At 40.7% G+C, this 72,089-nt stretch overlaps 4 protein-coding genes across 10 annotated transcripts in view; 1 reads left to right on the top strand and 3 right to left on the bottom strand.

The window, feature by feature from the left end:
• Positions 1–16,612: 16,612 nt before the first annotated feature.
• Positions 16,613–19,873, bottom strand: lratd2a (LRAT domain containing 2a). Its single transcript, XM_044170864.1, has one exon. The coding sequence runs from the start codon at positions 19,350–19,352 to the stop codon at positions 18,528–18,530; it is 825 nt and encodes a 274-aa protein (XP_044026799.1). The 5' UTR covers positions 19,353–19,873; the 3' UTR covers positions 16,613–18,527.
• A 2,841-nt stretch (positions 19,874–22,714) lies between these two features.
• fam91a1 (family with sequence similarity 91 member A1) lies at positions 22,715–48,233 on the bottom strand. 2 transcript variants are annotated; one of them, XM_044171723.1, is made up of 24 exons: positions 47,886–48,233; positions 46,657–46,741; positions 45,841–45,992; positions 44,221–44,278; positions 42,302–42,369; positions 41,831–41,944; positions 41,132–41,222; positions 39,512–39,574; positions 39,088–39,194; positions 38,898–38,936; positions 37,024–37,136; positions 36,410–36,519; positions 35,784–35,893; positions 35,543–35,629; positions 35,243–35,372; positions 32,928–33,076; positions 32,138–32,272; positions 30,969–31,082; positions 30,711–30,783; positions 27,560–27,706; positions 26,976–27,077; positions 26,620–26,743; positions 26,431–26,500; positions 22,715–25,059 (listed from the first exon to the last, which is right to left on the bottom strand). In XM_044171723.1, the coding sequence occupies exons 1-24, from the start codon at positions 47,955–47,957 to the stop codon at positions 24,874–24,876; spliced, it is 2,499 nt and encodes an 832-aa protein (XP_044027658.1). In that variant the 5' UTR covers positions 47,958–48,233; the 3' UTR covers positions 22,715–24,873. The 2 variants fall into 2 exon arrangements, with proteins under 2 accessions (XP_044027658.1, XP_044027657.1); XM_044171722.1 differs by having other exon boundaries at positions 35,784–35,896; positions 47,886–48,231.
• Positions 48,234–51,930: 3,697 nt separating this feature from the next.
• On the top strand, positions 51,931–57,747 carry klhl38a (kelch-like family member 38a). The gene is made up of 4 exons (XM_044172544.1): positions 51,931–52,204; positions 53,483–54,839; positions 54,987–55,092; positions 55,832–57,747. Exons 2-4 carry the CDS (start codon positions 53,484–53,486, stop codon positions 56,119–56,121), a joined length of 1,752 nt encoding a protein of 583 aa, XP_044028479.1. The 5' UTR covers positions 51,931–52,204; position 53,483; the 3' UTR covers positions 56,122–57,747.
• Positions 57,748–60,337: 2,590 nt separating this feature from the next.
• The window catches only part of spire1a (spire-type actin nucleation factor 1a), a 30,975-nt gene continuing 19,223 nt past the window's right edge, over positions 60,338–72,089 (bottom strand). The window contains exons 5-20 of one of the 6 annotated variants that reach the window (XM_044171724.1): positions 70,849–70,923; positions 70,538–70,702; positions 70,126–70,212; positions 69,534–69,663; positions 68,632–68,673; positions 67,684–67,731; positions 67,199–67,353; positions 66,644–66,725; positions 66,337–66,479; positions 65,207–65,230; positions 64,587–64,616; positions 63,488–63,625; positions 63,312–63,382; positions 62,828–62,855; positions 62,494–62,657; positions 60,338–62,288 (exon numbers count right to left, since the gene is read on the bottom strand). In XM_044171724.1, the coding sequence (XP_044027659.1) occupies positions 62,021–62,288; positions 62,494–62,657; positions 62,828–62,855; positions 63,312–63,382; positions 63,488–63,625; positions 64,587–64,616; positions 65,207–65,230; positions 66,337–66,479; positions 66,644–66,725; positions 67,199–67,353; positions 67,684–67,731; positions 68,632–68,673; positions 69,534–69,663; positions 70,126–70,212; positions 70,538–70,702; positions 70,849–70,923 (1,650 nt within the window). In that variant the 3' untranslated portion in view covers positions 60,338–62,020. The remainder of the gene's footprint in view (positions 62,289–62,493; positions 62,658–62,827; positions 62,856–63,311; positions 63,383–63,487; positions 63,626–64,586; positions 64,617–65,206; positions 65,231–66,336; positions 66,480–66,643; positions 66,726–67,198; positions 67,354–67,683; positions 67,732–68,631; positions 68,674–69,533; positions 69,664–70,125; positions 70,213–70,537; positions 70,703–70,848; positions 70,924–72,089) is intronic. The other 5 variants (XM_044171726.1, XM_044171725.1, XM_044171727.1 and 2 more) reach the window with 5 other exon arrangements.

Raw genomic sequence — 72,089 nt, 5'->3', positions numbered from 1 at the left:
TAAACTTAATAATTAAGTCAATTATAAACAATAAGTAATTTAACATACCAAAAGTGTACAAAAAAGTTAATTTGAATGCAGGACTTTTACTTGCAATATTTTTAAATTATGGTATTCCAACTTTTACTTAAGAAAAGAATCTGAATACTTCTTCCATCACTGAGCACATCATTTGACTGTGCTTCATGTGCTTGTAATATGACAAGCATGCTGTGTCTAATTGAACTGAACTTCATTGGTCCTCAGGGGAGGGATTAAACACACATGTTCCCCTGACATCCTGTCTACACTCTCATTTAATTTGCTACTGATGCTCGTTCTATTGGTAACAACTAAGAGGATAAGCTATAAGCATTAATAAAAACCTATTTTCCAAAAATTATAGTAGTAGCACAATGGCCTCCTCACTTTTTCTCCATTTACTCTGAGCTCCCCACGGGTGAGCCAGGGGGTTATGAACAGGGAAGCAGTGAGAGGGGTAATCTTTCACTCCATTGCATAGCATAAAGGCTTAGCTGGAGATTAGTTCACACTCTGCAGCACGCACGGCAAGTAATATTAGATGGACACCGCTCGCTTCAAAAGGAAAGTTGGTCACACATCTGAGAGATCTGAGAGGATGTACATGTAAGTATGCATGTAGAGATACAAGAATACACATGTATGTGGACACAAAGAACCAACACAGAGACCTGAAAGTATTTACTTTGCATTTGAGCTACATTCAAAACTAGCACCATTATGAGTTACAAACGTGCACTGTAATAAAAATAACTCGCTGGGTTTTGGAATGAGCGTGTGTGTGTGTGTGTGTGTGTGGCACAGGGTTGAGGGATGCTGTGGTCCATTTATTCACTGCTTTTGCACATAACAGGTAGCTGCTGCGTTCATGAGTCAGCAGGTGATGGATGGAAAGAAGAAAAAAACACTCATAGGCTGGAGGAATGATGGACAGGTGGAGAGAAAAGCAAGGCAGGAGTTTAGAGGGAGCTAGCTGAGGGCTGGGAGGGAGGTAACAGACAGAAATGCAGCAGCAGGATCTGAGAGAAAATTAAACAAGAATGAGGAGAGAAAAGGAGAGAAAGAATAATAGAACAGCAAGAAGTCAAGAACGGGTGTTGTAGCAAGCTGGGAGTGCAGTTTGCATGACTCCACTCTGCGGGTGACTTTAATTACTTTTCAGCGTCACTGCCTCTCCTGGTCATGAGCTGCATGCTCCGATCACCAGCCTCTGATTATCGGGCCTTTGTGAGGGCCTCTGCCTGCTGTCAGGCCGTAATTGCGTTTGCGCTGGAGAGCATCTCATCATGTCACAAAGCTTACAAAGCCATTATCCAAGTGCTCTCCTTCACTATGGGTTTAAACTGCACAGTGCAGAGGAATTCAAAGGTCAAGGCCAGAACATACATACATTGTGTTAAATAATATTATTAGTGGATTTTATGTGTAATTATTTGTGGTACCATTTATTCTCTGGGGGTTAAGGTTAATAGCAAGTTAGTTTTCAAAGCTGACTTGCAGACAGAAGGGTAAAGAAAAACAGGAAGTGATTATGAAAATAAGTGTGATGATTCATAATGAGACAAAGCACCGAATCATCCAGTCATTGTGAAACACTACATTTCATACTTCTTTTAACAAATGGGAAACACTGCCTTACACACCCAACATCCTCATTCAAGCATGCCATCATTCAACCTCAGACTGTACTCAATAACTGTCTCACAATTGTCATTTTTATCTGAGGTCCTGGAAAAAGCTGTCTTCTCACATCTTTTTAGATCACACCAAAATGTTGGACGAATTCTAGACAGGTTTAGGATGTACAACAGTATTGAGTCAGCTCAGAAGTCTTACTTCTGTCTTTAGAATCTGGACATCATGCCATTTTAATTTTGTTGGACCTCTCTACTGCATTTGATACAGCCAATCATTCCATAATCCTAGATCATCTTAAAAAGTGCAGCATTCAGACCAAGGCCTTATAGTCCGTTATTTCTTATCTACAACATAGATCAGTTTCAGTAATAATCGATAATTTTAATCCTCTTCTGCTACTTGTATAACCCAAGGTTCCATTTTAGGTCCTGTTTTATTTGCATTATATATGCTTCCACTGGGGTCTGTTTTTAGAAAAAACAACATCCCTAGTTGTTGCTATGCTGATGACACACATCTATATTTCCCCTTAAAACTGAGTGAACTACATCATATTCAGTCTCTTTTAAGTTGTCTTGAGGAAGTCCAATATATGTTCAATGGCCCAAAATGTTCTCCAGCTTAATGAAAGTAAGACCAAGATCATCAGTCACCCATCCTTTTCCACCTGCAGCTCTAGTTCAAAATGCTGAAGCGAGACTCCTCACTTGTACCAATAAGAGAGACCTTATCTCTATGGTACTGGCCTTCCTTCACTGGTAACTAGTAAAATAGAGAATTGATTCTGGTGGGGTTTTTTAAAGCTCTACATTGACTGGCACCAGCTTACATGTCCGATTTCCTTAGTCCCTTTTTTACGTCCAGACCCCTTAGATCCTCTTATACACCTCTCACAGTCCAAAAGTGTTTTCCTCGGCAGTACCCATCATTGCTCCCAGACTGTGGAATAGTTTACCCTTTTGTAAAGCACTTTGGTCGACACTTGCTGCTTTTAGCCATGCTAACGGCATGGCTCTAGGGATGGCAATGTCAGCCTATCCATCTGTTTGTTGGTCAGTCGGTCCACCACTTTGATCCAAACCAAGCTGCAACCTCTGGGGATGAAAAATTAAATTAAATTAATTTATTGCCAAAAACTGCAGTTCCTCGAATGGCCACTTGAGGCTGGCTCCAGAAGTAAGTCAATCACCATAGATCCCCATATTAAAATGCCCAACTTTACAGCACAAATAAACATGTTTACAGCCTGGGACAAAAAATGTTTTCTGGTAATTTCCCCGTTCATGACAACTGTATAGGGGGCGAATTTTTATATAACTCACCCATTTAAATTATATTGAGGTTTAAAGTTATGCCTGATTAAGGACATGACCGCTTTGAGTGACAGGTGGGTGCCTTATCGGGTGGCTTGCCGCTAGGTGGTTTCATCAACCAGGCGTCATTTGGCCCACTTCATTTTTGGATTAGCTCGAGTCAGGGACTGCCAAGATGGCGACCACCATAGCCACTGGAGCCACCCACTTTGAGCTTCACAACGTCTCTTCAGAAACCTATGGGTGACTTCACGGACACGACATCCTTTTGTATACAGTCTATAGTCCAAACTGAAATATCTCTAAAACTATTAGACGGATTGCCATAAAATTAGCTACAGATATTCAAGTACCCCAGAGGATAAATTCTATTGACTTCGGTAATCCCCTGACTCCTCCTCTAGTGCCACCATGAGGTTGACATTTTTGGTTTTCATTGAAATATCTGGACTTTTGGATGGATTACCGTGAAATGTGGTACAGACATCCCCAGGGGATGAATTCCCTTGACCTTTTATCTAGCACCATCATCAGGTCAAAATTTCTGTTTGACCATTACTTTGGTTTATGACCAAATATCTGCAAAACTGATGCCATTCCCATCAACCTCAACTGTACTTTGTGTTTAGTGCTTATTAGCAAATGTTAGCATGCTAACACACTAAACTAAGATGGTAAACATTATACCTGCTAAACATCAACATGTATTGATTGTGAGCATATTAGCATGCCTATATTAGCATTTAGCTCAAAGCACTGCTGTGCCTAAAGTACAGCCTTACACAGCTGCTGGCATGGCTGTTGATGCCTTGTTTAAATGTGCTCTATGAATAAATTGATTTGACTTGACTTGTCACACTAGAGCACCAGCATCTCAGGCCAAAACAAATGGGCGCTACGGCGCACCAGACTCCATTGAGAAAAACAGTAATTTTACCTTGCAGTTCATCACTCACATATTCAAACTCGGCAGAAACAAAATAAAGCTCATCAAAATCATCTAGTCTTTCCACTGTTTCAACAATCACCAACTCTGGTTTGGTTGAAATAAATCCTTAATTCACCACGTTAGATAAAAAAAAAACAGCTTTCCTCACAGACGAACAGTTTCACACAGAGGGACTTGCACTGACATGCACACGTGGCCGGTGCTGCTGTAGCACAGAGAGGCTCAGATAACAACACAGGCTCAGATAACAACACAGGCAGAGATTGACGTCACACCCCCTACGTCAATCTCTGCTCGGGACACCATTACTCTACTATATCTTTTCATAGCAAATAGTTGTTTGCTGCTATATTAATTTTCAGAATCTCATATACAGAACCTTTAATTGTTACTGCAGCCTCAAATCTCAACTCCTGCCCTATGTCCTGTCTGTTTTTATATTGTCTAACTTTTCTTTGCATCTTTTTTGTCCATCTCTCTGGCTGCTCTCTACATCCCCTGTGTCTCTGATCTTTGATCCTTCCCATCTCCCCATCCCTGCCATTCTCTCTCCCCTGCAATCACTCTCCACTGAACCAAAAAAGAGGCAATGAGATGGCATGAAGAGAGAGCTGCAGGTGTCTATTGTTGTCCAGCCAGGCAGCCCACCTCCGAGCATCCACATCCCACAAGAACCGCCATTGCCTTCATTTGTCTGAAGGTCGCACCTCTCTGAGCCATCGCATGCAGCTGTTTAGGGCCTCTGAGCCCCATTCGCATCTTGCAGTCCAGCACCTGCCTGCTGAGCAAAATCAAAAGAGCTGGGACAGACCTTCAATCACACCAAAGTCAAAAGATTTGCGGCATGTGTGCATCTGTCAAGAGCAGAGTTAAGGAACATCTCTGCAGGGTACTGACCAACCTGATATGTCTGTGATGTTTGCTTTTTTGTGTTCTTTTTCACCAGATATATGTCAAGTAAAGTCATAAGAAAGACAGATTATAAGGAGAGCAAAGAAAAGTGGAATAACCTGGCAGAGTCCTGCAGTGAGAGGACCACAGGAGAATACTCAGCAGGGTTACATGACACATTGACAGTGAAAGGGACCTGAAAGGAAAGAAGAGTGTGGAAACTCCCCTAGTGTAACAGCTATTGTTTCAAATGCCACTGGTGACCAAATTTAACTTTTCATATGTTTACATTTATACACAATTCACCAGCTTCAAGCCCTGGATATTGTGATCTTGTGTCAGACTTAAGTGACTCAATAACTTTTTTTTAAGCCAGGCTGCAGACAACTCACATATAACAGACATTGACAAGACCTTAATTTCAATCTGCCAGCCAAAACCCCCCGCTACGAGATAAAGATGAGGTACCATTTAGGACAGAATGTCTTTGTAGGCAACTTGCATTCCCTTCAGCAGAGCTTTAAAGGGTACAGAGGAATGTGAGTCCCCTTGTGCACCTTGAGGCCATTTTACCACTGAGCAAACACCACTGTGAGGATTAAAAGGTTTAGGACTACGCAGAGATCTAGCTGGAAAAGTGAGCCATACAGGTTAGGTTATTTTAAAAGCTGGAGTGCAGGACTTTTACATACAAATGAACGCCTGTTACATTCAAGCATTTGCCAAACAAGTTCACACAATGTTGATTAAGCCTATTACCACCAGGTAAATCTCTCTTTCGTAATAAATCTGGTGTCTATGGCAACATCCCCGCACCGGTGCCCTGGTAGTGATGCATTTTATGTCAACCAGCAATGATTGGTTTTCCAGAGCTGAAGGGAGGAGCAACTGTAGCAACAGAGTAGGCTACAGCAACTAGGAATATGGGGGAGCATATGGCAGATTTAAAAAAAATTCAGCATTCAGAGGAAGGATTTCAGTCAAAAAAGAAAGCGACTGACAGTGAGGACACGGTTAACCATTGGTGTAGCTTTTCCATGTCGGAGACCTCTGAAAGAAGAGGAGGGAGGGAGGGCAGACACAGATGTCACGTTACTGCTCTTGGACAGGTTGGTATTTGTAAAACATTTGGAGCTATTACATTTACTCTACCTACACAATGCATCAACAGTTCAGTTGGAGATTTGGATGTGTTGTGCTAGCAGCAGCTAATGTAGCCTTTGAGCTACTAGCCACATGCAGAGATGAGAAGCGGGCTATATGTCTGATCAGCTCACTTCTTTCTATCTCCACACCCCCAGATTTTTTTGATTTTCAAACTTGTTCCTGTTCTTCAGACCAGACCAGACCTGTAGACATTAATTTGTGAAATTTGTTCACTTCCCCTTTAAAATAAGGAATTTGAGCGAAAAGGCAACAGGCTTTATAAATGGCCGCACTGTGGTATTCACACTATTCAATTTTACCTTGGCCAACAACTCAACTTTCACCACATTTTATGAGTGTCTGTTATTTTGTTTATAATATATCCTGCTAACTGACAACGAAGCAGACAGACAAAGGGACAGGAAACATAACCTCCTTTCTGGAGTTAAAACAGGAGAATTAGGAGGAAGATGGTTAACTAGCTCCCTGGTTTTCACTACTTGGCTCAGCTGTCTATTCATAAAGCCTAACTGAAACTACTCCTTATATGAAGGTCTGTATCCTGGCAACCATAGAATTGGCCTTGAAATGTGATTGGAAGTTATCTCTGGCCTGGAGCGAGAACATCTCCAGGGGAAATTTCTAAGACACAAATATGTCACATTTCAAACCACCTCTTCAGTGATACATATCCATTGTTGACAGCAATAAAACTCCAGACTGGCCTTCCTTTAAACACTCTTCATTATACCCACAATTTACAATGCAACTGTTGCCTGCTCTGGGCTGGGCAGATAGAAGCTTTTTGTACTGTATGTAGTGGTTATGTCATCTGGAGCAAATATTGTAAACAGCCTTTGATTGCTGCCGTGCCTGATCACAGCTGTGTGTCTCTTTCATGCACTGTCACGTTCAGTGTGTGTGTTTGCTTCTCAGCATAGCCAGCCATCAGAGGAGCAAGAGCCTGTGCTCCTCGAACGAACTTCCCTGACACATGGCAAGATTTTTGTCAAGCTTCTCCTAGAAGGCAGCAATGCTACCAATTACCTTCGCAGAGCCAGCTAGCCAGCTCGCTGGTTTGACAGATGACTTTGACCTCAGCAAACATGAGGACCTTCTCTTGGTTGACACATACGCCTGCTCTTGAAGGGAGAGGTTGATGGGTTGAGGTGCGGGTATGAAAGATGCAAGGCTTTTTCTCAGATTGCATCCTGTACAGTACAAGCCTCAGGCAGGCAAGGACAGGTATGTTACCTTGATGGCATCGTTCTGTATGACCCCTGCGAACGCACCTCTATGCACATACACACTAACATTTTCCCCCTAATGATATGGTTCACAACCTGTTTCCTGCTGGGCCTGAGAGCTCAGCCACACTCTTACTTACTGAGCTGTGAGCCATGAATGCAGCTTCCTGTGATAAGAGGCACTGAATGTGAAGACTGACCTTTGGTAGATGTCGGTATGAGAACAATAATACAATTATGACGTTTATTTATACGGTAGCACTCATCAAAACAAACATTGCAAACTGCTCATAAAAATGAACCAAATCACAGGAACAAACCAGCAAGCCTCAATATCAACAAAGCAAGCAATAACAAGATGTTTCCTTTTTCTTGCAAACAATGTAGATGACTGAGCGTCTAACTCAGGCTCCCTTGTGTTTTTTGATGAAGTGGATATGACTCCGCTAATGTGCTTCCATGAGATGGAGAGTGAATATGAAGAGCTGTATAACTGTTAAACTTTTACCCTCCTCTACAGCAAACAAGCCTCAGTATATCATTTTAATATCAACATCGATGTGTAGTCAGTGTCAAACACAGTGGAGTATATAACGTCTAAATAAAGTCAGGTGAACTGTTGGCAGTGTAATTGGAGCACACTTTTGTTTTTCAAATTGCAGCACTGCGTGACTCTTCACGCTGTTATTAACATTCTCTCTGATATTACATGCTGCTAAAACATTCTTGTGTTAATCAGAATAAGGCTCTCGAGCCTTACACTCCCCACGCAACTGACTTGATCCTTTGTTTTCTGTGCTGCTGTTATTATCGTAATCAAGCCTCTTGAAGCACTGGAATTTCCTCTGCTTTGGTTGACCCACCAGGCATAGAGTGATGAACATGCACTTCATGAGTGTGAGCTCATTATTCTCGGCTTTACACACACTGTGAATACAAACACAGAGTGAACGTACCTGGGTACCTCGTCGCTTTTAAATAGCAAAATGAATTAGAGTTGATTTGCTGGGTTACAGAGGTTCTTCGGTTTTGTTCATTTTCCAGAGGATGACTGCAGAGATTAAAATGTGATTTACACTGCTTTGCTTCTTATTTTACCACTGTTTTATAATCCTCATCTTAAATTCACTGCTGGCACAGGTTATGCTGCAAACAAAGAACCCTTTCAAACATATTTGATTAACGTACTGTAATCATGCTGTCTTTTCCTTTTCAGATTTTGTCCCCTGATGTTCACAGGAATACGTCAAAAAGAAAAAATATTAGCGTCCATTAAAAGCTTCTGATTGTGTGGCTCTTTGAGTGCACAGAAGAATTGACAGAATAAAGGATATTAAAACATAATGTGAAACATGGTGTTTTTGGACAATGCCTCACTAATATTTGATTCTGAATGTTGCATTACTTGACTTTCTTTGAATACCTCTATATTTGAATTTTAGCTCATAATTTCCTTTCATCAAATACATTATTATTTCAGCAGTGACCTGCAGATATTGATATTTTCTCCAGGTTAAGCCTGATTGTCAGGCTCATTTTCTCCATCATATCAGCCTTGGGTGAGTGTTGTGTTTCAAGGTTAGGATTTGAAAAGGGCTCTGCACCTGCCTGAGAGCAACTGCAGTGCAGGAGCTGGACCGCATGGTGAACACCAGAGGCACGAATCTGAAACAGTGTCTTTGTCAATTTATCCTCTACCCTCTCTCTTAACACAGTTTGGATTAGGAAATAATGAGGTTCACCCCTCTCATTTCTTCCAGTGATGTTTGAAATAGATTTAAAGCTGCATAAACTGATATTTTTGGCCACTTGGGAGCAGAGAAAACAGGCTGTGAACACCACATTGTTGTATTATCACCTTTTGGGTTGATATGGCAAACTTAAGTATTATGTGGTTGTCTGCCTGCAGTCACAGAGCAACATTAGCATTCATTTGGAGTCGTGTTTCTGGCCACCTGACGAATGTAAGTCCAATATTTTCTTTTAGCACTGTTTTTGTTCTCCACCAACTCACAAGGGATATATCGGGCTCGTAGAGCTGAGGGAAACTGCAATCGGGTGACCATTCTCTGTGGGTTTATCACTACAAGTGACAGCTTTCACATTACACGTAATCTGGTAATTTGATTCTTTGTTATTATAAAGATATTGATTATAGCAGCTTTAAAGTAAGGGATTTGAATCAATTAAATTTCAGACACAGAATTGGAGCCACAATGGCGGTCAGAGTTCATTCACACATGCCGGAGAGGTGACCCAGCCAGCTGTTATCCCTGCTTGCCACACTCCTGGCATCTGGACACCACACATTTATGCAAATGTGCTGCAATTAGTACGTGGATGCATTTGGCCTAATGCGCTCCCCAGACGTGACCAGATCAAGGAAGACTGAACCAAGGGGTTTAAACAGGAGAGGGTAAAATTTCATGAATACTGATATGTCATGTAACATGCTGGCTGACCTCCCTGCAGTCAAAACTCTACAGAATTATGTACCATACCAGAGGAGTCAATTCTCTCTTTTGGCAAAGCTGTTAGTGACAGCACCACGACCGCCTGTGGAATCATTAGCAGAAGAAGCTCAGCATACTGACACTCTATCTGAACAAATGGCCTCTCTGAAGAGACAGGTAAGGCAAAGCCCTTAACTCTGTAGAGAGAGACAAGACTGCTAGCTCCTGAAGCTGATTAAGTCACCAGGGACACCCAACTCCCAGCTGATTATCAAGCCTAAAATTCCAATTCTCCTCTTTCTATACACCATCAGTCTTCAGTCTCGGGTCATCTCAGCTTCCCTGAACTGTGACCTCAACTGCTGAAGTGAGAAATGAAAACAACCCGAGATCAGCTTCCAAGAGTGATCGATTGCCGTCCTGTTCAGATTTCACAATGAAGATGACAGTTACACACATTTGGAGCAACACCTTGGTCCCCAAATATCCAAACAGATGGCATGTGCCAGTTAGAGCGTGCCCTCAGCTGTCTGCAGCAGCCCAGCAGAGAGGGGCTGTCACTCGACAATCTACCCGTCTACTACACTCCATCCGCCATCAAAATTATATGACCAATATGCTCCGTTTCAGCAGGGGCTCAGGAGAATATGCCATTATGGCCTATTTGCATCATGTGCTCTTTCAGTCCAATAAAACAGAATGTTTGAAGAGCAGTAATATTTGGGCAATGAAAAACACAAGATGACCACATTTGTAGAGGAACAATTTCTCTGTTATGCTATTATGAGTGTGTACTTTGCCTTATATCAACAGTTTAATCAGTGTAGACAGACATCCATCATCACTTTTGCAAATGCCCAAAAGCAAGCTGATGTACCTAGAAAGATTTGGTACACTCAAGTGAACTCTGAAAATTGCCTTTTGTTTGAAAATAACTGTGAGCAAGCAGATGACAGTCATTACAAAGTCTCACGTGCATTCATAACTAATATGAAAATTGGTAATGTGGTGCAGTACAATTTTCTGTGCTTTCAAGAGCATCACACAAGTAACAAGTAATTACTCAGGCAGTCTCATGAAAGTTGCTATTAATTTATTTGTTTAGGGGAAATTGTTGTTGCACAAGGAGGAGAGGAAGAATGCAAATCGATTTTGGAGTACCTCCTTTCTGCTCATTACCCTTTCTCGTAAGCTTTTCTTTCCTTTAAACAGCCTCTGAAGACTCTAAATAAGGCTGATTATTTTAGACAGTGGCACAACTGCAGCCAGGAGGGACTCAAACCAATACAGTCTGTGCAGAGGATGCCACATAATGATGATGTAAATGCAGGGATGCAGCCAGAGCAGCATAGTTCAGTTGTAATATGTCTCCACGATCTGGCAAACACACTACCATATTGCATATTTATATATAATTCACACAGTGATAAATACGTTTAGTTCACTCTGTTCTGATCTCAGAGATGATTTTTATGTGTAAGCAGGACAGAGGCACCCCGCTCAATGCACCTTCACTTCACACAGTCTGGAATTTATGCAAAACATCGAGCTTTGATTCATCTTATGTATTATTCAGCACATGCAGCATGTAAATGTTTAAGTTTAGACTCTTATATAAACTTATACCGGACAAGCTCATACTTACATGTTAGTAGAAGAATTACCAACTAATTTTTGTCTTGCACAATTTTGGCTTGACAGACGTAAAGAGACACTTTGAGTGAATGGAGGACTCTGCAAACAAGGATAATTAGAAATAAGGTAAACAGAAGACATCAGTAGTCAATAACTTGAAACAACTGCAAAGTCATTAAACCATAAATAGGAAATTATTGCCAAATTAAATGATATAACCATCCAGATGCTCAGACAGAAGCTGCTAATTGACTTGACAAAGGGAAAAGTCTGGTGTCCTTGTAAAATACACAAATGCAATGAAAAAATAATGAGATTGATTCATACTAAAGAGTTTGTGTAATTTGTTGTGGCGTTCTGCCCTTTCAAAGTTGATCTCTGCCTGCATATACAGCTGTGTAAACAGATAAGGGAGCGATAAGAAGAAATTGTTGGGCTACCGCGTCCTTTGACTCACACACTCTGCTCTTGTGTCCTCCAATTTAGCAGCTTAATGGTGCGTTAACACTGAAGAGAAAAGCCTTTACTGTTGGGTTACAGTATGTAAATTTGTTTTTGATTTCCTGGCCTCACGTCATACAGCAAAGTCAAGTGCTGTGACATGTGATATTGATGCATCTACCACTACAGATCATGTTAGTCAAAGGCATACAGCTTTAACACGCCTGTTTGCTCAAAGCTTTATGTAAACATGGCTTGAATAGCTTTTGTTTGCTTAGCTGATGCAATTGACCTCGAAGCCAATTGGGATCATTTAAAACAACTCAATTAATGTGACTTGGGTGCCCCCCAGTAACCACAAAGCCCTATCATCTCAAAATGACCAGTTCAAAGAACCACTGCCAGCGAGCACTGCCATGGGAAAGACCAGGACAACAGCAGAAATAAACAAAGCCCAGGCAGACAATGAAGCCACCTGCCTCTTCGGCATTTCAAGCCACTCAGCTGTGCCACTCGACTGTGGACCTCAAATGAAAGACCATAGCTTCGGGCAATATTTTGGGCAAAATACTCAGGCAGCCTTCCCAGTAATGGGAAATGGAAAAGTTTAGAGGAAGACAAATTGAATCCAAGAAAATGTTGTCAATGTATCAGAGGCTACAGCCGGCTCATTGGTGAAAATGTATTTCAAGCTTTAATGAATCCTAAACTTGATGGCTAGAGACACCATAGCTCAAAAACAATGCATGGCACACAATGCATGGGGGAAAAAATATTGGAAGTGTCGTTTTAGATGCTGCACTGATTCAACACACTAATTTCTCTATTGACTGTTTTATTTTTACAACTGTATTATGAAAATTATTGGGATGTAGTTATAGGGTTGTGATATATCTTTCATTTTATGGTAACAAAAACAATAGCATAACTTTATTATGTTGACATTTGTTCTTGATCATTAGAGGAATAATTCAGCATTTTGGGAGCTTCTTAATTACTTTTATAATAAAATAGTGGAGATTCTGCATCATTTTAACACTGAACTCAGAGAGCTTGATGTCGACTCATGAACGCACTGTTGCACTTTTAAAATCATCCATCTTCCCTTCAGACTGCATTCCCACTTTGTTTTCAAAAGCTGTATTTCAGACGGTTGGTCTGGTTTAGATGCATCTCCAAGCTGCCATTTTTATCAAAGATTTGGTGATCGGGTTTTTGCGGTCCGGGCCCCTCAGCTGTGGAACTCCCTGCCTGGAGATCTCAGGTAGGCAAACACAGTATCCTCCTTTAAATCTCTTCTTAAGATACACTTTTATTGTATGGCTTTTTCTTAATCTAATGGTATTTGTTGCAATTATTTAAATTATTTTTATCATGTTTATATCTTTTCTAGATCTTATTTGCTTTCATTATGTTTTTACTGTAAAGCATTTTGTAACTTTGTTTTTTAAAGCTGCTATATAAATAGAGTTATGATTATTAATATTATTATTATTATTCAATTTCATTCCAAGAGTTAGATGAGAAGATCGATACCACTCTCATATCTGTACAGTAAATATGAAGCTACAGCCAGCAGCCTGTTAGCTTAGCTTAGCATAAAGACTGGAAACAGGGGGAAACAGTTACCCGGGTTCTATCCAAAGGGAATAAAATCCACTTATTGGCACCTTTGAAGCTCACTAATCAACACCTTATATCTCATTTGTTTTATCCGTACAAAAACTGAAGTGTTAAAATTCACCATCTTGGCCGGGAGCAGTTGCCAGGCAACCAGTGGAAACTTCAGGAAGTTACTGGTTCTGGCTAAGCTACCCAGCTGCTGGCTCTAGCTTAATATTTAGCATACAAACGTGAGATTGGTGTCGATCTCCTCATCTAACTTTCAGCAAGAAAACGAATAAGCATATTTCCCAAAATGTCGAACTATTCCTTTAAGTGAGATATTTTGCCTGAAAACAATGTCATTAACATATAAAGCCAGGCTTTTTCATACAGATGGAAAAGGAGGCTATTGTCTTGCTTCATCATAGTGCACATTAACTAAATCAACATAGAAAACCCTGAGCTCAAAAACTGACAATATATACAGTCTCTAGGCCCCTGTATTAAAAGCCTTTTGGGGCTTTTTGTGTTAAGTATTATGCTTTGGTCTCTAATGGTGTGTTAAGTCTTTTGTTAGTGTTTGGATAACAAATTGGAAAATTTGAGCATTTCCTTTTTTTTTTCCCCAAAGCTAAAATCGAGAATGAGGAAAGGACCACCTCAAGATGAGCCTCTCTTTAAACTTCTGTTTTTGGCTGCTAATGTGTTAATGTGCATCCACTTATCTGCATGTACAATAGATGTGTGAAGACAGTTAACTGATGGGAAGCAAATTGTTTCTGACTGTGTGTAAAATTATGAAAACAAGGCTTGTTAAAATAATGCTTTCTATTCCTCATCCACTGTATACTTCTCATATGTACAGCAAATTATGTATTTCAGCCACAATGGGACACAAATTCCAACTTCTTGCTCTCTTATAATGCAACTGATCTCATTAATTCATCAGCATCCTATAGAAACAAAACTTACACAGCAGCAACAGCAGGCTGAGGTACCTGTAGGCGAGCGCTGACAGTTGATTATAATTGGGTTACTTCTACTAGGTCCGAGCTTTCACATCCCATCAAGAGGAATGGCCTGGGAGACAGTTAATGCTGGATCACTGCTGCTTCACTGTAAGAGCAGTAAGAGCATAGTACACCCTCCCAATACTACAAGAGGAAGTGTCTGTATGAAAATAAAATACACTTAGTGATCTTAATTTAGGGGTTGTGCAGCCAGTACTAGCATCCCCTATCTTCCTGACTTATAGGTCTCACGAAGGTTTAGAAGAAGGTAAGTTTATTTCTATAGGACCTTAATATATCAAGTTTCATAAAGAGCAGTGAGAGTGAACCAAAACAGTGAAGTTGCAGGCCGGACAGCTAAACAATGAGCTGAAACTCACTATAAAGCTCTGTAAAGCCGAGGGGAGCTGCAGATTCATTTGTCTGTAGGTTCATCGCTACAAGCGACGTCATTGTTTTCACATTGTCATTCACATTGTTATCATGAAAATATCGATTATAGCCGCTTTAAAGTCTACTCTTCTTAAAACAAGTGAAAAACTCCAGTGCAGGGAGAATATTTGTTGTAATATTACTTGATTCCAATGTAAATCAATTTGTTCCAAGTATTTTCTGAAATCTAGTCTCATTTTTCTTTATTCTAGTGCTGCAACTGGCCTTCTGTCGTGTTTCAAGACACAGACACTAATTTCTAGAAAATTCTTTCTGCTTTCCATTAGAAACTCTCACTGTACCTAAAGATTTTTTTCACTTGTTCAAACAAAATTTGGTTAATGCCTTGATAAAATGGAGGTTTTTAACAGTGTTAATATTAAAGTAAAAAATATAATTATGTTCATTTTTATCTGCCTTTTTTCAATTTGTTGCTTTTTTTTCTTGTCAAATACTAGATACATTCATCTCTTCAGGCCTTTAAATTAAACAGCCTGAGAAGGAGAGAAATTGCTCCTACAGGGGTTGCAAGAAGACATTGCTTCATTTTCAGGGGTCACAAGCCAAAACGTTGGTCAACATGCATTAATGTATCCGGAAGCTTGAAAACGAGCTGAGGAAACAAACACAAACATACAAACTCCACACAGAGAGGAACCAGGCACTAACCTGGACTCCATCACACTCAAGTTCATCTCTCATGAAGTTCAAAGTAAGTCAAACGTCTCAAGAGCCAAGACTTGCAATGCATAGCTCAACTATCTGCACTGAACCTCACACACAAGATGTTCCTGCATTTACGCACAAGAGGATAAAACCACTTTGCAGCTGCAGCAGTAACATCTGCACAGCTGTGCGCCTGTCTTGTTAAATGACTCTTGGTTCAATATAAAACTGTCTGACAGACTCAGGAAAGGCTGAACTTGACAAGACCCTAAGGAGGGTTTACACCATGTCCTAATTTGATTATAGAGCTGCAAGGAACATCAAAGCAGCTGCTGGGAAAATGCAGCACATGGGGGCTAAAGTTGCCAGATACTCCATACTGTATGTACCATATGTAGTGTACCATATTTAGTCTGATTGTTCCCTGTGGTCATTATGAAAGAATATTTATTTGATAGACTATCATAGATGATTTCAAGTTAAATAGTGTGCAGGTCAGATAGCTACAGGTTTTAAACTGTAGCTTTACTGTATCCTCATTCTGGTGCTACATGGAACAATTCAGTGCAACAATGCAGTCGTTCTGCCTTAAAAACTGTGACCATTGTTTGAAAAATTTCTGAACCACAAAGGAGTGGACAAAAATATGTGGAGGAGTCCACCACACCACAGCTGTTGAAGGTCGACATGCTCCTCTTGTGGCCATGGGGCTCATTCTCACCACATCAGTCTGGACACAATGAACTTTTATTTTTTGTAGGTGAAGTGAAATTATTTGCATGATTTTTTAGTGTCTCCATTTCACTTCAACTGACAGACGAGTTGGAAATCAACGTTAGCTTTGAGAGTAACATGTCAGTTCTTTAAAAATATAATGAAAAAGTAACATTTTCTGATGCCAAGGATTGTAGAGAATTACTGGTAGAAAAGTGCAGATACTGCGGGCTTCTACAACTATAACTACATAAGCTTATCACTGCCATCATCAGGGCACAATGAGCATTCATTCCAATCAATGTTCATCAATCAATCATCACACTAAGGCTGTAAAAACACTCTGTAACAACGTTCCCTTGTGTTCTTCAGGGCTGTAGTGAAAACAATATAATATCTGGAATCCTGCAAAAAATCATGCAGTGGAATTTATATGCAACAACAAATTTAGTTTGATATTATGGTCAGTCCTAGTTTAATACTAAAGGAGGCAGATGGTCTGAAAAAGTTGCAAACATTCACTGTAGTTCTGATATCAACAATCATGGAGGAGTATTTCTATTTTTCATCCAAACACTCCCTGTGTTAATTCAGCAGAATATTTTTCCCTTTATTACTTGTCACTTTGAATTGAATGCGGTCATTTTGTCCATATATGGATCCTGTCCGCAAGAACTAATTCTGAGTCCCTGGAGGAATATTGCTTAAGCCCCCCTTCATGATTTTAATGCAATTTGTATGTGCCCTCTCCAGCTGTTGGCCCCTGGAATCATCACACCCCACAATAGTGATGGTACTGTGGAATTAGGCTATCCATTAATCTGACGATTTTTTTAAATTAATTTATTAATGGTTTAGTCTATGAATTGTCAGAAAATAGTGAACAAATCAGAGTTTCCGAGAATCCAAGGTGACGTACTACATCAAAAACATCCATTTATCAACGATATAAAAACAGAGAAAAGCAGCAAACCCTCAGACGGGAGAAGCTGGATCCAGTTTGTTTTTCACAATTTTTGCTTGAAAAAAAAAAAAATGGCTAAAACAATTAGCGATTATCAAAATATATGTTGCTTATGTTTCCGTCCATCAGCTAATCAATTAGTCGACTAATTGTTTCAGCTCTACGGCAGAATTAGGTGCTCCATTTTTTCTGAGAGTTGACTGAGAGCAGATGTTCGCCCTGTAGCGTAGGTTACAGTGGTGATACCTCAGTTTGTGAGATCTAAACACCAGGATTAAACCCCAAGCTAGCTCGCTATAACCCATAAACCTCGCTTTGCGCAACAGAGCAGTCTAAAAACTTGGTTGGTGAAACTGGTTTGTTTCTTTGGTAATAGTCAGTTTGACTGAGAAATACCAAACATGTTAGCTATTTGTTTTACCTTTATTTGTGGTAACTTTCCCTGTGTTTGTGAAAAACACCACGTTTTGATAATTACATGCTAAAAAAAACCCAGCAAACTATGAACTCAGGTCTTTAAATAGAGGAAAACATTTAAATCTTTCTCTTGTTTTGACTGCAATTAAGAAAATGTGTCTTCTACAGCAGATCAAACAATTAACCTTTTAAATTACAATCATTTGTAATAAACACTTTGAGATCACATGAAGATGACAGGAGGAGCATTTTCAATACTCAGTATTAACTGATCAAACAAAATGATGTGCATGAAAGTGAAACAATATGACAGAAGACTTGTTTCAAAAAAGAGTCAAGGATGGTTTACTTGACCTTTGGGTATAGTTAAGACAGACTTTGATCAATGGAACACAGACCAGCTCCACAGCATTTTCTTCAGATGTGCTGATGTGAGAATTACCCTTTTTTTTTTTTTAAAAAAGCAGAAAGAATTCTTCTTGTATTCAGCGAGCAGCTCTGACACTCTGCTGTCTGGGTGAGCTGAGCGATGAAGTTAAACCACACATGGCTCAAGTAACAGGACACACTATGAATAGAGAAACACGCACTCTACTTACAGAATCATGACAGTTTAAGACGGATGGGTAAAGCTTTTCTAAAACTATACATTCTGTGTGGAGGGGCTGCTGGAGCTACAAACAAGCATATCAACTAATTCAATCAATTCTCTCAGATAATTGAATTCATAATTGCTAAGGCAATTAAGCATCAGAGGATGTAGAGGATTGTGGCTTTAAGGCAATAACATATGTATGTATATGTGTGAAAACATGGACCATAATTAAAATATCAAAGTGGAAATGAAGACATGTGTGCTCCAATTAAAAATAAAAATCAATGAGTGAAGGCTTGCTATACATTAAAGCAGGGTGTAACAGTTTGTTTGGTAAAGGCTACTCTACTTGCAAAGCAATTTTTCAGAAGAGCATCAAAAGGGCAGACATCAGTCAGCGCATGGCTCACTTTTTATCTCCTCCACGCGGCTGAAATGAGTGGCCAGCTCCTGCATCACGGCTGTCCTGCCCAGATGATCGTTCCTCCTCCTCTCCATGATCATGTCCTCCAAACTCTGAAACTCCAACACGTGCGAATGTTTGTCGGACATGAATATTTTCAACCTGTAGGGCTGTTTGCCTATCCGTATCTCCCCACCCATTTTGAACTCCCTCTTGCCGAACATGCACCAGGCTGCAAAGCACTCGGAGTTTCTCCAGCTCAGCTCCCGGTCCTTTAAGCCCACTTGCTCCATCGCGTTCTGCACCACCATGTCCGGACCCAGAGCTTTGAATTTGTAAAAGTCGTTCACAATCCTGCACCTCCTCCCTTGACTCGCATCTGTCAAAAAGCTGTTTTTCACCTCGGCTCTGTGCAGGTGCACCACCTGGAAGTCCCCCACGTACACAGCCCAGTGCGGGTACTGACCGGTAGCCACAAACTCCACCAAGTCACCTGCTTTACATTTGTTTAGTAGATTCTCCGGGGAGTAAACCTCCAGGTTGGCAGATTTGACGCTCTTCTCGTAAATGCATTCATCTCTGTTGTAGACGGCGCACTCTACCTCGTCGCGCTGGTCGTATTGTTTCTCTTCCTGATTCGGGTCTCGGTCTGTGCCATCGACCGCACAGCCATCCTCCAGCTCATCGTCGTCGTTAGAAAATATGTAGGAGACGCCGATCCGTGGACCGTCCTCCGTGTCCACGCCGTTCGGGTCCACTGTAGGAACTTCTGCGTAACTTAAGTGTGACAGCTTGTCCATCTGGTTCCCCATGCCGCTGCTCACCAGGTAGCAGCCTGTGTAATACGATCTGATGCCGAGAGCTGTTACCGGTCGCCAAACATCACCACCATCTGCCACAAAACCTCACAGGTCAAAACTTCCTTCGCCCTGCCGACGCCCGTCGGACAAGGGTTTTATCCAAATTACGCATACGAATATCCCCGTGAAGCGACTGCTGGGATAGCCTGTTAGTGCTCAATCAACAAGTGGAGTTGAGAGGCGAATACAAACTGGTTACAAATTCAGGGAGGAGAATTATCCCTCAGGTGTTGACTCACCTGCTGTTTCCCTGCGTAAAGTTGCGTCCGCCGGATGTCACATAGGAAACAATGAAAGTTGAAATCCAAATCCTCGACGCACAGGACTGCTCATATATTTGATAAACTAGTCCACTGTGCTGGCGGCGCATACACTGCGCACTGTGCGGCAGAAATCGGCCCGGCGGTGAACTGAAGGCTGTGCCTCGGCTTCGCCACAGCGACTCTCTCGCTACACACAGCTTCGCATTTAAAGCGGAAGTGCGCTTTCCGTGAGCCTATAGGATTTTGTTTATAAAGGATTTTAGATTTTTTACATTTATTGTATCTAATTTTATTGTAAATTATTTGGTTAGTTAGTAAGTTAGCTTGTTTATTTTTATTATAGATTTTTTTTAGTTAATTGTATTTGTTTAGTTTAGTGAGTTACTTTTATTTTATTTTGTTGCTTATTTTCTATTTTATTTATTGATTTATATTTAAATATATTAATTTTCATTTAATTTTATTTAGTTTTCATGTACTGTAATTTTTTTTGTTGGTTATTTTTTGTTTGATTCATGTAGTCATTTTAATTTTATTTTGTTCTATTTATTGATTTTGTTAGTTGTTTTTGAATATATTATATTATTATTTTTTATATTTTTTGTAAATCCCTCTGTAATAAAAAAAAAACTCCATGTACACAAAAATGCAGAGTAAGCAAACCTCCATTCTGGGTTAAGTGGCTGAATGTGGTACACAGTGAGGAGGACTATGAGGGGCCCAACATCTGTGGATATTTTACTGTTTTGACCACCTGTCTGTCCATGAATGAACTGACGCTGTGCAGTCATTTGCTCCCTCTCCATCTCCTGGTGGGACCATAATGTCTCCATTACGTTTGTAGTGGCTTGTGGCCTGCCTAGACTCGCTCTCGGTTATGGGCTATTTTCTCACCACTGTATCCCACAGGCAAGGGGAATGTGCTCAGTATGCCCCAAAAATGGCACACGCTGCAGCAGCCTTTGTGTGAAAACACCTGCCCTGGAAATGGAATGGCTGTGAGTGAGAGACTAGGAGAGATGCTAAAGGGTGTGAGCACGTTTGGCAGGCTGTAAAGAAAAACAAATGTTCAACTTTGCAGAAGAGAGACAGAGACACAAACTATAACAGTGCAGATGAACCTGAGTTTGACCCCAGCACTGAGCTGGGTACCCAGGGGCCGATTACAAACTGACTGCAAAGTCATCCAGGACAGTAGATATGATAGAGGCCGTGTCTCAGCAGAAAGAATAATCTCTCTCTTATCCATTCATCTAGTTTAAACAGGCTGAATTGCCTCATTGGCCACAGTGGACTCAGCAGCTTAGCATGGAGGCCTTTGGACAGGACTCCTAAGACTATCAGGATAATTAAGAGAATGAGCTTTCTTCGAGCTGCACAGGATCACACTGTGTGAGTTCCAACCCCGTGTAATCCAGATTGAATGTTTTCCCTGATTAGTAAAATTCAACCTGGGTCGCAGGGTTCAAATCAAATTTCTTCATGCACGTTTCCAGGTCTAAGACGGAACTAACGCTAAAAGATTTTTAGCCACACTAGCAGTGTGGCACTGTGGGAAGGTCTGTCTGTTGGTCAACAACTATTGGATGGGTTGCCATGAAATTTTGTACAGACATTCAATGTCTCCAGATGATGAAGCCTAATGACTTTGTTTAGCACCACCAGCACATTTTAACTTATCCGCTGAAATCTTGCAACTCTTCTCATCTACGAGTTGCCATGTTTTGCACAGACATGGTTCCCAGAGGAAGTTTCCTATCCATTGGTTGACTAAATGCCTGGAAAATGAATCACATTCCCCTCAGCTGTACTTTGTGATTAGTGATTAGCAAATGTTAGCATGCTAACATGCTAAACCAAGATGGTGAATATGGTAAACATACCTGCTAAACATCTGCATGTTAGCGTTGTCATCGTGAGCACATTAGCATATTGATGTTAGCATTTAGCCCAAAGCAGCACTGTTCCTAAGTACAGCCTCACAGAGCTGCTAGCATGGCTGTTGACGTTTAGTCTTGTTCAATAATATTTGAATTTCTGTTTTGTCTTCTTTGGCAATACAGATAAACTATAAATTATCTTGTAGTCTAGGTAAGTTCACTACAAAAGTGTTACATTCAGCAAGAGGGGCAAGTGTAGCATCATGAACTGACCTGATGATGATGCAACACAATTCAAAGGAACTTCATTTAAGATGTACTTCCACTTTCACTTGAAATGAGGTAAGGATGATAACGCACCAGAATGCAGAGTGCAAGAGGCTAGTATAATTTCGCCATTCCCTTCACTGACCTTTCATCAGCTTTGGCTCAAGTTTCTGCATGTACTGTGTGCGTGCACAACCTTTTTCTTTTTCTTTCTTCTATTCCCGGCTTTTCTCCCATTTCAGCCTGAAGCCTTGCAATAGTCCCAGTTTGACAACACATATGATGGAAGTCAAAAATAACAAATCTGCAGAAGGAATTCAGCAGATGTATTACAACTTTAGAACTTCAGTTCAGGGCTGAGGGTGTTAGGAAAGAAATGAACTGTTAGAGTGGTGACATGCAGCCCATTTGCGCTTCTCGGAGCATCTTAATCTCAGGTGGCATGACCCAGTTTACACCCCTGGTGCCCCCCCTCCAGTGACACACTGTAATTTGTGGTACTGGGAAATTACTGGAGCAGGGAGGCCTGTGAGACATAGGCAATTAGGTGGGGCTTCACCTGTCTGGTGGGGGCACAGCCAGCCACAGACTGACACCTTAATCTTCATCCCAAAAATGTGGGGTTTTCATAGCTTTTCAAAGGCTTCACATGCATGTATCAGACATTGTTTTTCAGCTCAGTGTCCATTTAAATCTACAAGGATAGGTGAACAAGTGTGTACTTGAGGCAGATGGACAGAGCATCCGGACCGCTGCGTCTTGCACACCATCTGTTCTACCTGGCTAGGAACACATCTACCGAGTACAGCTTAATATCATGTAATTCAATTCAGAGCCAGTAAGAGCTGGAATCAGTGATACAAAACCACAAAATATAGATCAGGAAAAACAACACTGGGAGACATTTTCAGGGAGGAAAAAGTTATTTCATATTTATTTATATTTTCATATACTTTTTACATATTTATTTGTAATAATAATAATAATAATACGTATCTGGAGCAGAGGGGTGATGGAGTAAAGATGGAGGAAGGACATGTTGAAGGAATGTTACTTTCTTCCTTTTTTTTACCCATTTAATTACAAGAGCATCATCATTATTAACTCAGTCAATGATATTCACAGCTACAACAAAGACTTCCTAAAATATAGGCTGACATATAAAACTAACATTGTTTTCTAGATAACAGACAGGCAGGATTGGGGGTGGGGGGGTGGGGGGGACTCTTATTGTGAAAGGCGTGTATGAAAACACACCAAGAGTGAGGTGTACAATACACACGCATACACAACATACACACAACAGTTTCTACACAGTCATCATGCTTCAACGGGACCTCATGTTAGTCTTTTTTCTTTTTTTTTTCAATTTCAGCATCACATTATTAGAAACAACAACCACAAGTGGGTCAAAAACTGCAGAAGGCAGATTCCTTAAAAAAAAAAAAGGAGAACTCAACAAAATGGGTTATCACTCTAAATGCAATAAAAAGTCCTCTATATTCTTGGAGCCACACTGAAAATTCATGACAGACTTCACACACTTTTTGGGCCATCACATCTCTGAGGCGCCGGGCAAAGCATTAGCATTTCCATCCCATGGGTCCGTGACAGCCTTCACAGCGAAGTTGCCTTCTCCTCTCTAGACTACAAACCCCATTTTTCAAAACATGGTGTAAACAGAATCCCTTGGAGAGCGTGGTGGGCTGGCCAAAAGTGCACTGCACTGCACACAACCTGGAGTCGATCCAAAGAGAGATACTGGCAGGCAACAGTGGCAACAGGCCCAGGTCAAACACACAGACCTGACGGTTCCTGTTCTATGCAATTAGGTACACTTGGTTAATCTTGTCAAATTCTTGAACAGGGGTGCTGGTTGGTAGTTTGTGACCCAATGTTGTTGCTTTTATTGGTTATATACACTCATTCAAATGTACATAAATCATTTGAAAAAACTAAGTCTAAAAAAACTAAACATAAGCAAATCAAATCCAGAGACTTGATCAAAGACCTGGTAGTTTTTGATTGGCTGACAGTATTAAGGCAGCAAAATAAAAAGGACAGTAAAACATAAGATTTAAAAAATCATTATAAAGGAAAAGAAAATGGTCTTTGGTGTTCTCTTGTACTCACAAAGAATGATAACAAAGGAGAAAAAAACAGCAGTTTCTCTGATGCCCAGTCAATTTCTAACCTGTCTGAGTTTCCAAGAGGAAACACTTCCTTGTGGTAAACGTGAGCTCTAAAATCATGTGCGCACTACAAGGGATCCTACGTTTAAAAAAAAATACAAAAGAATTTACATGACATTACTTCATCCACAGGTTTGGAAAGATCCTGCACAGTGCAAATAATAAATGCCCCTAATATTGATTATAAGTAAAGAGGAAAGTATTTCTTTATGGTACGAGTTGTGCAACAATATCATGCATCAGATCACTTAACATGAGACAACACAGAGAGGCAGCGGGGGTCTGTATATGGACTCCAGTCCAAAGACTTGGTCCTAGATTATGCATATTGTCAAATGATTCCTGAAGAAGTCTGTTCAACACTTTGTTAAATTTGTGGGCCATTTTTAGAACATCTATATCTAATATCAACCACTTTACACTCCGCTCTCAAGGATCACAAAACATCCATTGATTGAAGGGTAGGGTGGGGGGCTAGTCAGTGGAGAACAGCGCTTGTGTTTCCAGTTAAATGGTCTTCCAGGTTATATGCTGTTTACCTGCAACACTGTTATATGCTGTGATAATAGCACCACTCCAACAGATAACACTGCCTTGCTACGAATACAAGGAATCACAGAGGGGGACAGCGAGGGGGGATTCGAACTAGTGTTGGCAACACTGTCAGAGGGATGATTCCTCTTACAGTAGGTAAAAGTGCTGGCGGGGGCTAATTTTCCCATGACTGGACACTGATGGACAAGAGGGCAAGGTTTCCGAATGAGAGTGTTTCCTTGTGATCGGATATGAAGATGCAGGGTTGGACCTCGAATAAGAAGGTCGAATAAGGAGATCCTCATGACCAAATCTGGAAGTTTTGGAGGGGGGTGGCTTATGTGGGTTGGTCCTTCTGCAGAGCTGAGATGTCCAGAGGAGGAGGGGCCCGCCCGCTCCACTCCTTCAGCTGCCCGTCCTTGAAGAGGAGGTTGAGGGCGGGCAGGGGGACACCGGACTCCGCCGGGGGCTGACTGAGAGGGTTCGACACACCGCTGTCCATGTCAGAGGGCTGGATGCCATCCTGCCAGCACAGAGCAAATGTCACAGATCAGAACACCAGGCAGAGCGGATGACATGTGGGACAAGGATACATTTCTCTGGGATAAAAAAAAAGTTGGGAAAGGCTAGGTGGAATGATTCCTGTCTGATTTACAGTCCGTGGCCGCTTTATAAAACATCCAGCCCCTAAAACACTACATGTTGCGGCTGAAAATATTTGTATAAAATATGCAGACAGGGTCAAGAGGCTCAATTACATCAGTAAGGTCTGTGGTATGAGCAGACAGCACACAAAAGAAAAGAGACACACTGTTCAAATTTTAAACTAAAACTACATATGTACCATGTCCCCTTCCTCTTAAATTGTTTTTCTATCAAATTTTCCCTTCTGTTTAATATTGTCTTGTTTTTTCACCCTTAAACACATTCTCACTGACTGACATACACATCCTTGCATACACCAAAACATTTGCAAATCAACAGCATATCTAATTTTGATCTCAATCCATCTATCATATAACCTCTTGTTACTGCACTCAATTTCAACTATGATAATTGTCTAGCATTGTTGTTTTGTTTGTTTGTTTCCATGTCTTTCTTTGGTTTCTCCTATGACTTCCAGGACACTACATGCACAATACATACTACACACTGTTTAGTATGTTAATGCTGTGTCTTTCATCTAGAAGTCTATTCTTAAACTGGCTGTGGGTGATCTCATGATAAAATCTTTATGGGTTTGACAAAAATGTATTAAAATGCCTACTAAATAAAGATGAACTGATTAGTGCAAGAATAGTGTACTGTATTATTTAACCAATGCTGATTCAAAACAAAAGGTTTAATGAAATAGCTGCCAGGAGCAGTCATGGTGGCTGAAAATTGTTTTAAGCCCATTATATCAAATTCATGACTTAATTATCTCATTATCTCAAGATAAGAAAAATACACTTTAGTGCTGCTCATATTTATTCTTTTAGCCTGATATTCCAAATGAAAGATTTAATTATATTGTTTTCCCATGTGAAGCAATCTTTTCTCAAGATCACAGCTGAAATATCTCATTATCTTAAGATAACAAATCCATGGTTTTTCCCCACATTGTACTTCACATTGTGACATAAAACCTTCTGTGTCCTAAAAGCCTCTTGTGGCTCACTGCCTGACTGGAAATTTGAAGTGGAGGAAGCCTTGTAGATGTTGTATCTAAACTAGAATAAACCAACAATTCTTTTAAATACATTTATAAATTACTAATCAGTATGTAATCTTGAATAATTCTAACAGACTCAATGTGTAAAATTGTATTCCTGACTGCTGATATTTTCACTGGACATGTTAGTTCTTCTTTTCTGTGAGTATTCTCAAGTGGCCACCTGAAGAGTGTTTTTACCTGGAATGACTGAACGAAGCTCAACACCTTCAGCGATAGCTTTCGGCTTGAGTGAAGTAGCTCTTGAAGGCTGAAACAACAACAAAGCTAAAGTCTCTCACCGCTACAACACACATCTTTACACTTATCTCAATGTTTTAAACAAAAGTGAAATTTTGGATGCTGGGTGGGTTTTTTTGGTTTTTTTACCTTTCGTTGCTGCACAGTTTGTGCGAGGCGATTTTTCGACACACTTTGCGGTTGAGCTCGGAGCTGAAGAGGGGCATGCCGAAGCACAGTTCAAGAGGGACCCACTCATCTTCAGATGAAAGGGCTGAAAGAAAGGGATTGCAAAGGAGAGGGGATAACATACATTACAACATGAGACACATACCATTAACATGGACATGCTGGTTTTGAATCCGACATGGGAACTTTGTCACAATTTACCCACCTCTTCACCATCTCTTCCAAATCTCAAACATCTGATTAAGTAAAGTTACTTGAAGATATTCTAATAATAAAATAAATAAATATAATACATTAACCAGAAAAAGTAGACCTACTGTCTGTCTTTACTTTGCCTTCCCCGTTGTTTTCTTCTGTCACAAGCTCAAAGGACTCAGTGCTGCCGTTGGTGTCCAGGCCTCCACCTAGATGGGTGTCCCCTTGACGAAAAGCAACAAATCTCCATCAGCATTAAGGCACAAAAAGGTTGTTTCTAAGAAACCGATCACAGCTAGATTACACCTTGTATGCACTTTTTGAATAATAATTATCAGATAAATAATTATCAGAGGTCTGTCAATTAAAATACACTGGGCACTGTTATGCGCATACATATCTATGTTAAACTAAATCTGTGACCACTTACATCAGCAAGATTCAATCAGTAAATCTCAAGGTAAAGGCTAATACTGTTCGATCCACGTCCATTAGCAAAGGCTATCACAATAAGACACACAATTATGCAGACAAACAGCATAATTAAACTGGACTGTGAGCAATCTTTATCTTATTTGCACCATCAGTGCTAATGGCCATCAGAGGCAAAGACATTGTTACTAATTCAACTATATGTCTTGTCTCTCAAATACTCACATTTGCATGCTCACACAGTCAAGAAAAGAGTGTGTGTTAGCGCTCCTACCTCTGTATTCAGTACTGTCACTGGTCCTGCGACGGTGCCTGTTGTTGGAGTTGAGCATGGTGATGTAGCCACACTGGTGCTCCAGGTCCACTTGTTCCTTCAGCTTTTGCAGCGCCTTGTGCGTACACATGTTGGAGTAGGAGAACTCTGCACAGGAACGAGAGAGACAGCAATGGGAGTGATGCTTCGAGCACTTAAAGTGATGAACAGGACCCCATAGATACATCTATCAATATCTCCATAGCATGGCATTCATATAAAACCTGTTTTTCCAGAAGATGTAATATTCTGAAACGGGCCCAGAGCCATTGTATTTTTTGTTTTTCTTTTATGTATCTATAGAAAAATAGCAAAAACAATCAAAATTATTGGCCAAGATACATGGGACACTTACTACTGATCACTTAGCTGTTGTTTCAGAACGATGGACAGCACTGTTTGTTGTGTGTAGGGGGTGCATGCACCGCACTGGATATGATTAAAAAAGCCACACAAACCAACAAGCTAGCTTGTAGTAGCTTGTTAAGTTAACGTATCGCCTGCGTGTTACCCAGCTTGTTTGCTTAGCCGTAAGTTCAGGAATAAGGATGGATATGAGAATGTGGTTTTGTAAGAAAAAACAAAACACGGTAGAGACCCCAGCCTAGGCCAGTAGCTCCAGCAGCAGCAATGATATTGCCAAGACCAAGCTAGCGGTTACTCCGGGGCAGCCCCTTCCACAACAAGCACGGTCAGAATGGGTCTACAGCCTCCAGCTCCGACTGTCACTGCTCCTGTCGATCTTGGGACGGAGGACCCAGCCCAGGTTCACCGACAATCCTACCCTACTCTGTTAGTTAATGGCCAAAAACATGGAAGGGAGTGGCTGGAATATTCAGTAGTTGCTGATGCTGCTTTTTGCTTTCCATGTTGGAAGTTTAGTATTGGGTCTAGTGTTAATGCCAACAAAGCCTTCACACAAGCCCTCTTCTCTAATTGGAAATGTGCAACGACACATTTCACCAAAGGTTTTGCAAGACATGCATCCAGCAAGGAACATTTGAAATGTAGTGCTCTCCGGATGGAATTCCGTGGTCGTAGCGCTACAGGAGCTGAGGTCTCTACACTTGATAATGAGGGGCAACTGGCAAGGAATCGCTTATATCTGAATGCGATCGGGGATATCATTGAGTTCCTTGTGTCACACCAGCAACCGCTGAGGGGGACGTTGGACACTTTGGAGTCAAGAGAGGAGGGGGGAAGTGGACTCTTTTTGTCTATGATGGAGTTCACACACTGAGGAAAGATGATGCCTAGCCAAGGTTTAGCACTATCCCAAAAAATGCCACATACACATCACACGAAATTCAAAATGAAATAATAGGGCTCATGAGTGAAATAGTTGAAGAAATAGGAGATAGCTGGTACACATTGAAGGTGGACGGGACAAAAGATCCAACTGGTTGCGAGAATGTATCAACTGTGGTCCGTTATCTAGACAACAATAATGAAGCTCACGAGAGACTGCTGGAAATGGCCAGTACTGTGATGCATTAAGTCAAACAAACCTGATCTTTTCTGACCTGAGAAAAGCAGGCCTAGCCACAGAAAAGATCCTCAGCCAATGTTACGATGGTGCGAGCGTGATGTCGGGGAAAAGAGGGGGGTGTACAGCAAATATTACAGGAGAAAGTTGAACGAGAAGTATGTGCATTGTTTCAACCACCAACTACATCTAGTGGTTATCCACGCCATGTCATCTGAGAATGCACTACAAACCTTTTTCGATGTGTGTGACATGCTTTACCGGTTTCTGAAAAAGCCAACTCTGGCCGCAGTGTACACAGGACAAAGGCCGAAAAGGCTACTGGATCAAAGGTGGACCGGTCACCTGGCTACCGTTCAGTCACCATTAACAGTTTTGACACTGCTGTGCAGTTCCTCGCGGAGATTGACAGCAGTGGCTTTCACACGGAACTAAGAATAGAAGCAGCAGGGCTCCTAAAAGCAGTCCAAGACCCCCACTTCAGGTTTACTGCGGTTATGGTCCACAGAATCTTCACCCTCCTTACAAAATTTTACAGGATGAAAAAACAGACCTCTACACTGGAGTGAAGGTTGTGAAAAGTGCATTGGATTGCTTGAAGAAGCTCAGGAGTGACTTGGAGTTCCAAGCCATTTGGGCACAGTGTTCCACTGGCGGCCCACAAGACATTTCAGAAACAGCAGCTCCTTCGCCAAGTAAGAGAATGCGCTAAGTCCCTACACACCTGATGCAGTACGTGGTGGAGTGCACTGTAGGTCAGCAGGACAGAGGAAGTGAGACAGAGTGCAAGCGGCTCTTCTTCAGCACACTGTCAGCTCACCAACACAGCGGTGGAATCTGAGTTTTCTGTAGCTCGACACTTTTTATAGTCTAAAATGATAAGTGGACCCCTGCTGCCATACTGCAGTGCTACTCTGGGCCTCTCACCGCCATGCCAACTGTGCTTACTGCACTGAAACATGGAGTGACTTTTGGGACTTCCTCAGCGACGTGCGAAAACACATTTTCAACGCTAACCAATGCCTTCAGTCAGCAACAATATAAACATAAGTATGTTTCCATTTGTGTACAATTGCCTGAAAATAAGAATCGTTGTGTTTTCATTACCTTAGAATAAGCCGTTTTTATCTACATAGGGAGTTGGTCCCCTTCCACGGAGGCCACCATGTTACACTGCCATGTTTCTACAGTAGCCCAGAACGTTTTTCGCGAGTTTCGTGGCCACCGTAGATTTGTTCTACACGCTTGGAAGGGGAGGTTGAGACAAGCGGTATTCAAATAGTTGCAAAATGCAATTTCACCACTAGATGCTACTAAATCCTACATACTGGACCTTTAACATTCTCATTAGATAAACACATTTCTCCCCTTTATTTTAGCATCACCTCCCATTCTGTGCCAATCACATAAACATCCATTAGACGGTGCCATATTCACTTTTCATGTTTTGTTTTTTAATTTTTTGTATGACTCAGTATAATAACGTGCTTCATAAGAATTAAGACTGGGACTGAATTACTTTGATTGAGTGAATTATTCTTATGATTAGTATTAGCACAACATAGAGGCTGTATAACGTCAATTACTAAATGATTTAATAGATTTTATCCACATATAATAACTCACCTCCTTTCAGATCTTCCTCATCAAAGGGGAACGGGATGTGAACTGTTTCTCCATGACCGTGCATACCATGACCCTGAGGGTTACACACACACACACACATATACATATATCCACACAGCGAGACTTGGTACCAAATATGTTATTATTGAAAACACAAAGAGTAGAAACATAACATTAGACGATGCGATGTTCACAATTTCAAATTCAAGCAAAAACAAACAAACTCAGTATAAATTTGGAGCTTGTGTGTGTGTTTACCTGGATTAGCACAGCAGAATGTGTGAGGGCATCGTTGAGCATGGTCAGCACGTTGGATGTAGGGACAACTCCAGGGTCGTGACCCCAGGAGGTGATCAACAACCTATCGTAGGCCTGAACAGAGAAAAAGAAATAATAAGAAGAATGGTTCTCATATAATATAGAGCTCTTCATAAAACGTAAAAGACTCTTGACACAAATTAGCACAAAAAATACACAGAAAAGAATCAAGTAAAAGGAAAGATAAGCAACACACAATTACAAAGAAATGTTTCAGTACCTCTGTCTTCTACAACGGTAATAACCTCTATAAGGTATAAATGTAATACATAATCTCACTAGTATTATTTGTATTAAAAGAGGTTAAATATAGGAAGTGAAAAACAAAGTTGAAGGAGAGGAAACATCACTCCTCTGTTGATACTGAAATGTCAACTCTTCAAACTCCCTCTACAGCAAACATAAGCTGATTAAAATAATTAAACCTCCAACCTGCTGCTGATGTTACATGCTTTTACCTGAGTCACAGCTTTTCCATGAAATTAAGGTGCTATTCTTTTCTGTTTTGTTAATTATTTTCAGCTCTGAAAGTGGTGAAGGAATAAATAGTCTGATTGTTACTACAGTTAAGTTCACTGTGAAGAAAAACTGTTTAAATGAGAGAAATACATGCTGCTAAGTTCCCAGAAAGTGACCCATTTGCATGATATTACCTGTCCTCCCCTGAGAATTTACTACATCAAATTCTCTTTTGTCCCCTGTCTCACAGGATAGTTAAAAAAAATTCCAAGACCACTGGGAAGCCTTGGAGGAGGAAAATGCAGGTGCACAGTGTGGTATGACTGTGTACCAGGTGCTTTGTTAAGAAATGAAGGTTGACAGGAAAGAAGGAAATGGCCTTGATCTTTACCTCCAGTGCTCTGATTACCTGTTCCTCCAACTGAAACGGCAAGGTCAAAATTTAAAAAGGGCAGGTATGAAAAAGAGAAATGAAAAAGTGTCCAATCACATCTTTGACTGGGCTCAAAGTATTGTTTTTCTTATCGCATGTGGAACTTTTCTTATCTGACTTCAGAGAGATTTCTGTTGCTTGTACAGTGTCTGTATAAGCATACATTTACTTATTCAACCATGTACCTACACTTGATTAATTATTAGTTTGGGCTAACCTGGAATATATCCGGCAATTTGCGGAGCCTGGAGCCTTTGGAGAGCAGCAGAGACGGCGGGCCTTGGCCAGTCACATGGTACAGGTACAACTTGAACCAGATGGAGCTCACCTCAGGGATGGCCGGGCCAATGTGCTGCAGGGAGAAACAAATGTGCATATATGTAAGTGTACAGGAGCAGAACTAATGCATATGCATGTACACATCCTCCTGGCATTTTTTACATTTCATTTCTTACATAAACACAAAACTCAAATGAACAAAAAAGAAACAGAGACAAAGAAGAATAATTGTGTTCTTCTGTTGGAGAAGCAGAAATTGAAGCTGTTATTAGAGATGTGGGCACAAAACAAAGAAAATAATTGAATTCCACTTCACTGAGACCCAGCAGTGCAAGAATAAACAGCAGCATGAATGGCACAACAAGAGTTTAACTTCTTTCCCTCTGTCTCTCTGAGCTCAGCTAGAAAGCTGGAGTGTGGCCAGGCAGAGGAATTACTCATGAGCCTCTCTCTCTCTCTCTCTCTCTCTCTCTCTCTCTCTCTCTTTTTTGTTGTTGGGGGCAACTGCAGGCTGAGCACCCACAAAGCATACACACACAGTCACAAATCACTCTGGGCACTTGTGTGCGTACACACTGCATGAGGGCAAACACAACCAAACAGAGCACACATGCACAAACTGTCGACTAAAATACAAACACACAACTCTAACACAGGCAACATTTGATCCAATATCCCAGCACGCCACATAGTATCCCCTCTGCTCTCCCCCCCTCCAGGCGTCATACCTGAGGCGTGCAGCTGCTGATGGGTCTGATTTCGTTGCTGAGCGGCGCCATTGAGACCAGCAGCTTGTAGTTCTTGTTGAGGACACGGCTGCAGGTGGCCTGGTCCAGACCCAGCAGGCTCTCACAGCGCAACATGTCCAAGGGAAAACCTAGTTGGGGAACAAACAGGGACACTCACAACTTCTATACAGAATAGGCTGGGAACCAAGTGCGAGTAATGAGGTTTATGCATGTAGTTTGCGTTCTTGTGTCTACAAGAATGTCTACGTGACTGACATAACTGCATGTATAAAGTCCATTTCTTGAAGCAATAGTGCAACATTTTGGCTACCTGTTTTGCCCTGTTTCCAGTCTTTATGCTAAGCTAAGCTAACCAGCTTCTGGCTATAACATTACTGTAAATTTACCAGATAGATATGAGAGTGGTATCCATCTTCTCATCTAACTCTCAGCAAGAGCAAATAAGCGTATTTCCCAAAATGTCGAACTACTCCTTTAAATGAAAAGAAGCAAAAGAAGAAGGGCAAATAAAGATCCTGGAAGTTCATCTGCCAAGTGTGGATGCATCAGAAAATAACTTGGGTTGAAGAGCACTGGATCACATCCAGAACGCACCGTAAAGATTCTTTCTTTCTTTATAGCCGTGGCGTTAAGAAGATTCTCTCCAAGGTGACTTGTAAAGAACGTCCTCTCAAAGGACACAAGTGTCAACTTGGCATTCTTGAATTTAATAACCACCTCTTGCCTCCTAGATATAGATCTAAAAGGTAACAGGTGTCTATGAACTGTTGAGAGTGATGATTAACAGACAAATAGTTGAGTTTCGCAGGTGCAAAGAACTGACTGAAGCTCAGTCAAACAGGTCAAGAGGAACAATATCGAGAGGAACAATCCCTTACAAAAGCCAATTATAATATGCAATGAGACTGTGGTTTCATTGTCTAAAGGAGGTTGATTTTTATAATGCGATAATAATTTTCCTGCATAATTTACATCATAGTCTGTCATTAACTCTCTAAGACTATTACTATGTGGTGCTGCACTTAAGACTGGAAGCAAAGAAGAGTCTGGTTTGTTGAGAGAAATGTGTATTTGTTGGCAAGATACATTTTCCTCACTGACTAAATGAACAATCATCAGGATCATTACTAGACTCTTGTATCATTGTGGGCTTAGTTTAGCTTCAGCCAGCAGGCTCTCAGTGCGCTCGCTCCTCAGCAGACGCCTGGAGCAGCAGCTGAGGAGGACTGAGAGATAAGACAATCAGAAGGGAGGCACGCAGCCAAACCAAACAAACAGCATCTGGTGACACAATGGACTCACTCTCTGCTGCTCCCCCTAGAGACACGAGTAGAACAATACAGCTTTATTCTGGATTCATAGTATGCCCGTGAATCAAGAAATATCTAACCATATTCAAGAGAAATTATTCAGACACAGGTGAGGGGCGAAACAGACAACCGAGAGTGACACAAATATGTAGTTTGCCAAAAGCAGCACAAATAGAAGATCCACTTCCTCTTTGTTGCTTCCATGAAGGTTTCCAGCCTTATTCAGAACTTTCACATGAAAACAACTTTTAAATGCTTCATTACTTATTGATTTTCTGACCACAGAACAAGTTTAAGTAATTGAATGGGAGACATTTACAATAGTTGTCTGCCGCAATTGTGGTAATGATAGCTCAGAACATATTTTCAATAATAGAGCCAAGATGAAAATTGGGGGAAAGTGGTAAAGAGCTGCTGATTTGCTGAAAATTAGTCAAAGTTATCCCCCAAAAAATCTGATTTGTACCCATGTTTTTGCATTTTTTATTTAACTGAATTTCATGGTTCATGGTTTTTAATACTTTCATAAAAAGATACATTTCTGTTTTTCAGTGAAAGTAATGTGCCATTTGTGCTTTGAATCATACACACATTAACACACACACTCCTTCCACCATGCCACCTCCCAGCTCTCACCTTACATTTAAGTCTGATTGATATGTGCAGTTTCGAAAGTCATTGAAACAATTATTACAAATGATGGCTGCATTTTTATCACAGATGATGTCAATGTGATGGCAGAAAACCAACTACAAAAAACGCAGATTACGCACAGAGGGGCGTTTCTATTCTATTAGCTTTCCATTGAGGCTGGGAAGGCAGTGAAAACTTAAAACCAAAACCAGCATGCAAGCTGCGTAATAATAACAAATCTTGCCTGCAAGCTGCCTATTTACCACATTTATAGACATGTACGTGTGTGAGACATCTGGATCTTGCATGTCCATAAGGGGAATGACAAAAAGGGTGTAACTGTGTAATTACCTATATTTGGGACATCAGGTCCTTGGTCCTGAGTGAGTTCTTTGTTGTAGCGCAGGAAGAGGATGGTATTTTTCAGGGTCAGTGCGTGGTCAAAATAACGCTGGGCTTCGCCCTCTGCTGTGCTCTCCACCTGGAGACACAAATCAGGAAACAAGTTAAAGTAGAGTTTTAGTGAGCATGTACACATCCAGCTACAAATTATTTTCTACATTGATTTAGTATCCTGTGGTGTTTCATGACGGAGGCTTTATTTAACACGCTAGCAAATCTTTATTTTCTTGTTTCCGTTGCTAGTCTCACCTTCTCCAACTCAGCTAGGAAGCTGTCCAGAGTCTCATCAGACAGCTTTCCCACCTCAAACATGGTCACTGCATGACTCTTCAGGTTCTGATAGAACAAAGACACAGAGGAATCAAGACAGACAGTCGATGTCCATTTTTTATTGTGATTAAAATAATTCTGTCTCTATTAAGCCTTTTGACATTGAGAATCTGTGTGTGTGTGTCTGTTTGTTTTCTCATGTTCACATCCAGTCACTAACCGGAGACAGGTTTCCCATCATGAGGAAGGCTGTAAGGGTGGAGTCAAAGAGAAAGGCAATCCTCTTTGTGGGTGCGGCTGGAATGCTCAGGCTGCTTACGCTGGCTGTGTCTGCTACAGGGACACAGAAAAAAGGCATATAACAAGAGCAATAACATTAATAGCACAACTGCATGGCTGTATCATTCTTAAATTGAGGATATGAGCTTGTGATTTTCTGAAAATTAAATGTGTTTACAAGGACCAACCAAAACCATGCGTCTTTCTGAAATAGATTAATTTAAATGATTAACATATAAATATGGTTAATGAACAGCCACTTTGATAATATCCAATTTTTTAGTCTGAGCAACCTAACAGTTACTTAACATGCGTAACAAAGTTAAAATTAAACCAAAAATTAAACCATGTTAGACAAACACCTATTAATGTGAGAATGACTTTCAGAAGCATGACTGAGCTTTCTAAGGGATTAATTAGCACTGCTGCTTCAAAAATTCTGAAGTAACGTTCACAAAGTGCTTTGTGTGCATACATCGGGATGTGTTTATTTGCATACACTGCAGCGTTTGTGTATACGTGCGTGTGTGTGTGTGTGTGTGTGTGTGTGTGTGTGGCCAGACAGACCTTGGTCTTCCAGACTGGTGGTGTCAGTGTCAGTGGCTGAGGAGCCTCCCTCCATGACAGGACTGCCCTGCTCCCAGGACAGCAGCATCTTCTGAGGGTCCATGGTGCTCCTAACACAGAGGACAGAGCCACAGTGATTGGAAGAAAGAGCACCGTCACCACAATCAAACCAAGTATAGTGTTTTTCTTAAGTTCTGAAGCTGAGTTAATTTAATAATTTCAACATTTAGAGGAATACATTTTTCCTGATTGTGAGCATAAAGGATTTACAAGGTTGATGTAGGTGGATGAATGGATGCTGGAGACCCCAACTATAATTTTCTTCCCACATGAGAGTAAGTATCCTAACATACCAGTATGTAAAAGGTTGAATCATTCAAAAAAAAAGTTTTTAAAAAAAACAAGCAAACTTTCCCCAAATGTTTTATCAGTTTTAACATGGTAAACAAAATTTTGGAGAAAAAAAAAATTGCTTCTAAAAATTTTAAATAATGCAAGTTAATGGGACGAATATGGTTCAACACATGGCACCACTGCCATTACAGACAGTTTTGTTTTGTTTTTTAAGAAGTGATGCATGGTTGATATTGGCTGACTGTACACCCAGCACATACTTGAGTCTGTTGACAGACGGGGCGTTCTTCCAGGTGGGATGGAGCTGGTCTGAGCTGAACACCGGACCTTTCTTTACAGCGAAGCCGAGGCGACAGTACATGGAAACTGCATTCTGATAAAAAACAGTAAAAACATAGTCAAAAGACATTTGATCCATTTCTCACATCATTAGCCTGATACTCTTTCACTGTTATACTATATATCATCAACCTGGGACCTGTCACCCTCCTGGACTTTTAGTATTGAGGAGAGTTATACTGTAGGAGGATGAGAAGGAGCAATTATAAGGGAATTAAAAAAGAGAGAGGAAAAAGTGGATTGCACCACTCACTAACAGTAAAATGTCTTAAGACTGTCGCTGGAAAAATTGGTAGTTTTAGTTTTCCTTTTTACAATAGGCTTCTTCCTGTATGACATCACTTGAAAATGGTGCTCTTTTACCCAAAGGAGTTGATGTGCTTACTGCTGATTGTTTTTCTCCCATAGAACTCCATACTAGCTGAGGTGAAAATAACTGACACTACATTATCTACGTTTAGTCAGGTATGCACAGGAATTAAAAAAAAACATTATCAAAACAAAAAATATGTTGTTTAAAGTTCTTTTGGGGTGGATATTTTATTTAACTACTTAATTTTAGTTTTAATATTTCACATTGCAATAAACAGCCACCTTAACAAGTAAGGTCGACCATTTCAGTAAAAACTACCCGAATACTCCTTTGGGTGATGCTCTTTTAATCCCCAACAGGATCTATAATAAAAAGTCATTACTCAATGTCTGATGACTCAAACTGACTCAAAAAAGGAGTAAAGAAAGGTAACAATAAACTGTTGGATGGCTTTTTCATAATGTCCTTAATCATGAACTTGCCTGAATGAAATCTTTTATTCAGACTGAACAGGCCACCTCAGTAAGTATGGTGGGCTTGATTGCTTTCACACAGAGTCACACCTTAATGTCCCAGAGGTGCAAGCTGAGGTCAACTTTCAGCAACACTCTTTTCATATCAAAAGAAGCACAGAGAGGCCATGAGCTAGTCATTACACAAGAGAAAGTTCAACTCAAGTCACGATGGGAAAAGTTCTGCACAAACGAGACCTCTCAGACATCTCAATCATCTCTGAAGTTACAGGGTTTCTCCTGGAGAATAGCTGCAACCGCTGCCTTCAACCACTTCTCTTAAGTGCTGCTTTTCAGCGGCAAGAATGAGATGAGACCGAGGGACTGGGGAGTTCAGCTCTTCACACGGGAGGTCATAACACTGAGAGGGAGTTTGGCTCCATGTCTGATAGCAAGTGAATAGGAAACTGGGGAAAACTGGGTCAAACTCGAGCACCAATTCAACTGGAATGGTGCTGCTCAGCCCTCTGGTAGAGTCATGGGGCAATGATGGATCTAATCTGAAACAATGTATGTATGTGTGTGTGTGCATGTCACAATCTACCTCTCTGGTGTACGTCTGTGTGAGTATGTATCCAGAATGAAACAGCCAAATTGTTCAGAAATATCCACTTGCTAGGCTACATAATATCCCTGCTTCTCTCACCGATTTGCACACAATTTCATTTGAAATGCCTACAACAACAAAAAAGACAGCAATGCCAATGTACTACTGCAATAAAATTATCTAATATATATTTATACAACAAATTGCCAAAAGGAACAAGGAATATTACTGAAAAATGGTTTTAAACTCCCAAACTTGAATCTCAATATTTGGCCCCAAAACATTAATTAGCAAAAAATAAAAATAGGCTGTTCACTTTATTTCTTTCTACTGCTACACTGCGAGCCTTTAAGCATACAGAGAGGCAAAAAGCATGTCTCAAAATCTCTTCAAAACCACATTCTGTAGCAAGTGGATACCCACCTTCACTAAGTCCAAGTCAATCTCCAACACGTTCGCCAGCTGACAGGCACACAGGGAGGAAGGATGAGGAGAGAGAGAGACAAAAAAAACAGGACTCGGTTGAAAGGTTGATCGATAAACACACACACAGTCACATTACATTCAATGAGCACAGCAGGCGAGCACAGTAAAACACATTTGTGAAGCCTACCTCTGCTACGTTTGTCTGCTCATCAATGGACACAAAGATTTTGTAGAGAAGTGTTTCAAAGTAATCGCCCTGGACGCGGTTCATGACAAAGCCTTCCAGAGGGGGTACTGAAAGACACAAACAGTAACAAACAACTGTGCAAACATTTCCACAGATATTTTTTTTTACATTGTTTTATTTTGCAATGTAATTGTTTTTCACTACCTTCTTTTTAAATACTGTATGTGTCTGTAATGACACTCTTAGGCATAATTTCAGATCAGTGCAAGTCCATTACCCGTAATGCTTGTTTATGTTCCCACAGTTGTAATTTAGATACATACAGTGTTAGTCAAGGTAATCATTCAGGGGAGGATAATAGCAGGATGTTTAACACACAAACACAGAGACACACACACACACACACACACACACATTGATGTACCTGAGATGCAGCTGTCATCAGATATGGGAACATCCAAGTAGATGAAGCCCCGGTTGTACAAGCCTGGAATAAAAAAACAATAATAACTAATAATACTCTGTTAGCCTACTTGGCATAATATCCATTAAAATCGTTGTTGCCACATTCAGAAAACAACGATCCAAAACAAAACAATCTTGTAAAACAGAAAATTGTACATACGAGTGGTTGAAAAAAAATCAAGCCAATCACATTACATTTAAACAGCTACTTGTATTCAAATTGCCCTGCGTCTCCTGTATTTAATTGTATTTGTTCCCACTCAATAACCAGCAGTCCAGTGGCAGAGGTTCATCACTGTCAAACTGTCCTCTAATTAATATTTAAACTGCATGGAAACAACCTCAGTCCCTCTGCCCTCTGCTTCATCTTTGAAATTCATAACAGCACACTGATGAAAGACCTGCAACATTGGTATCAGCCTCCATGTTCACACTTTAGCTGACAAGACTTTTGCCCCTTGCTCACTAAATTTCAAAGATGCAAACTCATTTATCAATTAATACCAATAAATATTTTTTTCTTGTATTGGAATCAAAATCCCATTACTATTATTTTCCTGAAAAACAGTAAAGCTTTAGAGGTGTATATGTACCAGTAGGCAGACATAAAAAGTTGAACCAAACAACTCTTTCTGTCCCTAACTGCTATCACACTTTTCAATGATCCCACTGCTCTATTATACTGTTTAAACAGCAAATATATTCAATAATAGCAGATCTCAAGATGCTGTTCCTCAAGGATTGTAAAGCAATAAGAAAACAGCCTTTTGGAGGCAACTTCTTCCATAATTCCTGTTGAAACAGGATGTACAGCATGGGTGGGACAAAATGCAAGAGGAGACCGGACCAGATCAAATCTGGAAAAAGTGAGACAGTGAAGCAATCCACTCTGAAATGCTTTGTGCAAAATTCTTGAGCTGTCACAAAGTCCAGACACAGTTATGGTATAAAAAATAAAGCAGAGGGTTGGACACCTAAGATCCAACATTGTGCCATGCTACCACTGTTATTGCTTTAAAGCATTTTTAGCTGCATTTATATAGCACTTTTATCCAAAGGACACCTCAACATGTGGACAGGAGGAGCTGGGGAACGAACCGCCAACCATGTGGCCACAGCTGCCCCATGAGGATGTGAAGTTGAAAGTATTTTATGTAGCAGTGGTGTTTCAAATATTTTTAATCCACCTCAGTTTACATACACGACGGGGACAGAATATTAGAAACACCTCTCAAATATATATATAACAGCTCAGATACAACACCGCTACTAACCTCAATTTTACCATAAAGTTGATACAAGTGATTTAGAAATTTGAAGGAATTTATCGTTTCGTTTTACCAGACTGAGGGTGAAAAAAGTTTGTATCAATAGAATCAAAACTATAAAAACAGAATCCACATCTAAAAACAGCCGCACCAGTGAATTAGAAAGACAACTGCACTGAATTTTAATTTGCTTTAAAAACTGCAGTTTTTCTGGAGGTAAACAAATAAGAAAATGTAGTTTATAATTTAATTGTGACTGCGGCAGGTACAGTTGTTTTAAATGGGATATATAACATGTGCCAGATACTCACTTAAGACCACATTGTACTCCATTGATCCAGCTAGCTGAGGACCAGAATCTATCATCTTATCGATGGCTTTCTTCTCTGCTGGAGAACAGATCTGTAATTACACACAACAAACACGCAGCATTAGAGCATACCTGTACCTGTGGGTTTGTTTCCATGGATGTCAAAAATCACCTCCAGTGAACAACAATGGTAGTGCAGTCTCTGGGAGCATGAATACATTTGCATATTATAACTGGGTGCATTCCTAGACTGTTTTCCAATGTTTCTTTTTTTTTTCTTGTTAAAGGGAGAAGAACTGTTGGGAACTTGGCAGGTATTTCTTTTTAGTCAGGTGAGATCTCCACTTGCAGTGGAGGGGCTCACAGGATGAACAGTTGTAGTTTGGTGGGTAATGTGTATGAATTTCAATGAAAGCTCGGGGTAAAAATCACGCCAACACACATCATTCTCTCACTTTTTTGTAGATCAATGATACATGTTATGTACATAAAAGGGAAGGAAAATTAAAAGAATGAACTGGACCTTCTCTATAAGAAATTAAATAGCTAAAATTAAATATTGTCCTCTCTCCTCTCACCGTATCAGTATGACATCATCCATTCCAGCCTGCTACCCCTCAAAAGTAAATTTCTAAACACATGCCTTTTATCAAATTAAACTGAAACGTGGAAAAGAAAAGAAGCAAAGCTCTTTTCGCACCCTGATATCGTCCTCAGTGATGTACCCTGTCTGCGCCACCCACCACGGCTCCACAGAGATTTCCACTGGTTTGGAGGGTAGCAGGTCCCTCGCTGACTTCCTGCGGAAGAATTTCTGACAAAGGAGACCAACAGGGAAGCAGGTAAGGTGAGATCGAGTGAGTAAAAGCTAATAAAGATAGCTGTTAAGTGCTAATATTGTATTTTTGAAGAGAATGGTGGAAAAATATGCAGAAGATTTTGTGTTAATGGTGTTTTAGTTGGAGTGTGCTACATTTTATAGCTATTATAGTTACATTTATGAGGATGTGTCTGCATATTGAGTATTGCTATGCAGTTTTGTTGTTGGACAGCTGGATTGCATATTCAGTATTCCCATATGCATTTTACACTAAATGTGCTAACATGAACAAATCTATAAGTTTAATGTATGAGGTTTTGTTCTATAAGTGATCATTTAAAAAAGTCTTACTTTGGAAGACCTGCACTGGTTCATCAAGTCAATGTACTGGTTTCTCCCGATGCCAAGCAGCCGCAGACCTGTGGGATGATGAGAAAATTAGCAAGTCAGTCAAACTCAATCATGCCTCAGTAACTGGCCATGAACTTGTAATCGCTGCACATGAACACAAATAATTCTGGCTGCTGTGCATCTGCAAAAGTCTCTCAGGCATTTTTCAAATACAGCCTCTGAGGCTTTACAAAAAAATGAGATACAATTACAGCAAGAAGCAAAGTTTGAGAATTTGTTTTTCTGGATATTTCCAACTTCATATTGGAGAGTTACTTCGGAGAATGAAGGAGATTTTTACGAGTAACAGTGACTCATCCAAACCCTACTGAGTGAGTACGTCCACACAAATACCCACACACCTTCTCTGAGACAATCCCTGAAAACACACACACACACACACACACACACACACACACAAAAGCACTACTAATCCATCTACCAACATACACAGAAGGTTCTCTGAAAATAATAAGAGTGAGCATGTGCATGCATTATTAAATGTAATTAAATTGTCTGTGTCTGAGAAAATAATGGGCCATACAGCAAAAGTTTTATGGTGGAAAGGTATGCAAATCTTGGCTCCAAATCCCACCGAGTCTATGATGTACAGGCCTAGAAAGGGCAGAGCCTAATGTGCTGGGACGGCTGCCAATGCAAACAGTGACCAGTAAGGGATGTTCGCATTTCAGCCTCCTAACGCAGCAGAATCCTACACGCGTCTCAAGCTGTTTCAACACACAAACATCCGCCCACGTAAAACTCTCTCACACACACTCTCACTGCCTCTCCATCCACCCACTTCTGCATGACACACTTCCAAAGCTCCTCCTGGGAGATTAGAGGAGAGAGGGCCCTGCAAGCATGGCGGCCTGCTGGCAGCCTTCTGTCTCCACAGCGTGAAGGTCCTGTACAGCCAGGACTCAGTCACTCACAGGTCAATGCCAAAGCCCGTTTCACTCGACAGCAGAAGGTCGAAGAACGCCACAGATGACTGTACACTTGACTTTCAGCTTTGACGCAATCTTAATCTGGTTTTGCAATCATTTCTGAGGAACACAGCTCCTCAGTGATGCAGAACACATCAGACAAGCGACTGTTTTTTTGAGAAGCAATTTTGATTCAACATAAAATGGGATTTATATCAGTCAAACCAATCTTGTTATTCAAGAGTAGTAGTGGGCTTTCTTCGTAAATTAAGTCAAAGTTGAAAATTGTACTTTTTTCAGTTTTACAAAAACAGAAAAAAAACAAGGCATAAATTACCAGTAGGTAAATTAATCTGCCAGTTCTTTCCCAAATTAATTGTTTAAACTATAAAATGTCATCTTCAGATTGCTCGTTCAGTTCAAAATCCAAAGATATTCATTTTATAATGATATAAAAACACAGAAAAGAGGAGAATTCTAACAGTTGAGACACTTGAACCAATTGCTAAAAAAATGACAAACAATTTATCAATACAGTTGACAATGAATTTTCTGTCAATCTAATATCGACATATCTAATAGTTTCAGCTCTAGTTTCATTATAGGTTGAAATGCTGAAGAACTGATGCAATGAATAATACGGCAATGTCAGATATCCATTGACGTTTAAAGTTAAAGTGCCCCTCCAATGACCTCATGACCCTCATTCAAATCCCTAAGCTTCCTGAAAACTTTGCATCTTTTCACTGTGACTGTTCTACCACCTCAAACACTGACAGCCCTTTAAAAACAAGAACTGGGAAAAAATGTAAAAAACAAAAAAAGAGAGAGACCAGAGACACAGAGAGAGCAGGAGTGGGAGGTACACAGAACCCCAGTAAAGTAATGTCAACAGTGTGGGAGAGAAGGGGAAAACTGAGAAACAAGGGTAAAAAAAAACCTAAAACTCACAGTCAGCAGCAGTGAAGTTGGGCAAGGAGTCGTAACTCTTCTCACTGTTCATAATATCCTGGAGGTGCAAAAAAGAAAGGAGACAGGGAAAAGAAGAATTAAACTCATTTTTCCTCTCCCTCTTTCTATGTCCCCCTGCTTCTGATTAATAACAGGATTAGTAGATCTGGGCGGCCGTGCTAATTTCTACTCCCCATTTTCATTAAGTTCTTAAGACGGATTATCAGAATATGACATAGCCTTCGTCAATTTAGTGGGCACAATTAAAGCTCAGTCAAGTTTAGTTTAGCACGCAGAGGAAAGTGGGTAAAGCCTTTTTAAGTATGAGCTGAAAACTAAATGGTTCGTCTTTATTCATGTTTATAAGTTATGTCATAAGAAAGAACACTAGGCCTATTAGTCATATTTGTTCTGATGAAATGGGAAGTAGGCTGAATGTGGAACAATCAAATGTGGCAGCTGCAGCTAGCATCTGCACACACACTGTGTGAACACACAGGGTTGTGAAGTAATGGAAATACATCTGAGGGCATTAAACTCATTAACTAGAGAAATAACACAATATATATATCTGTAATCATCTTTAAGTGCAACAAAACAGAGGTAACTAAATTATGGGTGCATTACTTTCCTTAAGTGATCCATATGTAGTATGGATCACTTTTCAAAAGCAACACTATCAGCCGTGTGAACACATGGACTTTAATTGAGAATGTCAGAAGTCAAGGAGAACCGAGCTGGTCAAAGTTTCTCTGTGAACCGGGCAGTGCCAGCCTCAAACAACAGATCAAGCTTTATCAGTGAGAGTGAGCCGTCATGCAGACCAAGCCCAAACTGACTGCAGAGCAAACAGCAAAGATTTTCTCTGGGTGTGTTTGTCCTGGGATTAGTCCTCTGTGTCTCCCTGAGCTGGTACATGAGGCTTCACTAGACACTGACACCTAGTGCCTGACAGACGCCAAGTCTATCAACATAGAAAACACATTACACCACATGGTCTTCTAAAACTGCACAATATTTTATAGACTAACTGAATATATCTTATAATTAAATGCACTCACTCTGTGGTGAGGTAATGTACGCCATGTTACAACATTTCCCCTCTTTTTTTTTTAACATGTAAATGACTCACTCATGCTAGCCACGTACATACACAGGTTTCTCCTCTATGCATATTGACTATACAATAATTGTGTAGCTGCACAAAAGGATACATTTTTAGTATATCTATTCAGGTGTACCATATAATATGGTATGTTTCAATTATCCAACTAACAAAGAACAGCAGGGAGTTGTAAAAAAGCTCAGATCCCTCTTATTATAATGGGTTCATGGATTCCCTGTTTTGTCTGAAACCACCATTTGAGTTTACCCAGCTCATTGTTCCAAAAGCGTAGATGAAATTGTGAAATCATAATGTTACTGTCTTGGGTTTCGGAAGAAAGCAATGCTTGACTACTGAATCAGCCAGAGCTTTCACATACTGTGTGTACAAAGATAGATGTTCAGGTGTATGAGCAGCAGCTTACCAAGATTAGAAAAGTTATTAAAGCTTAGCCTTTCAACATCAAACACCCATCTTCCCTATATTTGTTCTGCAACGCAGCAGAAGTTGCTTACCTCCATGATTCCTATGTAATATGAGAATGGAGTGACTCGCAGCCCTTTGACCATGATGTCAGACAGGTGGTAGGGGTACAGCATCAGGTGGTCCCGGCTGTACTTCAGGAGCTCCTCATAATACTTGCGCTCATCCTTCCTCACGTGGCGCACTGCTCATAAAACACATACAGCAGTCAGGTCACAGCCAGGGGCATACAGTATACAATCTATACCAGATCGATCCAGGTTAAAAAAGGAGTACTGATCCTGAACAAGCTCCAGAGGGTCACAAGGGAAGTAATACAATTGATTACATAAAGTTTTTATATTACACAGCTATTTAGAGACTATTACACGTTATTTTCAGTGACATCTTACTTATCTGGTGATAATCTCTTTCTTGATTATTGAAGTCAAGCATGCTTAAGCAAGCAGAGTGTCGATATCACTCAATCTGCATTCCCTGTTCACACACATACAAGTGTACCAAGAGGGGAATCAAGGTGCAGTTACAATTTACACTAAGCTGCCAGTTTTTAGATACACCTAGCTAAAGCTAATGCTCTCCAAATAATAAGATTTATACTACCATCTTGGCAGTAGGATTTATTGTTGGGCTGTTGTATTAGAATGCATTTTAGCTAAATGTACATGATAAACTGGAAACTGAGCGTACATTTGGCCAGCCCAGAAACTTAATCACATACCTTATTCTTGAGCTATTAAATGCAAGAGGATTTGTTTGCTCTTTGTCTTTTCATTTCACACCTAATCATGATGTGTCCTATAGGACGGTGTATGTTTAGCACTGGTGGGAGGGACAAACTTGCTCACCTAGGTTATTGCGGAATCGCAGCTGGTTGCGGATGCTGTACAGCAGCACATGCTTCTCATACTCACGCTGAGAGTTCCCCAAACTCTGCAGAGGAAAAAACACAGCACACAGGTGAGGACCATGGCTGGATTAACCTGCTAGGGTTAAAATGAGCTACTGGGCCTCTTTTAACCCCACTTTCCTCCCACTGTCTGAGCAATGTGTATAACCACCTAAAGGCTCTTAGTGTCACTAGAGATTGTGCTTTAGTAGTCCATATTTCCAAACAAATTTTCTAAGTACGTATCAATCGAATAAACCGGATTGGTATCGGCACCAACACTGACCTTAGTAAGTGGCTCAGGTATCGGCCACGATGTGACCGATCCACATTAAATTCAGTCTCTTTGTCAGTGTCATCATAAAATACACTGTTTTCGCTATCAGTTACTGTACGTACATTGAGTCATAGCAGGTCACCGAGTCAGTTTATAGTGCCACTGCATCTCTGGCCACTAGAACTTATATCCATGCAGTGAGGAATACAGATTTTAAATTTGAAGGAAAGCAACACTGATATCGGATCAGTATTGGGAGTGAAACAATTGGAAACATGTTGCATCCCTAAATTTTTCAATTATATTAGCACAAACCAGTTGCCACACAATAAGCCTGGAGGTCTGGGGCCCCTGGAGGTCTGGGGCCCCGGGCATTTGCCCACTGGTTGGTAATCCAGCTTTGGTGAGGATGCACAGGGATGCAGGAAGCTCAAACAGCAGCAAACAGCTACTGTATGTACAGCCTATGGTATGTACATGTACACACCTCCACTTCGTAATGGCACGACGTTTATGCAGGAGGAGGGATGTATGCAGACTATTAATATTAAAACATCTTTCACATTTTTCTACATTAGAAGTCTATTACACATTGTGCACAAAAGTGTGAATGCAACATTTGCAGGTGACATCCACGCGCAAACATCATGTGACGCCACCTATCAAACAATCTGTCATGTGATGCCAGTGAAGTTAAGCAGAGGCAGCTTCAATGGCTGTAATGTAATGATGGTCAGTTAGGGCTCCGGCTTAATGGTGAAACCCCAGCAGAGGAGGTTAGCGAGTCGTGCGACCCTGACAGCTGCCTGTATGACACAGAGCACCGCCGCGGTGACATTGACAGGTTCCCCCCCAGGACACGGCGGTGTTCCCCTGTCTCTCTGCCCCGTGGAAACGTTAAAACACAGTACCTGTTTGACATTAGCTGGGAGCTTGTTCCACGGATAGTTCTGCCTGATGTGAAATTCCACGTCCGTGTTCATCGCTAGCTAGCTAGCTGGCTAAAAGCAGAATCCCTCGAGACGATGAGAAAAGGGCTCTCGGGCAAGTCCACGGTGACTTTACCCCCCCGACACCCAACAACCGAACGAAGCGACCCCGATTTTAAGTTTTAGTTTTATCCGGTGATTATTTTCCTTTACAATAAACGGCCACTTCCTTGTTGTATTTTCGAACAAGCCGTTCGTCACGCTCGTGGCTACATTCGTCACTTCCTGTCGAGGCGTACACCGTGGCTGTGAATGGAGCTCGAGAGCGAGGGGACAAATGAGAGGTGATGGGATTGTCAAACCTGATCAGTGTCATGTAAAATAGTGTATGACCACAAAAAAGTATTATTAAAACATACACAGGTATTCATAGCCTCCTGGGCAAGATGTCGGGTGATGTTGCAATCATGGGCGGATTAACCTGCTGGAGGGCCCCAGGGTAAAAATGAGCTGCTGGGCCCCTGTCAAAGGATAGGTTTTATTCTATATTTATATTATACTATATTATATTATTATCAATAAATCTAATAAAAAGACTATAAGCCAATAATGTGTTAGTCCATCTCTCAGCAGGTGGGTATTTACAGCAGGAAGACGGTGTATGTGGGATCGACTCAAAATAAATTACTACTTTTGTTTATGTTCATGTCACCCAGTGCAACAGTGTGCCTTATTGATGTGTTTTTAATAGTTTTAGAACAACAATGGAGGTCTATAAATTCAGAGGATTATGGTATAATGGGCTTTGGATAGACAGGCAATATAGGATCAATTTATTGTTGGTTTCAGTCTTTTCATGGGATTTGTTTACAAAAAGAAAAACAATATAAAAGACTTATCCTTTAACCCCCGTTTCTCCTACACTATGTACTGTGTACAGTTTGTCTATACTGGAATAATATTAACCTGGCCCCCGTTTTGCTCTGTTGAAATTTGATTAAACACAAATTAACGTAGGAATGCAACATATAAGCACAAAATTGAAATGATTGAGGTCCTAAAACTAAATTTTGACAGGAACACTCTTCAAGACAGGGCCTCAAAGTCAACAAAGCAGGACCCACCTTAAGGCTATTAGCAATTTAGTTGTTTAGTTTAGTGGTGCATTTCCTAGACAAACTTTCAGTCAAATTCACACAAATCGGTTGGCACACAGTAGGCATGGGGCCCGGAGTTCTGGATCTTCAGGGCAGTCACCTGCTTTGCTCAGTTTGTAATCCAGTCTTGGTTGGGATGCAATTTTAAATCAAGGTTTATTTTGATGTGTAAAATGTTAGTCATGGCTCCCACAGTATGCAAGAAAATGGCATACTTGTATTTTGTTTTCAAGAGCATGGAGGAATTTCCAATTTATTTACAAATTTGCAATATGGAAATTATTATTCAAACCTTTTAAGTAAGTTCAAGGTCAAGTTTATCTTTATTTCATCAATGATGAATCATCAAAATCAGTCTTAGAAATCACTTGAGATCCTATTTACAGCTCAGTTAACCCCACTTAGTGTTCTGGTCCCAAGGCTGAGGAGCTATCAGATAAATGCTGCTAAGTTGCTTTAAAGCATTGTGGGTTTGTCTGCCACTTTAGAAATATAATGAGAAGGGTGCCTGATCATGCTCTTAACTGATACCATATTTAACATGCATTCTTACCGTCTATATCGAAATATACCTTTAAAGAAATATTTTTGCAGAATTTGAGTAATTATTTTTACACAATATCAAAAGCAAACATAGACCATTAACATTTATTCAAAACAGTGTTTTTCATTGAGCTTGTCAAATTGCTTCTAATAAATCAGATTTTAAAAATAGTGCAAAATCAAGATTTACTGCTGGACACCTTCAGTCCTGAGCTCTGTCAGTGGATTCAAATAAAAGTCCCCAAAGCCATCATTAGATTTTCTGCAGTAGGAATATCACTGGATCAAGAAAGTGAGGTTTTAAGCTGATAAGATGAAGTAAAAGTGGAAAATTCTATCTTCATCTTCCACCTCAACCTGTATTTTTTAAGAAACTGGTCTTTGTCAGATTTTCAGCTTCACCCCTGAGGGAGACTGTACCATGACCTATGAGCATGAAGCTGTCACTTGGTAACTGGTAACAGAGTCTAGGATTTCACTGTGCAACAAAGTCCACCAAAGCTGCGTGTGCTTGCATGTCATGACGTCTGACTTGCTGACAGCTCACTTTCTTGCAGCTATGTCATTCAATCTGTCCAGATGTAACTCCAGTTCCTTGTCATGTGCTGCTAAACAAACATGACAATATTTCATCTCACTGCCTCAGGAGCTGCAAGGAGTAAGAGGGGGGCTGAAGATAAGATGTCAACTGTGAGGAAAAGGAGGCTTAAATGCCTCGTAACCATATCTCTCTCAGGAAAGTATGAGTGGAAACATGAGGTCATGACATAAAAGGAGAATATATTTAATTTCTCTTTTAATCTTGCCCTTGTGACCCCTTAAAATGAAGCAATATCTGTTTCAATGTGGACATGAGCTGTGAGCAGTTTTCCTTCTCAGTCTGTTTAATTTGAAGGATTTTTAGAGACCTGAAGAGGTGAAGGTGTCCAGTATTTGACAAAAAATAATAAATAAAAAACAACAGAATTGTGTTATCATAACACTGTTAAACATTTCCATCCTATCAAGGCATTTTATGAAAGAGAGAAAAAAGTAGTAACAGTAAGAATGTCAATCTGTTTCCAATAGAAAGCAACTTGTTTCTAGAATTTTGTAAAAAGAATGAAACAAAAAAGAAGTTATGTTACTGCTCTATAATGAAGAAAAACTTCAACTTCAACTTGATTTTAGATCATTTAATACTTGAAACAAATTGATTTACACTGGAAACAAGTAGAAGTATTGTCACTGGACTGGCAGATTTTTTCACTTCTGTAGAAGAGTTATAATCCGTAAGATTTTCATGAAATCAAACCCTATTTCTGATACCATCTATGGTCTATATTTAATAACAATAGTCATTTATTGTATTCACATTCTGTAAGTACTGTCTATATAATAGTTTTTATTGTTAGTGGCTAGTGGCCATTTCTACCCTGGATTCAAATACGCACAAGAGATTCACAGGAAACAATGAATGTAATCCAGCATTACTGTTTGTAATTTTATTTTACTGATATCAGCCTCACTGTTTACTGTTCACTCTCCTAATGCCTTATCAGAGTTCTATTAAGTTAATGCTAATGCAAACCGAACATTTCCTCCAACTGCTAGTTGACATTAAAAGTGTTCAACTGGTGAAACACAGTGTTACCACCAGTAACCACTTGTCTTGGGGACCCCTGGAAGGGTCCTGACCCCCAGGTTGGGAACCACAACTCTGTATCAGCCAAAGAGTTCTCTACACTGTATTATTCAGTTTTTATGGGGTAGTATTTTTTGAATGGAGTAGTATAGTAAAAACTATCACTAACCTTAAAATCTATGGATTATCAAACTTGATTTCATTAGGCCAAATATGCCACTGACACCACAGTACATATATCTCCACTATATCCAGGATTGAGGGTAAAAGATGCTATATGACAACATGACACACACATTGCTACAAGTTAACTGACACCTGAAACAGGTGAGTAGTAGTAGTAACAGTAGTCATCTCCAGTTGTGCACACTCATGAACCAACACACAGAAACACCACCACATCTTGAGGCACACTGAGTCCAGTTCTTACAGCTGTTTCTCCTGATCAATCTGGCCCATCAGCACTGCTCTATATTTACCTTCATCCCGGGTTACACACATGAGGGAGGAGGAGGAGGGGGAGGAGGAGGGGAGGACGTAAACAGCACAGGAAGATGGACAAGGGTTAGCAGCTCAGGGACACTTTGATTAAACACCGGCCTGGGTGGGCTCGATGGCTGAGTCAGGACCCTGTGATGATTCTCCCTCCCTTGGCTATTATAAACACTCTCTCCACTGGACCCTGTTGAGCCAGCAACTGGGTACCAAACAGCTCTGTGTCACATGAGAGGCCTGGCTGGAGTCACAGTGGCCCAGGATACTATTCTTAGCTGCAGGAATGTACACAGTGGCCTCATGGCAAGCTCCACAGCGCCTAACTGGAGAGCCTCATCGTTTCTGTGTGTCATGCTCCTTTTCTCTCCCTGACTACACTACCCACTCTCTCTCTGGATAATGTTGTGGTTCTCTTTTGAGTGCAACTGATATTTTCTTCTGACCAGACATTTTGGATATTATTGATTTTCTGAGGGCAGGAGGTAAGGATTCACTCAGTCACAGATGTTGCTGATGAACTGTCATCAGATTCATCAGCCAGACATTTATCTCAAACGCGTCAGTTTGACACAAATATGATATTTAAATGCTTCAGTACTACTACTTTTATTGGGTAACAGCAAATTTTTCGATTTGCTCAGCAGCAGCCAGCTTCATCTGTATCCTCTTCTAATTTATTTTGATCACATATGCTCTCTTTCAGGTTTAAGGGAGTCAGATACTGCTAATATAATCCAGCTGTGCCCATTTACAATTACTTAAATAATTATTACTGGAAAATCTTGTGTTGATAATATATTTATAAATCAGCTTTGGCATTTGGTTACAGTATTAGCAGTCAAAATATGTATATATAATCTGTCACAAAAGAGCACACATTATTGACAACTAACTAGAAAGTATCCCAAATGACTAAATATAATTTATACATGAGTGTGACTCAAGTTTTAATTTCTGATGCAATTTATCATGAGGAGCTCTTGGTCTCCACCAGCAGGTCTTGTTTAAGATCTGAGGGAAAACTGTTAGTTATGAAATGTCACTCACAGGCATTTCATAATATAAGCTACAATAATGATCAGAGGTCCAAATATATCGGACAGGCTGGGCCCGTAAGTGGGAGCAAATCAGTAGCTGTCGCAGGGGTGATTAGAATACTTAGTGTTGCTAATAGTGCAATGAAATTCCCGCTCTTTAAATGGCAGGATCATCACAAACCCTCCAGCCAGTGAGAGACAGACTGAGACTATGAGAGAGGAGGAATATGGCGGAGGAAAAACAGAACATATAGAAAATAGCAACAGAAATAGCGAGGGAGAGAGAGATCCAGAGAGAGTAATTCAGGGGGATGGAGAGACAAACACAGATGGTCTGTTGATACAGTTCTGTTAATGTTAGCTGTGATGGGCTGCTTGATAAGGGAGATGTGGCCTAATGCTACATGGATGTATCAAGATCATTCAGAAGGGATAAAAATAGAAATTTGTGAGTCAGTAATCGTCACATTAAGGATAGCTGCTGTGCAGGAGTTTTAAGAGTGAGAGTGGGCTAATAAATGAAAGGGTCTGCTGTCAGACAGATCTGCATGGTTAGTCTGAGGACAAAGGTGAAACTGTCAGGTTATCACCATAGTTTAATAGAACAGTGTAATGTCAATGTAATGTTATCAGTACGCATGTTTTTGTCAACCATATATTTGTCCAATGGACAATAGAAATACAACTCCATGATCTTGGAGTCTCTCTTTTCCCTTTCCACAGAATGGCTTGCAGACCACAAGGTGTTTTTTCTTTCAAAGACTCAGAACTTCCCACCCACCTACTTGCCCAGCTCAACATCCTCCGGCAGGAGCACATCCTGACCGACGTCCTGCTCTGCACGGAGCACCAGGAGATCCCCTGCCACAGGAACGTCCTGGTGTCCAGCAGCCCATACTTCCGCGCCATGTTCTGCAGCAACTTTCTGGAGAGCAGTCAGGCCCGAGTGAATCTGAAGGGAATCTCTTCAAATGTCCTCAGTGGCATCGTGGACTATGTCTACACAGGCTGCATCACAATCACCATGGAGATTGTGCTCCCACTCATGCAGGCAGCATCTATGCTTCACTATGGAGGTCTCTTTGAGGCCTGTTCCATGTTCCTCCAGGAGCAGCTGAGTCCAGAAAACTGCCTGAGTATGATACGACTCTCTGAGATCCTTCACTGTGAGAGTTTGAGGGAGAGGGCAAAAGAGATGGCTGTGAGGTGTTTCTCTGATGTAGCTGCTACAGAGGACTTCTGTGAGTTGTCCCTTCCTGAGCTCATGTGTTACCTGGAAGACGACCGCCTTTGTGCTGAGGAGGAGCAAGTGTTTGAGACCCTCCTGGCGTGGATCCACCACGACCCGTTCTCAAGGCGTGGTGCAATCCATGATCTCTTCAAGAAGGTCCGTCTTCGCTACATCCATCCAACCTACCTCTTCCAGTTTATTGCCAATGACCCACTGGTGCAGTCCTCCACCCTCTGTACTGAGATAATTGAGTCAGTGCGCCGCCTCATGCTTACAGTCAGCACCAAGTGTAGCAGAGAGCTCAAGCCGCTTTGGACCACACCACGACGTTACACCTGCAGAGAAACACTGGTGGTGGTCGGAGGACGCAAAAACAATGAACAGACCTCACGGGAGGCCCTACTATATGATGAAAGGACTCATCGTTGGCAGTGGTTGGCCAAGCTCCCTCTGCGTCTCTACAAAGCTGCATATGTGTGTATTCATAGCATCCTCTATGTGCTTGGCGGACTCAGCCTCTGCATGACATCAGGTGACGGTTCAGTCAGCGCCACAGTTTACACACTCTCCCTTAAGACCAACCAGTGGCGGACTGCTGAGCCCATGTTGGAGCCACGATACGCCCACCAAAGTGTGTCCTATCTGCACTTTATTTTTGTGTTAGGAGGCATTGGGGTAGACAAGAGAATCTCTCAGTCAGTAGAAAGATATAACAGTATGTTTAATCAATGGGAGGCCATGGCACCAATGCCCACAGCAGTGCTACATCCAGCTGTTGCCGCCAGTGACCAGAGGATCTATGTTTTCGGAGGGGAGGATGCCATGCAGAATCCAGTCCGGCTGATTCAGGTAGAGAAGACTTCTCATTTTAGCAGTGTTGAATCATCATTAAAGTCCAATTCCTATATTGTTGCCACTCAAATACAGACATGGCCTTAAACAGAATTCATTCGTAAACAGGTTGGCTGTCTGTTGATGTTTGTGGTGTGTCAACAGGTGTATCACATCTCTCGCAACTTGTGGTCCAGGCTAGAGACAAGGACGGTGAAAAACGTTTGTGCTCCTGCTGCTGTCATTGAAGACAAGATCTACATCATAGGCGGTGAGCTCAATGAATGGGTGCCGCCAAATAAGATGTTTTCCCTGGCTGTTAGATAGTTTTACATTACAAATGCAGTCATTAACATGTTTACAGTAGGTGTGAATTTTAACTGATTTTTAAATCATGTAGGACATGCATCATTAAGGATAAAGCTTGCGCTTTTGTCAACAAATCCCATGAAAAGACCAAAACTAACAAGTTGGTCTCCCTCTCGATACTTTCCAACTTCACCCATTCTGTCTGTTTTCAAGCCCAAGCCCACTGATTCCTACTGAAGATGTAAATCTTTAAAAAATAATAATAAAACCTCACAAATATATAGTTAAAAAAATTTAAAGGCTTAGTAATAACTTTTTAGCAAACGTTACTTAAACAGGAGTAAACAGTGCAGCTGTAGATTGATACACATTTGGTGCTCTAGTAAGTTTTTCTGGCAGCACAGTGGTGAATGTGGGAGTGACTCAAAATAAACTACAGTGCCCACGTTCACTGCAATGAAAAAGCATGTCTCCCAGTGCAACAGTGAGGCTCAGTGATGTGTTTTTAATAGTTTTTGGACAACAATGGAGCTCTATGGCACAGAGGAATAAGCTAAATCAGGCTTTGGATACAAAGACAATACATGTTGTCAATTCATTGTTGGTTTGGTCTTTTCATTGGATTTGTTGATAATAAGAAAAATATCAAATATCCCCAGACTTATTCTTTAAAGTTGGCTCAATGAAAATCTAATCTCCAGGATACACCAGGCGAATGATCGCCTATGACACCAAAGCCAACAAATTTGTCAAGTGTGAGAACCTAAAGGAGCGACGGATGCATCACAGCGCTACAGTGATCAACAACAAGCTCTATGTCACCGGTGGACGCATCCTCAACGGCCACGATGTCATTGAGGACTCAGACTGCTTCGAGTGTTACGACCCGAAGACAGACGTTTGGACCTCGAAAGGTTCTTTGCCGTACAAGTTATTTGACCACGGCTCCCTGCCGCTAGTCTGTGTTTCCAACAGACCCAACCCACCATGACCCACCATCCAACCAGCCACTTGGGCGAATGCTTTGCTACATGTTCATCACCTCCCTTTTGCCATGATTTACTGGCCTCTAACTACACAAATGGGAAACCATTTCAAACTGACTGTATTCCTTCACACAGCTCAGTCTCTGGCACTACTTAGCGGCATGTTAGGCCAGGCTGACTTTCATCTGAATCAAAGGAGAGCTCAGCTGACAAGCAGAGGTGTCATTTCTAAGGCACCTGGGGTGGAACTGATAACCCAAGAGATGACAAGAGGCAGACATACTTACACAACGAGCAGCTGTTCAGACACATATGTAATCCAAAAAGCTCTTTCCGCAGATGGCTGCACTCGTTTGATGGTAACCAAAAGTGTTAATGCTTTAATTTCCCAGACATTTATACAAAACATATCACTGCCTGGCAGCTGCAGTTGACATCCCTGTAACAATAAAATACATAGGGAATTACATGTCTGGCTGCTTGTTAACTCTATGAGCTCTGCTTGTCTTGTACAACTGAACATGACAGAGCAGACTGATAAAGCTAAGCTAAAGAAAGCTAACAAATGTGCACTTTATAGCAAATACATTCCTCCTTGACCCACATGCTTCTATCAGAGTGCCCTTGCTGATGAGAACAATTGTGACAGAACATGGACAAGCTCCCCCTGCAAAGTTCAGTAGTCTATCACGTTTGCCGTTGATGAGAAGCACAATTTTACTTAAATGAAATTATCTGGGCCAACTTTATTCCAGTTTAGCTGGCTTGAGTCATGACTTTGAGAATTGTTCCAACAACCCCTAACAAAGCATGTTCTGTATTGTTTCATGATGTTTTCGCTTGCAACATATGTGGTGTATGTAACATGAAGTAGAACAAAAAGATGTAATCTTTTAGCTTAGTCGAATCACTGTAAACACAAAGATTTGAGGAGTTCAGTGGTGGTTTACTTTTAATTTTACCAAGTGTTCGATAAAGGGCTTTGCAGGCAGCTATGTTGATGTAAGGATATGTGACAATGCTGCCTTTGAGTGCAAGTGCTTGGTAGGGATGCAGTGACCTGCTAAAGGCAACTAATGTATGACTGGAAATGGTGAGATTTTCAGAGTTTTCAGCCTACAACGGGCTCATGTACACATGTAACCTGCAGGTGGTTTCTCACAAGCATGTCCACTGATCTGAAATCAGTCTTGTAATGAATCTGAGGAAGATGTAAGACCATGAGACTGTGAAACCTCTCTTGCCACCACTGTTGCTTCTGTCTTAGCCCTGTAACCCTCTTGATGTTATGGAGCATACATTCACTGCTGTGCTCCAGCCCCTGGCCTTGGTAACAATTGCCATGGCAACCCTATTATCACCCCATTGGATCATCCATGGCATGCATCCCTGTAGTGAGTCTGCCTATTTAAGATTGCATCACTGATCAACTGCATGATGCATAATGCATTGCTGCTCCTTCCACAACTGACTTTCTCTTGCATTTTTTTTTCTTTCAAATGTTTTATTTCGTACTGTACTGTACTTAGTATTTTGATTTCCCTGTTTGTGACTTGGTTTATAAAGGAACACTGTTATTTATGTACATGTATGTGGTGATATACCACAAAGAAAATCCAATTTCTAATTTACTGCTTTGAATTTCTCTGCACATGAGAACAAATAATGGAATCTGTTTTGGACAGCAGTACATATTTTGTTATTGTTTTGCTGTCTTTAGTTGAACTTGGTGCAGATTTAAATGGTTTGTCTGGCGACTGGCTGAGTCATGTTCCCTTCATACACAAGGGAACATTGTTGACACGAACACAGACACATGTTCACTTCAGGTGACACATTTGTTCTCCATACATCATTAATTACCACTGCAACATCCACAAAAATACAGTATATTTAACTTTGGTTTAATATTATAGGAATTATGATAGAAAGTTAAAACACTTTATCTGGCATGAAATAAATACATTGCTTTATGTTACAGTATGGCTGACATGTGCCAGCCGCTTGACCCTTCAGGCCACATTCTCATCATAAAGAGTGTCTGGCAAGAGGAGCTCCACATGTAAGCTAAATATCTAGTTACCAGTTTCCCCCCTGAGAGGCTCACTGTTTGTACAATATGGCCTACTTGTATGTGGATCAGATTTCACTCTTACATTTTAATCCCTGCCCATTAGTGGGGAAACATTATAACATGCCCAGGAGCAGCACCCAAAAGGGAATTTCATCACAATCCACATTAGCAAGCCCAGACTGTCATTGAGTTAAATGGCTCCTTGTTAGTCTGGTCACTCACAATAACCCTCTGTGTGTGTGTGTGTGTGTGTGTGTGTGTGTGTGTGTGTGTGTGTGTGTGTGTGTGTGTGTGTGTGTGTGTGCATTCAATACCTGATGCCTAACCGAATTGTTATCAAGACACACTTACAGAACACCCAGCAGAATGTCTAAAACTCAAACCCAAAACCTTAAAGTTTTAACCCATCAACAAAGACCATCATGAATAATTTGCCATCAGCTGAGTCAGACGTCATATGCTCGACTCATTTAGCCAGAGCAGCATTTCAGAACAACACCCTATGAAACTTTTTTATTGAGCTGCTGCTAAATACACAGCCTATTCAGACTGTTTATTGACTGTGTGTTTGCTTGCTGTCTTTCCATAGAAACCAGTGTGTGAGGGTCACCCTTCTGGGAGGTTGTGGCCTGGCAGGTTATTTTCAGTGTCTGTTACTAACCCATCAAGGGATAGCATTTCATTGCTAGCCCATTCTGTGTGTGTGTGTGTGTGTGTGTGTACTTGCTACATAGTGAGGACTGAAACTTGTTTTTTATCTACAGAGTGAGAACATTTTTGGAAAGTAAGGATATTTTGGCCGGTCCTCACAACTTCAAAGGGCTGTTTGAAGGTTAAGACTTGGTTTTAAGGGTTTGGTTAGAATTAGGGTATGGTTATGGTGAGGGTTAAGGTTAGGGTAAGAGGCTAGGGAATGCATTATGTCAATGACAGTCCTCACAAAGATAGAAGTACAAGGATGTGTGTGTGTGTGTGTGTGTGTGTGTGTACAAGAATTGTATAGGAGCCACCAGTACAAACCTTACCCTACATAAACCTTGTGAGGTTTAACCCCTAGGCACTTCTTAAGCTAAATCTGAATAATCTGTCTGATATTACACAGTGTCTGTACTACCGTGTAGCTGTATAGCCTAAAATCAATCAGTAACATCAGTTTCTCCTCCTTAGTTCATGATTATAGACTCAGATCTCAATAACTAGAAAAATACAGATGAGAATTTATTTCCTTGTTTGAAAGAAACTACAACATCCACGCGCACCTGCTTGAAGTAGTTCTAAATACTAATTGAGGGGTTTCCCTGCTGTGTCACGTGAGAGGGCCCATTGCCAGTCTGTAACTTTATCCCGTTGTGTTAATGTGATGGACGGGGGGATTAAGAAGGTTTACACCTACACAGCTAGAGGTGGAGTAGAAATGCAAAGAAATTCTGCCTTTTTTCTTTCACACAAGTCCGACTAAGACCAGATACATCGTCCTCTTCAGATACAGCATGGCTTTGATTTGAAAATGAGGTTTAAGCTACAACTTTATAACTTTCAGTACTCTTAAAATTCACTTGATTCTTAAAGCTACAAAGATAGATTAAATATACAGCAGCATTTTAGTGAAAATAAACAACAGAATCAATACATTTGAACATTGTGCATAGTTTCTTTCATTTATTTTAATACCGGAGTAATAATAATTTCATAAAATCAAGAAACCAAGTAAAAGAAGGAAACATGAAGTAAAAAATATAATTTAATGAAGTTAGCACTACTTGCAAGTAAAGGTATCCATGTAGCCCAATAAAATAATTTAATGCACTTTCACCATTTCTAAAATGATAACTATTGCAGTTGGTCAATTGCAAAAACAGTGTTTTCATGACAACACTGTTATGTTACTAAATCAGCATAATCGGATGTATCAATTCTGAATATGGCAAAGTGAGCCAACTTAAAATGCCTGCAATACACACCTTCCACCACCTGATGTCCCCAAGACCACAGGGTGAAGTGCAACAGAAAGATTCCCTTTCATTGTACCTTTATCGCCCTCTGCTGTCTAATATGGCTTTGCACTTGTGTGCTCTGTAATACACATTTGTGAAACAAAATTTAACACCAGGATTTAAAATTCTGTAAAAAGATAACGGAGTCAAACGTAAGAATCATGATGATTTTATTAGGATTTCCTTTGATAAAAACAAACAGATCACACTACAGCATGCATACATTCCTTACAGAGGTCTAAAATAAAACTGGTCAGATGAACGGTTTCACTGGAATATGGCATCGTTATTTAAGAGGCTGGTTAGGCTTCATTTGGTAACAACTGTCACAAAACACACTATCTGAACGTACGTGTGTGTGTGTGTGTGTGTGTGTGTGTGTGTGTGTGTGTGTGTGTGTGTGTGTGTGTGTAAGAAGAGTCTTTTGAAAGGGAATAAAAGTTCATAAAGCATATTCAATGACAGTTATACACTTAAAAATGCCTACATTCAATTCAGTGGAGTGTTTTGTTTTAGCCATTAGTCCATTCTTACAAACAACCTGCAGCCATTCACACCAATGTTCATTAATGAGGAACCCTGGGAAATGGCACTTACCCCCAAGAGGTGAAAAACAAAGACTTTAATAATTATTATCAGTTAAGACAAAAAACCAACATAAACAATAAATTGGTCAAATAAAAGTGCGATTTGCGATTTAGAGGAGTATCTTGACACTGAGGAGTTTATAAACTATACAATAGAAATAAAATCTTAATATTACATTGACACAAACATAATAACAGCAATAATAAAGGTTTGAGAGAAGAATTTAAAATAAAGAAACTCCAGAGGCAAAAATCTTAACATGGTAAAATTATACTTCTACTTAGTTGAGTTTTTTTATATTAAATTTAAATTTTTGAACAATTAAGATATACACCATGTACACATTCGCAACCCCACATTTCTGTTATTCTATTGCCCAGCTTGGAACATGGAAGGGCGAGAAACCAAAGCTTGGATCACCCTAAAATGTCTCCCATTGAGTTTATCACACATATGTACAATAGGTCCATAACTAAAAAGGCATTCAAAGAAAGAAATTACATTTTGGCACCAGGCACAGAATTGAATATACATTAAAACAAAAAGCTAAAACCCACCCAGGAAAATAATCTGACTAGTCTCTCCTCAACGTGTCATCCCTACAACATGAGAGAATAGTAAATATGCATTTTAAATGGCTAAAAAATGAATGTTGTAACATTTGGCATGATTGTTGCTGGAAGAATAAAAGGGGAGGGGTGGAGTGGCAGAGATCTACCCCAACAGACCTGACAGCAGGATCTACAGTGCATTTCTGTCAAAAGACAATCTGTTGTTCTTCCTGAGTGCTAGAAGTAAACAGGAACTGGAAAATGTATTCATAGCTAAGATTAGGGATGGGCCTTTATACTATTTACACGGGCAACTTTTGGCTTTCTGTATCATCTGATCCACTCTTATGTCAAATATACATTCTCTTACCTGGTTCACAAAAGCGACATCAGCAGTTCAATTTATCCACCCACCGTGTCCTGAATTATCACTGACTTATAGAAACATGGCTCTCCTTTGTTATCTGGCAGCTACTGTCGAGTCCCGACCTGTCATGACCAATCGTAGCGTGCCAACTTTTCCTGAGACGGGGTAAGGTATAAGAACCTTTTCTAACTTTGGGGTGGGATGGACTGGCTTCATCGTCACAGTGAACCAGTCCGTGTCAAAACCAGACTAAGGGGGGATTTTTGTTGTTGTTGAACGACTAAGCTCTGGGAGAGGCATGAACAAAAGTGCACAAGGCGGTCCCACTTTCTACACCTCATTGATGGTGCGCTCAGAGGGCCTGAAGTTGGCAGAGTTAGACGATGACATGTAGAAGGACTGGGTTTTGCGATTGAGGCGGGCACGCTTGGTGGCAACGCACAAGCTGCGCTTGCTGGAAGAGATGATCTCCGTGATGAACTTTTTGCAGTCTACACAGATCTCCATGGTGACCCAGTCCGCAGTAAGCTCCTTGGGCAGCTCTGGCTCATCCTGTGACCGGCCATCTTTGCTGCCACTGCTGTTGTGCTTAGAGAACCTGAGGACAGAAAGAAATAATGAACAACTAATCTGATAAAGCATGACATTTAAGTTAAGTTAGACTTCATTGCCAATATACACAAGGCAATTTGTCTTTTTCCATATCCCTCCTAGTTACACATGCATACAGTCCCCCACACATATGCATTTGTACCATATTTCCTCAGTATATCAAAAGAAATGAGAGTTCTACAGTAACATACTTGTAAACACTTCTGCGTAGGCTGTGCCGGCTATGTCCAGACCCAAATGGGTGCTTTTCTGGCTCTGCAGGGGCAGATACTCCACTTGCCTCTTCTTTAGCCACAGCACTGGGGCCCAAAGAATAGATGGGCATGGTGGAGTACGACTTAGATGGCAGCCGCATCTGAGATAAAAAGATACACAAAATGTTTTGTTTTTTAAAATACTGTTGATACAGTATATGCAGTTTATGGAGAACCTGTTGGTGTTCATGGAGCAGCCAACAGGTGTTGAGAATGTCAACAGAAAGTGAGGTTTCAAAGTTGTGTTAAATATAAGTCAACCGCCTCCTACCTTTTTAGAGCACTGGGAACACACAGGCCTGGAGAAGATAAAAATGAACTGTTAACATTACTGAACAGATGCTATACTTAAAAGAGTGCTCCACCGATGTAGCATTGCACTATAACATTGTTGGACAGTTTAAAACAAAAGGATAAAAATCACACACACACAAAAAAAAGCAGAACCAGAGATAGTCTTTTTTATTCCAAGCACAGATGAGGAGTGGGCTACAGAGATCTGTAAGCTCACTTCTTTCTAACTCCATGCCCCTAGATTTATTTCATTTTCAAACTTGTAGTCTTCAGACCCAACCAACGCTGACTCAAGTGACATCACTTGAAGAAACTGATCAGACTTCACACAGCTCCCTCTGCAGCCACTAAAGGTTATATACAACTTCTTTTTCCTCATAAATGCAGTAGTACTCCCCAAGAACTGTAAACAGAAGTTCCCCTTTAGATTGAGTAGTTCTAGTAATAGTGAATGAATTTACCTTTTGCAGAACTGGCAGGTGTAGGACCAGGTAAAGAGGGAGAACCTCTTGGTCCGACATGAAAAGCAAAGCTAGAGAGGAAAGCATGAGGTGAGGCAAAGAAGGTGCATAGAATCTGTTGCATTTAAATGATGAAAATGATCACTGACGACAAAAACTCTACACGTGGCATCTACCTTTCCTTTCTTGAGGGCGGTGTAGATGTCTTTGTACTGCTGAAACTTCTCCAGCTCGGCCTTGACCAGAACCTGTCTGATGTGCATCACCTCCTCCACCGTCAGAGCCAGACACTCCACTGGGTAACAGAACTCCTCCTGGAGGAAAAAAAATAATAATACACACATCACATCAAAACGCTACCCACATATGCAGATTAGGAAATGGATAACACAAAAACAGTGCAACAGCAAGAAGTGATGGTATCTGCTGCCAGGGAGACTAACACCATGTGAATGTGGCTAAATGCACAATTCAAGCAATACAGTGACACCCACTGCACACTACTTAACCAAAAGACCAAGCATGCGATGAGGTGGTGAAGGTGAAACCACCAGTCTTGCTTTCTGTGAAATACAGAGCATGCTGGTGATGGAACAAATCTGTCATGTTAGTGGTCCACAGCTTTTGGCTATCAGTTTAGTTTATTCCTGACCACAGGTCCATATTAAAAACTCAAAAACAAAAAACTGCTTCAATAGATTATAGACTTCATTTCTAAATTTAGAAGTCAGCCAGCTCAACATGGTGAATGTTCTTCTTTTTTTTTGCACCATATGTTTACTTTTAACATTACTCAATTGATCTGTAACTATACTATGATTGTTTTCCGTATAAATGAATGTTTTAAAACTGTTATTTCCACACAACCAATTTGTAAGTGGACCCCCATCATGGTGCAAGCTCTATGTCACATTTGTGACATATCTGGGAGCCCATTCAACACTTTCAACATACTCATCCATCTTTCATCTCAACTTAATAGCTTAATGCACCCAAAGTGAAAATTGCTCAGGGAACTTCTTCACCAATCATTTACTCTCTGTGTCCTTCAGTTGGCTTGGATTAGAAAATGTGAGCTGTAAATGTTTACAGATAATTTCTCAACTCGTGTCTGTTTTCTTTTTAACCTTTCCTGAGCCATTTTCAGCATGCCCCACACACACAAGGTCATATTCATGACATTCTAAAACAAGTCTATTGAATTACACGGCTTTCTGGATGGGTTCCCCACACAGTGCTATGTGCCTTTGATGATATGCAGTAACAGTGACATACCGTGCCCTGAGCACCACTGGTGGCTTCCACCTGACCAGCAGACAGAGGGAACAGGACATTCAAACAGAAGCAGGACCTCATATTCCAACAAGCTAATCACATACATGACGCTTAACACAATTTAATACATTACATACAGTACAAGAATTACATGAATCTATTGGAGGATGTTTTAAGAGGCTGCCAGTTAAATCATTATTCTCAGCCAACTTTGTTTAAGAGGCTTTAACAACAAAACGAAATACAAATGTTTACAACAGTTTTGGTCCCAAACGTTCATATATTATTTGACAAACTCTCTCCTTGCATGAGCTCATATCATTAAATAATTAATTAATCTGACAGCAGTCTTCTCAAAAGGAGGAAAGTTCACAGTGAGGGCAGTCCTCGTCATCTCATGGTTTAATTCTTTCAGCTCCATCATTAGACACCAAGGATCACAGCTGGTGTCTACTGATGGTGCAGACCTACATTTTACACATCCCTGCTTTCTGTGTCTCCTTTAATATGTCCCGCTCTCAGTTTTTATACTTTTCCAATGTAGAAAAAAAATTATATTATGAAGCTAAATTTAAAAATGGGCTGATGGTGATGGATAGACAGAAGGTTGACTAAGTTACCTTGGTGCTGGGATCCTCCATCAGCTGCAGCATTATATAAAATAGGAAATAACTGCATGTAAGTCTTTGGGATGAGACAACATTTAAACATTTTAATGAGATATAACATGAGTACCAGAAAAGAAGGTGAACTGCAACAAAGATCTTACTGTTTTACATCTACTAGAGAATCTCAAATCTTAGTATCTATGTGTAAGGCAAAGCATGTTTAAGCATGTGCTTGTATAAAAAAAAAAAGAGAGAAAAGAGAAAGACATGGCTTCCGATAAAAGAAATTACTCTTTGATCATCATCATGAAATCATGAAAAGGATGACTAGATAACTAGTAGTAAATGTGTGGCTTTTGATGAAGAGGCAAGACAGGATGTAATCCCTAACATGAAAGGCATAAAGGAAAAGCAGTACATAAATCGTGTAACAAGTTATTAAATAATGCCATTGCTTTTAAAGTGAATCATCAGCAATATCGGAGTAATAGGCTCAACAATGTTAAAAAATTACATATGACCACTGGTATTAACTTTCCTTTCTTTAAAATAGCAACATAAGAGAAATGGCTGCTAATTTTAAGAAGAAGATACTGTGAACGTGTAAAACTTCCCAGGAGAGCTGTGTCCTCCAGGGTTTTTTAAGAATATTTCTTCTGATCTGATGATCTTCAGGTGGCTGAAACTCGGACCTCTGGTTCGGCGCCACAGGTCTGCCTTTAAACTAGCAAGTGGTGAGTATGAACCAATTCCATCTAAATCCCCTTCATACAGCAGCCTGTCCTGTGGTTTCAATTACATCCATCAACCTCACTAGTGTCATACGACCGGCACAGAGAACCAGTGACCTCATGGCAAACAAATGAGCAGTCACAGGACGGCAGTCAATTCAACAGATATATATTGTATATCCAGTGTTGTTGGTAGATTTAGTCAGAGTTCATTCAAATTGTAATGCCCATGTATATGATCTGAAATTCACTTAACCACTTTACTCTTTTAGCAAATGCCCGTTTTCATTTAGTCATATTGTTTTACTTTGCTGATTAGCGATCCTGATAGTGACATTTAAGGAGAATAATCGTAATTTATACAGGCCTTGATGAATAATTCAATAGAAATAGCTTCTATAGTTTACATACCAAAGACTTGGAGCTCTGCCTGGATGGAGGTGCAAAGGGGCGGACACTAGTGGGGGTCTCCTTCTCGATGGAGTGCCGCCTCTGTGGAGACTGACGCTTGTCTGGCTGTGGGGTGGCAGAGACAGGCAGGAAATTTGGAGGAGCTGGAGACACGGGACAAAAAAAAAGACCAACACATGAAAAGACGGAAGAGTGAACATTATGGAGATTTGACAACTTAAGTTTTTGTGTGAACAACTTAGATATGTTTGTAGTGGTCAAAAAGCACAATGTAATATATTACAATTTGTTCCAGGTGAGCTCTTACCCTTCTTCCCTATGACAGACTCGGGTGACGTGTCCTCCATGAAAGACGTGGACGTAGTGGAGCTGCTCCGTGTGGGCTCCTCCTGTCAATCAGGAGATTACACATATTTAGTCACGTGATACTGATAGCTTTAAATTACAAGGCAAAACAAAATCCAGTCCAATTTCCTTAAGAAATATTAACAAGTTGGTTGTCTAATTTCAGCAATACTTTTGAAAAGCCTGTTCAAATTGTCATTTTATGCATCCTCAATTTACATGTCTGGAAAATTTGGTTAATAATTGTTTGGCTGATTCATGTCTTTGGAAATAACAAAAACACACAAATGACTTATAAACTGATCAGTTATTGCAAAGTGTAATTTTCATACCTTTGCAAAGTTAACTAGCTGTGGGTAGGACAATGCAGATGGGCAAAAATATTAGGAGTTGACCTTCTTGTGGAAACATGGATACTAAGTTGCAATATACTGCATCAACATTTTTCAAGCTGCTAAACTGGGATTTGATTAAGGGGATAATCATCTTAGAAGCCATTAAGAGTCAGGTTTCTTACATCAGATTCGGAGCTGTCCAGCTCGGCCAGCGTGGGCGCTCTGAGCAGCCTCTTCCTCTGGCTAAGAGGCTGCAGTCCACCTTGATTGGGTCCCGTTGTGCCACTGGCAAGAGACTGGGTGCTGACAGCCAACTTCCTGGGTGCATCAGGAGTGTCTGTGGATGAAAGTTACGGTTTTGGTTGCAAACAGTGTTGTATTACAAGTGAACGATAAATTCACACGACCATGTCTCCTTATCTTTACAGCTGGCCACCATGCCTCCTATGTAAAATATGGCTGTCTTTGTATTGTTACTGTATGACACCACAGAGTCACTATATTCAGACCATATGGTGACCAAGCCCCACTGTGGACTTTCTCCTCAATTAGTTCATCTAAATGAAGGACACTGGACTGAAAATGCATTTTGTTATAAAAGGCCAAAACAAAAAATTCACACCACTGATGCTGTCTCCCAGGAGACGTCGCTTCATGAGTGCTTTACCTGAGCTGCGGAACAAGTCCTGAGGAGTGCTGATGCTTTTCCCTGCACCTGTAGAGGAATGAAGGGAATATGACCTTCAGTGGGGCCACACACACACATTAATATTTCCATCCCTAACACCAGACTGGTACCACAGGGAGGACAACAAGCATCTGTCAGACCAGGTGTGAATTGTGGGGGTGCTGTGTAGTTGTGGGATACACTCTACTACATAGCTGGAAAGCACAGAGGGAGAGGTAAGTGAAGGGAAGTGCTAGGGAAGCAGAGAAAGACAGTGAGTGCAGCCACAGTGCAAAACGTTATTCTCGTACATCCATCTGTATTATGGTCATCCTGTGAAACTGTAGTGCTATATTCAGGCCATCATCTGCCATTCAACTTATTTATCAGAGGTAGGCTGCTGACACCAGTGTTATGTAATTTTTCATATTCCACAGTGAGAGCGGATTAGGGTGACAAGCAGGGCAGACTGGCCGCAGAGGCATGATGATCTGTAATCTCACCCTACTGGCTCTGGCTCAATGGCTATCCTTCATCACCACGTCCACAGATAGTCCCTGTAAGCAACTACTATAGCCAGAGCACGCTGTTATCCATGCCTAAAATGTAGAATCCCTGCTCTGAAGCTCTATGTGTTCGTTCTACCTCCTAGCAAAGACCTTGCAAAAGTGAATAAACACCAAGGTGACTATTTCACACAGTCTGATATGAGGTTGCACTGTGTTGACCCATCTTTTCCTCAGGCACAGTATTGTAGGTATCTGTATCACAACAGCCAGTAAGTGACAGTAGTGTGTACACACACTTTTACAACACAAGCATGAAAAAAAGAAAATATATATATATAGAGGGTGTGTGTGTTTAAATCAGGTGCCAACCATAAAATAGCCTGGAATGAAACACGAGGTACAACAACAACAGGAACAGGAACACAATAGGTGACTTTACCTGATGAGTCAAAACTGTACGACATGCTAAGAGGTCGCATGACTGACAGATATGCCCATGTTTAGGGAAAAAAGGAAATGGAAGCAAATAGGAGAAAAAGAAATTCATGAGAGTTAAAATGAATGGTGAAGTCAATCAATCATCCACGTTTATAAAATATTCTGAAAATCTAAGATTATAAAGATCATTTTATTTTTAGCAACAGTTTCAGAGAACCTGTATAGCCTCCCACCCAGCCAACTAAGTATGATTATGCAACAACTACTCCATGTTAACTTCCTAAATCCCCTAACAAAAGGAGTCTTGTGCAAACTGCATAGAAGCACTGTATGGTATAGATTGACAAAATATTTGCTTTTTTTAAATCTGATTAAAGCCTTAAATGGTTTGAAACATGATATCCAATTGGCCAATTAGGACGACTGCATACCAGAAGGATTACCACGTAACCACAAAGGGCAGCATTAACTTTACATACTGGAATTATATGAACAGGAATGTCAATTAAGTATAAACCAAAGAACGTATCAGTCCAAGAGAACTGTCAGTAACCACAACAGTTACTTCAGCAGTTTGCAGGTCTAGCAAATACCTGAAGGCTCACAGCTGTAGCCAAAGTGATCCTTGATTAAACACTATGACACTTCTGATTAAGTGAACAGATCAATGTAGAAAGAGGTTAGCGTAATCATGATGGATGTGGTTAAGAATGATTAAGTCATGGTTAATGGTTTTTGTCCTGAGGTAAGGCTCATAAAGAGCAGCATGCAGAAAATTAACATTCAAATTTTCCCCGATTAGAAACAGTCAAAATTGGATAAAACATTTTTGTTTAATGGCCATCTGTGTATGTCAGCATATAAACATTAGTACGTCTATGTGTGCAACTGTCAGCTGCTTACCAAGGCGGCTTCTGCGGATCATGTCCGGTGAGACCGGCCTGAGCTTCCTTTCAGCTTTGATGTCCTCCAGCAGTCGCTCGTGGAGGCTCCGGGGACGTGGCGGGTGGGGTTTCAGTTTACGGGCTGCGACCTGTCATGACAACCACGCAAGACCAAAGTGAGATTGTTCCCCTCACAAATCCCCTGAAAGGGGTGCATGTTTTGTAACTGCATTAAGTCATCTAGCTATTGTGTATGTGTCATCACATGGTGGTATTGTTAAAGTGATAAACTTCGACTGACACGCATGTGACGTTATGTTCCCCATCATTCACACCCTTTCATTTGGCATTACTGTGAATGCCAGTGTACCAGTCTAACAACTGACAACAAAATATTGATTGCACTGACTAAGTGCTAATTGACTTTTCACAACCGGGTTGAATATGGGCGTAAATCATCCTATCAGTCACTCTCTAAATGCTGCCAAACTGAAATTTCGCTCTGATGAAAATACATGAGACTTCAGTTCTGCATGCTGAATACTGTATTGAGAAACAATGTGGAACATATCTTCTGAGAGATTACTGGCACTATGGTGCGTACTACTCACAGGGTTGAGAGGTGGTCGTGACCTGATGAATTCAAGAATGATCTCATGTGCACTCTTCTTTAACCTTGGTGGGATGTCTCCATTCACCTGGAATGACATTGTTAGATTTGATGTGGATCATGATTTTGTCTGGGGTTTTTTTTTGTTTTTTTTGGGGGGGGTTTTTAACTGCACTGAAGAGGTTGTGGAAACCTGCAGTGGGAAGCTACCATGAAACAGCCATCTGATATCAACATTTCAAAGACAATGAAGATATGCAGCTTATTAAAATGTAGGAAGCAAGTGTTAGCAGCAAAGCAAAACAATTATGTCATTGTAATATTTTGGTCTTGGCTTATTCCAAACACAGAGAAAATAGCTAAACATAAATATATGCTTATGGTGGGCCTGTGCAGACTAGCAAAATCCTTACCAAGACTTTTCGCAGCTTGTACCGTTTGGAGCGGATGTCGTCCATCAGCATTTCGTAGGGTGTGAGCTGGTATTCGATGGGCAGTGGGTTGTACCGACGCTCCTGAACCTTCTTCAACATAACACCATCCCGAAGATCTCGCATTACCTGCACCCAGAACCGTGCCTGGTGGGGACAAAAATAGGTGCAATGTGATAAATTGTTGCAGTTATGATCAGAAAACATGCACACAGAAGTTATGTTATTACCAAAACATGGTCACAGAGTTAAATCTAGTGGTGCGTGGTGTAGTAAGTAGATTCTCTTCTTACCCAATCTGCATTTTGCAGCTCATCGAGGTCTTTAACGGGTTCCTCACGAGTCTCACCTTCCATTTTCCGAAGGTTCTAGCCAAGAAAAGGGATGGGAAAATCATAAAAAAGGGGAGACATAAAATATTAATCTATCTAATCTGTTCAAATTATTATATTCAATAGGCGTACCACAGCATTCACAGCACTGGCTGAAATTAAGTTGAGGTCACTGGCAAACTGCCTATATTGTCATAGCAGTGTGGTTAATTAATCGATGGATGTTGTTTCACATGAGCACATCAGTATCCGTCTCATCCTATATTGACAGAGGGAAAAGAAGCCAATAGTCAACTAATGGCTGCTATTAATGTCTGCCCGCTCTGGGTGACTAGTTCTGTGTCTAGACTAGTTACCCAGTTCTATGTCAAACTGGGTAAGGTTAAGGATCGCCTTCCTTGTTGACTTATTCAATATGTGCATCCTTTTTCATATACTTTACTGTAAGTCAGCTGCATGTGGCAATTCTAAATATTTTAAAACAGGCACTCTGCTGTCACACCGTCCTTTGAGTTGATTAGTTTTTTTACTGAAGGCATGACTAGACAAAGACAGACAAAGTAGCTGCCCAGATTGGATGGAGGATGCTTTTAATTTTCCTCCATCATAAACACATGCAAACACTCAGTTGCTCCTTAACTTGTGGTAATAAGGTTAAACTTGATTCTATAACCATATATTACATAAGATTGTTTGCATGAATCATGCCTCCTGCAGAAGTCACAGCAATCACCTATCGCATGAGTGTGTACATACTGTACAGTAAAGCTGTCTGACAAGCTATGGAATAAGTCATATGGCTACATCTTCTCTAAATCTCTGTATGATGCAAGGATTAACACATTAACAGTAAACTAATCATAAGTGCATTTTCCATTACATTTGTCTTTAATATGTCGGGAACACACACACACACACACGGTAATTGTGTACTGTTACTTTAAGAGAGCGCGTTTATTTCAGTTAAGCTGTTGAACTGGGGTATCGAGTGGAGGCTAGACTAGCTGCGGAGTCACACAGTTTTGATACCGTGTCCTGTCATGTTTAGTTGTATATTATCCAGCAAAGGAAATTCAGTGGATTTGACCTGCTTGTGACACGTATGGCAAGTTTTTTGTGTTTTTCCAACGGACGTTGAGGGGATTATCGTAAAACTACATTGGTTGGACACATATTGGCCGTGACTACCAGCTAGGTCACAT

Source organism: Siniperca chuatsi, linkage group LG17 (assembly GCF_020085105.1).
Source record: "Siniperca chuatsi isolate FFG_IHB_CAS linkage group LG17, ASM2008510v1, whole genome shotgun sequence".
NCBI classification, from domain to species: Eukaryota; Metazoa; Chordata; class Actinopteri; order Centrarchiformes; family Sinipercidae; genus Siniperca; species Siniperca chuatsi.
This window is presented reverse-complemented; position numbering and strand designations above follow the sequence as displayed.

Coding starts and splice junctions, on each gene's coding strand:
- lratd2a (XM_044170864.1), bottom strand. CDS start 19,352: ATGGGGAACCAGATGGACAAGCTGTCACACTTAAGTTACGCAGAAGTT.
- fam91a1 (XM_044171722.1), bottom strand. CDS start 47,957: ATGAACACGGACGTGGAATTTCACATCAGGCAGAACTATCCGTGGAAC. Junction 35,897..36,409: donor CACCAGTCTGGAAGACCAAG/GTCTGTCTGGCC, acceptor GTGTCCCTGTAG/CAGACACAGCCAGCGTAAGC. Junction 33,077..35,242: donor ACCTGATGTCCCAAATATAG/GTAATTACACAG, acceptor TTCCCCAACTAG/GTTTTCCCTTGGACATGTTG.
- klhl38a (XM_044172544.1), top strand. CDS start 53,484: ATGGCTTGCAGACCACAAGGTGTTTTTTCTTTCAAAGACTCAGAACTT. Junction 54,840..54,986: donor ATCCAGTCCGGCTGATTCAG/GTAGAGAAGACT, acceptor GTGTGTCAACAG/GTGTATCACATCTCTCGCAA. Junction 55,093..55,831: donor CAAGATCTACATCATAGGCG/GTGAGCTCAATG, acceptor TCTAATCTCCAG/GATACACCAGGCGAATGATC.